The 72089-nt window shown below is 35.2% G+C and overlaps 1 long non-coding RNA gene across 1 annotated transcript; it reads left to right on the top strand.

Moving 5' to 3' along the window:
* The first annotated feature begins 10501 nt into the window (after positions 1 to 10501).
* Positions 10502 to 39629, top strand: LOC125696011 (uncharacterized). The gene is made up of 3 exons (XR_007378148.1): positions 10502 to 10714; positions 11920 to 12090; positions 39492 to 39629. It is a non-coding gene; the product is annotated as an uncharacterized LOC125696011 (long non-coding RNA).
* The last annotated feature ends 32460 nt before the right edge of the window (positions 39630 to 72089 follow it).

Here is a 72089-nt window from a genome sequence, read left to right on the forward strand (position 1 = left end):
GACTAATTCTGAGGGCTTATGCCTTTTTTTTTCATGGACATTTTTTACTTTGTATTAAAAGTTTAATATTTTAAAGATCACCTACTGCAGGTAAAAGAGAAACTTAAAAAATCAGTTTGGTTTTTTTTTTTTCAGCCATGTTAATGTTCTCTATACTATGTGCATAACATGTTTTTTCCTTCTCAAAGAAAACAAAAAACAATGTAAATACACTTATGACATGCATAAGTAATACAAGGTCAAATTTACAAAACTGAGCTTGTGGAAATAAGGCTCCGTGCAGCCACATGAAGGATAACTTAGCTGATGGTTTCTTAGAAAGAGAAATTTTGAAGTGGGATGAGCAAGAAAAATTTGGCTTCTTGATCATGTGATGTCATGACTCCAGAAGAAAACTACCTCCAGTCAGGAATTCTTCTTTCATATTATCTAAAGATGAGAGTGTCTGAATTGTTTTGAAGAAACAGTAGCTTTGAATGAATGCTGGATATCTAAGAAGTTTATGCGCATGAAAACAGGTAATTATTTCAGGATGGCTTTTTTTTTTTTTTTTTTTTCCCAGCTATGCAATAAATTTCTGAGACTGATATACTGAAAACTTCTTTTTCCAGTGCTTTTGATGTGAGATCCAAAGCTGAACTCCAAGACAGGCAAAAACATATTGAACCTACTGTTATTAACTTTCAGTTTTTCCAGACTGTCTTATTTATTTATTTACATTTTAAAAACCTTTAGGTTTGTCTTGATGAAAATGGGAATTTTCCAATTTGTGGGTGAAATCTAAAATTGAGACACTTAAACATGTAATTTCAACTTGTAAATCAATTCCAAATTTCCATTCACACAATCAAAGACTTAAACACATTCTATGCCTTTAGAAGCTCTACAATTTCTACTTTTTAACAGATTCTAGTACCATCTCTAACACTGACAGACAACACTTACTTCAGGCACAGCTAGTACTCTAAAATTCTTAATGTTTTCAGATTTTGTATCTGTAACAAAAGCTTCCTTTCATATTCGTCTTTCATTTCAGTGCTGAGGGAACACATGCTTCTAATGAAAAAAAAATGAACCTCTGCATTTACCATTTTTTGTAGCTAGTGTGCCCCTACTTTAGCAGGGTTCCAAAAGCACTTTTCCTGGTTGAGGTGCCTGGGTGCTTTTATGGAATAATACAGGATCAAAATTTTATAACTCTATGGATTTCATCCCATGAGGACTTGTCTCCTTCTGTTCATCTAGAAACTAAGCCTAAAATAATTTCCATTTGCTTCTATCACTATAAAAATTCTTACCTTTCCCTAGTTTTTAATCAAAAGGACTTCTAAGAGGATCAAAAGTGTGATTTTTCTGTTCATCTTATTTGAGAAGGTAAGGCTAGAGCAAGGTACTAAGACATATGTTCTAGAGGTACCCCACTGAACTTGAATGCTCTTTTTTTTCTGTTTTGTTATTCTGTTGTCCCTCAGTTGAAAACAAAGAAAAAAAAATTAAAAATCCATCAATATTTACTGAAAATAATTTCTTAAAAATCATGACTCAGTTTTAAATAATAAATTTGCCGTAAAATATGAATGACCTCATGGTGTTGCAGAAACAATCAGGTTTCCTTACTGTCCCATGAAACACTAACATGATTGCTGATGATGCACCTGAAAAATACCCACCCAGATTCTGTGGGGATGAAGATAAATATTACAGTGAGCTATATCCAGCCCATTCCTCCAAGGAAACATATATTATCTGCAGGAGTATTATATAAGCACACATCTGCTGATAATCCAACTTAATTTTTCCCCAGGAGTAGGAAATGTGGAGAAAAGGGAAACATACTGCACTGCCACCTCTTTCCGCTTGCTTTCTGTTCCAAGAATATACAGGAGAGATATATGCAGAGTCTCTGATTATTTCAAGGCAATGAATTTCTTGCCTTTACCAGGTTAAGATATTACTTAATAAACAGTAACAGCAGGACTGTGCTTTAATTTCTTTATTCTTTCTATGATTTTGAAATGGAAGAAGCAGAGGAAGGAACTGCTTAAAACTTAAAATCAGAAAAAGATCAACAGATCTTGGGAGACAATGACTGTTGCAAGAAAGAAAAATCTTGCATATATCCCATTCCGCATGTCAGTCATAGTAAAAGAGTCATAGAATCATAGAATTGCTTGGGTTGGAAAAGATCTTAAAGATCATCAAGTCCAACTGCAAACTAACCATAACACCCTACTCTAACAACCTACTGTTAAATCATGTCCCTGTTTTATTTATTTTTAAATAATTTCTACAGCTAATTTCTTTATTGGAAGATGAATGGCTACCTGGATTAAATCACCATTGTCAAACATCATCACTGGACAACTCCACTGTAAAACAAGATGTGTAAAATAGTGTTTTCATGACTTCAGCTTATTTACAGAAACAGGAACTCAGAATTCTGAAAAATTTGAAGACTATCACCTGCAATGTATTGTTTCTTTACTGAATGAAAAAGCAGAGGAAAAAGGCCAACTTTTATTAAAGATAAATCAGAAGAATTAATATTTGTAATTCTTTGATTTACAAATAAAATTTATTCCATATTTTAAGTAATAAGCTGCAGGTGAAAATATTTTTCTTTAAATTTTTATTTTTGGTGTCTCCACTTACTAATGGGGAAAGATTTAAAGATTAGACATTTTAACCTTCTCTTTGTTTTTTTTTTTTTCTTCTGAGAGATTAAATAAAAAAAGGGAAGAAATTTAAACAAGGTGAAGATAAAAAATTTTTTTCGATAAAATTTACATATCTTTGCTTAAAAATATAAAAGAGCTATTTCACTAGTTGTAGAATGATCCATCTCTATTTTAAAGTACATAGCTCTGTCTATGGTATTTGCACATATTTTGCTATTGGGTATCATTGCGCATCTTACAGAACATGCAAGTACATCTGTAGATCAGGTTGTGTTAACTATTCCAGGAATTTCTCATAAGGCAGAATATAAGGATTTTTTCTTTCACTGTGTTTTTTTTTTTTGTTTGTTTGTTTTGTTTTGTTTTTCCTTTTGCAATGCTTCCTTATGTCCAGAACACTGAAAAGTTTGAGTTGCTCCTTTTTAGATCATCTTGTTGAGAACTCACAATAACTTTTGGAGGCTGCATCCTGAGAATGGCTGTCCCATTTTAGTGTCCCATGACAACACCTGTCTTCATCTGCTGCAAACATTTCTATTAAATAAGTGCAGGAATTCAATATCTGCATGAAAACAGCTGCTGAGTTTCATCCTGAAGGAAACAAATTGAGGTATGTGAGGAAAGACTGACATATTTTGATCATTTTAAAAATAGTAATTTCCTTCAGTGGAAGGATTTATATCCTGAATCTGTCTAGATTCAGTGCTGTTGATGCTACATGTTGAAATGGGTATGAGATAAAATAACTAGTGCTCTTTTGTAAGTAACTGACCAGAAGGCTGATGACAGACTTTCATAAAACACATTCAAGTGACATGGGAATTGTGATCTTTATCTTTCTAGATTCCAGTTGCACTTTTACTTTTTCAGCCATTTTATAAAAGAAATCTAGACTTCTATTTAGTGCAAAGGGCAAAAGCTATTCCAAATATCCTACTGTTAAAGGAAATTTAAGCCGTCGTAGATATGACTATTACCAAAAGGAAAAAAAAAAAAGTTTTGATTTGTTTTGTAACTGCCTATAAGGTAATCAAAATTAAGAATGAAGTGACAAAAAATGTGAATGAGTGAAGTTATTTAGAGAGTTGAGAAAAAGAACCATTGGACAGATACTGAGAAAAAAAAGTAGCTTTAGTCAAGTGAGAAAGTAGAAGGAAGGAGACACCACTTTAGTGTGATTTTGACTATTTGCTCATTAGGAGGCACTCATGTACTAGAAAGTCTTACTGGACAGATAAATAGCAACATGCAAATATATACTGCTGCATAAATTTAAAAGGAAAAAAGACATTACTGAAACCTGAATTTCTATATTGAATAATTTACTTTGTCATCATAAATGTAATGCTATATAGCCTTGGATTAAAACTACTGGAAAGATGTGTTGATAAAGCCCAGTCCCAAGAGAAATGGCTGAAAAATGATCAAAAGCTTGAATTAAATTTATGATTTATTTAATTATTTATTTATTTTGCTTAGGTTGTTTTTAACAATTTGTTTTGGTTCCCTGAATTTCTTATTAGTTTTACACTGTCATAGACAGTTTCTGGAACTTTCTTCCTCTTCACTCAGTTTAATGAATGAACAAAACTTTTTCACCAAAATTAAAATAGTAGGAAAAGTTTGCAAGGCCATAAGTAGCGGGAAGAAAATATCCATTCCCATAATGTGTCTGTGATGAATTTTGACATTTGTGGGTTTCTGAAAGCAGAAGTCAGTTGACTCTCATCCTATACAGAGACTGCTTACTGTAAGTAGCTCTTGACTACTGAGGCTTTGATGATGTCAGATTCCTGTGCACTTATTATCTGAAGTTACATTAACAGAGTTCACTTGAGGAACAGGGGAAAACTAGAATCCTTTTAATTTGATGAACTTATAGAACTCAGTGTTCAGCTTCCTACTTGCAGTCTTTAGTCAGTTCATAAAAACTCAAAAATCATGTTTACTTACTTTCCTAAGCAGCGTGTCTTCAGAGCTGTCTGTATTCTACTTGGGATAGTTTTTGTTTTTTTTTAATGAGCAAGACCATCCTTATTTCTCATACCTCAGAGAAAAAAAAAAAGTAGGAATGCAAGACTGTTCTTGGTAATCTGTATTTAAGCAAAATTAGATGATCTTCGTTCAACAACATGGTGATGGCATGTTTGCATAATGATGTACACATTTGATATTGAATGATCAAGTTAAAAAAGCTTTATCTTCGGTCCAAAATTTTCCTACAATTATCCTTGTATAAATTGACTGTAATTGAGGTCAGACTAAAGCACATGTTATGAACCAGAGTATTGGAGTAGACTCCAATTAGTATATTTGGAGCATTTTGTCTCAAATTAACAGAATGTAAGATGGCTTGCGCATGCAAAAACACACAAAACAAAACAAAACATCAAAAAGAACTCCAAAACAGACAGAAAAAAGGGGTTTAAACCTAAAAATGTTTCCTAGCCCCAATCTGAATAGAAACCCCTCTGCTAACAAGATAGAATAATTGAATAACCACAAGATCTCTCTTTTGGTTGCCAATGTAAATGCATTAATAATAATAATTATTATTATATGCGTTATTATTATTATATGCAGCTACATGCTGATATATACAAAGCAAACAAAAAACTTAATTTCAGAAAGAACAAGTTTTTGCTTCATATTGAAATTACACACACCTAAAACTTGGCTCAACTCCAGTGCAATGTGTTCTATGGAAGACTGTGTAGCTGACCTGTAAGAAACTGTTAGGGATTAAGAGCTTTTGTGTGAGTGAATGAGCATATAGTTATTATTTTTTTATTATTTGATTTTGATTTCAATTATTGCTTTTTCATGGGTGTTGTATTGATTTCCAGACATATGGCATTTCATTGCATGTGAAAGTAGTTTCTGGTCAAAAACCTCACTTTCCTGGGCTATTTGAATGAAAATAGCAAATAGGGCTGTTATGTTTGAGATGACAGAGGACTTTTAATTTCATTCATGGTTAATCGGAGTATTTGTCTTGATTGTCAACAAAGTGTTATACTTATTCTAAATATAAAAGGACCCTTTTCTCAAAGCATTCTCCCAAACTCATTTGTTTTCTCTCAGCTAAAATCATGTAAGATACAATAATACTGCACAGTTAGCTCTAAAATATCTCTTTTAATTTTCCCAAATGACAGAAAAATTGTTGAGGATTGCTTTTGATAAACGCAGTGTACTTACATATTGTAAAATAAAATATAATTCTTTGTATGTAATCATATAACAGCATATATTAAAAAATGTATTTCTTGAGAACAGAGAAAAATCCCTAAAATTATCTGCATATTTTAAGAGATAGAGGCATTCTTATTTTTTATTCAGCATCTGAAGGAGCTACCTTCATGAAGGTCATGCTCTTGTAGGGATTTTTAAAAAGTATCCTATATTTTGCATACATGAACAAGAGGATTTAAATATGTAATTCAGCTTTAAGGTAGGGAATCATATAAGAAGTTGTTTCCTGATTGAGTGCTGAAGGACAGTGAAATAATTGTTATGAATAGCACTTAAAAGTGAATTTATTCTAACCTTTAGATGCTACTCTTAACTTACTAAAGTCTTTAATTTTGAGTGGATTTTTTAAGATGTAGTCTTTTGCCATCTTTGGTATTTAAATTTTGCTTAGCTTTTCTTTTTTAATTTTGCAATTATATATATGTAATTTTACAGGTTTTTAGTGGGGAATGTTAGGGGCGAAGCTGCTGTCTTTGAAGGTTGAAAATAATTATGTAGCATTTTTTTTCTAAGGATGGAAAACTGCAAATGTCAGAAAGTGAAATATGTTTTGTTATTGCAAGGAGAAACATGTTAGAGTGATCCGATGATAACTGATGTTGATTTGACAGGATTCTCAGCCATTTAAAGCTGCCTACTTCATCTGAACACTATTTTTATACAAGAGTGTTCATCTTTGTTCATACTTTCTTTGCAATGGAAAATTAATTGCTGTTATTTCAGTGGAAATAATGGTGGTTTAAGACTTAGCAGTTTGGAAAGAATTGCACTGTGAGGGAAAGTTATAGAGATGCATGCTACATGAATGCTTGAGGTTATCAATTGGTAGTGCCTTTTGCCTATCAGTGATGTGCCTGCCTTTCCTATGTGTTCATGCCAAGAGCTGTTGATTCAGTGAAAAGCAGATTTCTGCTCTAGAAAACAGGCGAATACTTTTGTGGTTGTATTATCATAGGCGAGACTGCTTTAGACACAGAGCAAACTGAAAGTGTTTATATTTGATATATATTCCTAAGGAACAACAATAGAGAGTAAAAATAAGCAGGCCAGAGGCATTGTAATAGAAGTTGTAATTAAGAACAACCCTACCATATAGTTAGACTGTTTAAATGTATGGGAAAATCTACAAAAGAGAGAAGACAGAACTTATCTTTAGGACAAAAATGCTAAGTGTTAAAGTAAAAGAGTTTGAGAAAGAGTCTAGTACCATTTTATGTTACTTAGGATTGATAAAGGAATATACTAACTAAATAGCCAGTGAGGCTCCTTGTGATTCTTTTTTTTTACTTCTGGAATCACCAAACCCTACTAAGAATGTGAGTCAGACCATACAAAATTAGGAAGCAGCCTTTTGGTTTACTCTCTAGTGACTGAAAGGTAGAACAACTGAAAACCCTGTTTCTCTTATTTGCCTGGGTAAAAGCAGCTGTAAGCAAAAATTGTCAGAAAGCAGAACAGTTGAATAAAAGTTTGGCAAGCATTTTGTTCAAAACATTTGCTATATCCTGCTTATGAAGAAAATCAAGTCTTTGTACATATCTACTGCGAACACATTATCAACAGAAGGACATCAGTTCAAAACAGTAACGTAGTGTCAGTTATCTTTAAAAATAGAAATGTATATTTCTATATACATTTCTTTGTAAAATGTCATACACTACTTAATATTGTATTGCAGTTCTAAGTATGATCTGCAGTGGTATATTAAATATGTCCCTCTTCTTTCCTCTGTTCCATTTTTGCCCTAGCTGACCAGATGCTTGAAGTAATTATATGTCTAACACAGACAAGTTACACTGATAAACGGGTGATCCTATCACTCTTTGACTCTAAAGCACTGTCAAGACATTGGTTGATAGATTGGAGCTGAATTGAAAAAAAAAGAAAATCCTGTCTGTGTAATTTATAAACCCGGACATTTGGTATTAATTTAATTTCTGCAAAATGAACTAATCCCAACTTTTGGGAAGATGTCCACATTAAACAGAGAGATATTCTGTGGGAGCCACAATGAACCGTTACAGCCAACTTGGGTTCAAGTCCAAACACTAAAATGTTCCTTATCCAGCTAAAAGGGAGAGTTTTTAATAAATTCTGTAACATTTTCTTAAAATAATTTCCACATGTACTTTTTGTAAGTGTAAACATTAGCTGTTGCTATGCTCTGATTTTATTTTAACCTGAACTGTATATACTATACCTAAGGATAATTCACATGGAGCAAAGAGCCCTAATATTTGTATTTTAGAATAAATATTATGAATTTCTCTCTCAGGGGAAGAAAATGTTTAGATAACCTGCCTTTCACACAGAAAAACTGGCTGCTGAATCTTCAAGTCAGCAAATCTTCACTATCTTTCTAACTGAAAGACAGTACTACATATTGAAATGCAGTGCCTCCTGGCCATACTTAAGAAACACTATTTCTTTGTGAAAGAAGGAGAACGTATGGAAGCTGTAAATAAATTATGATTGCCAAAGATCAGAGAAATTTTTACAGAAGACCAAAGCAACTTAAGCTCATTCTTTGATACAAAACTTTAATAATTCAACACAGTGGTAATTTTGGTATTGCTAGAATTCTAAACAATTGATCTGGTCTCTAGATTGTTAGTAGATGATTAACAATTGTTTTAAGTCATTAGCAGCTGATCTCTGCAGAAGTCATAATTTGCAATGTTTAATTTAAGCAATACGTCTGTCTTTCTTTCTATGTAGCCCTGAAAACCTCTGTGAAAACATCACAATGCTCATTTGATGAGGTCATGCTGTTTATTTCTTTAACAAATGTTTTGTACTTAGATGTCAAAGGTAATCATCATTCTGATATGCCTTTAAAAAAAAAAACAAACAAAAAAAAAAACAAACATGCTGGATAATTAGAATACATACATTCGCATTGAGGGTAGGTTCATCCACTTTAAAAACACAAAAATGTTGCTCGTGTGTTAGTGGGGACTCACAGTGAAAGTCTCTCTTCAAACAAGAAATGTAGAATATGGAACAGGGACACTGATTTCTGCTATGCAGGATGACTTTTTTTTCTTTTATGCTTACCTGTCAGGTCTCAGCATTGAGTTTGCTGTGTTGGAGAGAATTCTTCTCATGCTGTCATGCATCTCACACACTTGCAACCCAGTGCCATTCATGCCAGTGCACAGAGTACAGCTGGCCCCTTTTAATGAAGCAGGAGAAAGTACATAGCTTTTCACAAAACCACTAGTGAGCGCTCTCTAAAGGGGTTCAGAGACCAGGGAACATACTTCATCCCACTGAAAACTACTTTCAGTGTTTTAACATCATCTTCTCTGTGATGGAGCTCAGATAAACTCAACACTCTTCTCAGGCAATCACTCTGCCACATGTGTGTCCATGTCTTAAGAACAGCCAGGAATGCCTCACATATTGGAAGCCAAGCATGTCATTTGTGTGAGGTGGGTAAACAATTTGAAGCGATCAAGCTTTCATATCAACAGAAATACTCAATTCAGAGTGCTATTAAAGCAAAATGTTGAGCCAGGGAAGTCAGTTCCACTTAACAGTCTGATATCCTTTTATAATGTTATTTTCTGTTGTTTTTATTTTTCCTCAGTTGACGTAAAAGCCATAATTCTATTGAAGCCAGCAAGTACCTGACTTGTAGCAGATGAAAAATTGGTTCTTATGCTTCTAGTAAAACACATTTCTGTTTTTCATTTAGTTACCTAATGCTAATAATAGTCTGCATTTTTTAATAACTAACATGTAGATAAGTGTAATTTTAATAAAAATACTCAAATTCTCATTGCTTTCAGAAAAAAAAAGAAAAAAGAAATGAAGAGAGAATGAAAGAAAGGAAGCACAAACAGTAGTAAACTGGCAAAACAGTGAAGTTCCAGATGTACATTAGTTTATTTTCAGGCAGAGTCAGTTAGCATATTTCTGTTCTGGCATGTGCATTCATCTTCTGAACAGGGTGGAAATTCAACATAATGAGCACCTGATCATCCATTACTAATGAGCCAGATATGCCCTGTTATTTAATTTGCTCTTTCATAATTTCATACACTATATATTGTGCTTAACACTATACCAATCAGTCTAATGGAGAAAGCTTGCCTTCATCCTTTTCTCTGTCCCTGCTTGCAAATGGATTTAGAAAAAGAAATGCAGTCTATTATTCAAAGATGGTTTCTAAGATGGTTCACAACAGGTTAATGAATGATATCTCATATTAGACCAATCATATTAATAACAGAGCAGAGCACATGAGGGTCATAGTGCTAATTGCATAGGAGGTCCAGCCAGAAGGCATCTTTATCTTAGGATTCAAGACGCACCAAGTTTGACTAATCACCCACAGCATGTTTGCAATTAAAATAACACTGTATTAACCCTGCCAATGTGAGGTATCAATATTTTATGTGTAGCTTGACAGTTCTAAGCTGAACATTTGTGGTACTTGGTATCATGCTCGCATAGAAAGCTTGCAGTTCATTCTCTGCTTTAGACTGCAACTGAGGAAGTTACACAGGGAAAAATTCAACGGAGATTTTATCTTTTTCTTTTTTACTATTTTTCAGGAAGTTATTAACATCTTCAAAAAGAAGGATTTTTCAACTTAGGTTGCTTTATACATTAGAACAGAAAATCCAGGCTGTTTTGAAAGTGTTGAATGAAATCCCATTGAAATCAGCGGAAGGATTCCTCTGACTCCAGTAGTTTTTATCTCCACTTTGAATTGAGGGAAATGGAAAGCAATATTTTATTTTAGTATGAATGTCAGACAAAAAAACTTCAAGGTATGTACAAGAGCATGTTGCATTAGCAACAGTTTCATGTATGATGAAAATCTTCACCTGATTATACTGGTACTTCAAAGGCCCAGATCATGCATCCAGAATTACTGCATAACTTTCTAGATTATCTGTAATAGAAGCATTATATCTGAGAGCCAGGTGCTTTATTATTATTATTATTATTTTTTGAATTCTACTAAGGTTGTTACAAAACAAAATAAAAACTGCAAGACTTGAAAATGTCTGTTCACAGTAAAGCACTTGCTTCTTTGTTAGTTCTCAGATGTTTTATGAAGTTTTTGGCCAATGGATTCTTTTTATTTTTTTATTCTTGTTGTTAGCCTGAACTTTCAACTGTTTGTCAATCGATGACCTATACATAATGGGTACAATTCATATCTGGGTCAGACCTTCCAGTTCAGTTACAATAGTTTAGCAGCTAGAGCTGTGATTTTTTCATGTAATGGATTTGTTAAGAACTGAAATGATTCCAAGTAGACTAAAATGCTTTTATTCAACTTTTGCAAACAGCTCTGCTTCAACCTGGATCTTCTGCAGTCAAAATTTCTAAAAAGTTATTTCAAGTTTTAAAGAATGTATTGTAAGAGATCTGTGAGACATAAAACTGATAACAGATTTTCCTGTTAGGTAACTGTATTATCTACCTTTTTTAGAAATGCCTTACTGAAGATCTCTGCACTTATAAATGCAGTGAAGGTTTTTAAACCACAGCAGACACACCATAATATATATTTAAAAAAAAAAAAAGTTGGTAAATTTAATAAATAACAAATTATTTCATTTTGATTACAAATTTTGAAAAACGCATGCTCCTCTTTTGCTCCAGCTTCAAACCCTTTCAAAATAAAATTTGAAACTGTGAATCTTCAAAGGACCTTTCAGTGGGGTCTTTGGGTTCTTTGGCAATGTAGAAATTCTTGAAATTATTAGTTTCAGATGTGAAGAAATTTTCATATAAGAAGTTATATATAGCACATATATATAATTGCATAGATATAAACATATTTATTATATATTTTATATTTATAGATATATATTTTAATCTTATAAACTTAAGCAGACTAGATGGATTCAAAAACCTTCTGTCCATCTGAAGAGAAGCACTTTAACGCTTTCTCAGATATATTCTTGTATTATAAAATTGAGGAATAACTCTGATCTTGTCCTTGTTCATCCATGCAAAACAGCCAAAGTATGAACACCAGATCTGGACTCTGAGAGAAGTGCACATCCTGAAGTTCTTCCCCAAAGGTCTGCTGCCTTGCCATAGTTGCAAGCCACAACAGCAAGAAAAGATATATTAATCTAAGCATTTTAAGGAAACGAGGAGAATCCAGAACTACATGCAATTCATACAAGTAAGTCATTGCCTTGTGAAGGTTGGTGGTATTTTTTGCTTTTATAGGATGGGGGAGCAGGGATATTATTTTATAAGTTTTGGTCTAGATTTGTTTCCTTTTCTGTTTCAGTAAATATTTTGCTGAATTGCAAAAACTAACAGCAAATACAGTTTATTATTGCATATCAAAGTCATAGGAGAGTCTACAGGTCACATAACAAGGATAGATTTCTATTTCTTTCTATTTCTAGGCACACTTTGTTTTTCTTGCTAATCAGATTAGTTTCTTAATAGTTTTACAGATTGTTTATTTGTATCTTGATGTCTTTTTTTTCTTTCTCATGAATTATGACTAAAGTTTCCAATCACAGCAGGAAATGAATTATCAATGAGTTACCAAATTAAATGTCAAAGCCTCCAGTATTCCATGGGAAGACTCAAGGTCCACTGTTAGTATACATGATCTAAAGTCAGTGCATGATCTTAAGTCGGTAAAAGAACTGGGGCAAAATTTGTTCTCTTTCTGTGTATATCTTTGAATTTGGCAGTACCTTGAGCCTGATGCTGGTGCTGAGAATCTTTTCCAGGGAGTCTCAGGGAGCCAGAGCTTAGCAAACAGCAAACTGACAAGTACTATATAGCAAGAAAAACACAGCAGAGAGGACGTGTATGCTTATATGCAATCACAGAGGAAGTGTATTCAACACTTTCCCAAAAACCTACAAAGCATCCAGGACCTCTCTAATTAATTCTAATGCATTGATACCTGTACGCTAGGAAAGATTATTTACCCAAAGAAGGTTTATCAGCCTCCCCTCCCCTCCCCTCCCCTCCCCTCCCCTCCCCTCCCCTCCCCTCCCCTCCCCTCTCCTCTTCCACCCTTCTGTCCTTCCCTCTTTTCTCCCTTACTTCCTTCCTTCTCTTCAATATTGTCCTTTCATATAATCAAGGACAAAAAGTCCCCCAAAGTAGAGAGAAAGAAGTCCATCAGGTGGTAGGCCAGTGAGCTGAAGTTTCGTTAGTGTTTTATTTATTAACATGCAGTTGGTCTACTCAATCTCTTTAACCACAGTTGTGCTCAGAAGAGAGAGCGTACGCCAGCCTTGAGCTAAAAAATTCAGTGTGTGGCTGTTGATGAGTTGATCACACTCTAAAGTGCCTGATGAATTAGACATAAAGATCCGCATGATGAGGAGGGTTCATTAGCATGAGCTCTCTCACAACACTGCAAATCATACATCCCCAGACTGCAGGATGACTAACGGAAGAGGGGGGGCGGCCAGCCAACTCCGTTGAATCAATGGTGACAGTAGGTAACAGAGCTGTGCTCCCATTGTGACCATTTGAAGGGTGGCAGATAGTTCAAGCCCTTGATTGTTAACCCTAAAAGGAACTGAGGAGGGTAACTAGACAGAGAAGATCACACAAATTTTCATTAAAAGTTCATTTGTTTGAAAGTTGTTTGAAAAACTTATTTAAATTCTGGTAGCCAGAAAATGCATTCATAATGTGAATTTGAATATTTTGCGATTTATTCTGGGCAAGAAATCATGCAAGGATTTGGGCTTGATTCCCCTGAACAAGATTGAGCATACATTCCCTTCGCTAGATGATCGTGCAGAACCTCATCTTGCATAGTGTCTTGCCAGTGGTTTCTTGTGAAAGTGACTCAAGACAAGTGTGTCCCCTGAGACCCTGATCATATTTCTTTTAGCAACTGGCTAAACAGGAGCTGATAGAGCCTTCTGTTCCTACAATCCAGTCTCAGTCCCCTTGGAAATATTGATACCGCTGAATATCTCCAAGCTTTGTGTTGCTTACATCCCATGTCTTTCTAAAGCATTTTTCCAAGAGGAGTTTCTTTGCAACCTTGTTAGCACTGTGTATACTATTACGTTTTACTGCATTCAGTTTTTATACTCAGACATTAATAGTTGTAATTTCCAAAATTGTAAAAGCAACCTCTATCTGTACTTCATCTAAGGCGTATGAAAGGAAACTTTGGATTTAAAGTTTGGTAGAACAGAGATACTAGAACAGTTGATACTCAAATATATGCATTTTTTTCAGACAATGAAGACTTTAAACTTTAGTTACCTCATCAAAACTGAGCTGTTATTCATAGAAAGCAGCTTGAAATACCGTATTCGATGCAAAGAAAGGCCAAAACTATATGGGGAAACATACATATTTTCCATCATTGTCAGCTTACATTTTGAAATAGAAAGAAGAGGAAGTCAGAATGTTTAAAAAAACTGTTTTGATAATTCCATGCATTTCTATTTTTTTCTTTAAAAATAGTATGGAAGGAAACTAAAATTTAGGTGAGTTCAAAAATTAATATGCTTATTTTGAAAATATTGAGGAGAAACTTTCAATTCCATTATAAGAGAGTTGTCTTGTAAGGTAATGATAAAATGAGTACTGTTATGCCCCTCAGAATCAGGATTTTTTTTTTTGAATTTATTACTTTTTAAAAAGATTAAAATGTTACCCTTGAAATGTATCACACCACAAAATGGAAATAGAAACTTTGGAAAAAAATTCTGTGTATTTGAGGATTGAGGATAGATACATAAGCAGCTTGGGATTTCTCCTTAGGAATCGTTCCACATTTTAGGTCCTCCTGACTCTCCTCCTCTTTTTTTTCTAATAATTCAGAAATAAGATTTCTTTCTAATTTCAGCAAATACCTAAGTCAATTTCAGGAACCTTAATTGCTAAGGAATAAATTCTGTGTTCCTATACCCATTCTATCTTGAAATACCTGGAAAGCTTCAAGTATATAACATAAGTATACAACATGCTTAGTACCTAGTTAATATACGCAATACATGCTTAACAGCCCTTCTGAAGACCTAACTAGTGTCAAGAAACACTAGTTTCCAAATGTAATCAGTCACATTTTGCTTTGCTTTCTTCAACTGTAGAATTATCTTAAGACCATAGCACTCCCACCTTCCTCCATGCATGTGCCTACAGACTAACTTAAAAATAATCCCACAAAAAACCTTTGCAAGTTGTCTAGTTCCAGGACAGGAAAAATACAATGAAGTATATGGCCACGGGATAGTGAGAAGCTGTAAAAAGACTTTTTGGCAGAACAGTCCTAAATTGACTTACATAGGATATAAAACCACTCTTAGATATCAGTGGTTGAATTCTCCCTATCTCCTTTTAGACTCTTTGGAAATGTTCCCAAGATAGCTAAGCCATCTTTTAAATATCATCTCAGGTGTTCTCTTTGTCTGGAGTAAAACATCTAACCATCTACTGTGCCTTTGAAAATGGTTCTCTTTTATTTTAGCATAAACTTAAAACAGAATCTCAATAGAAAACTCCAGGATCTGCGGGTGTTTTTTGTCATGATGACACAGTTTATAAGTCCTGTGTGAGACTCAAGTTTCCAAGAGCAACTAAAATGTCTGAGTTATATCAATCTGTGTTTACAGTTGGATATTTTTGTTCCTGGATTTATATTAGCATTATACTCTGCATAGCAAAACACAATAGGCCTTTTTCTACCCAATTTAAATTTACTGGATGAATATGTAAACTTAGCAACCACGATTTTTTCAAAGCTACCTTTTGCATTTTGAACCATGAGAGTATTCATACAATCCTGTAGTTGTTCTGAATATTACCCTAGTCAGAAGCCCAAAGTAGGATAAAGTTATGTATCCATACTAAACAGAGGGACATGAAAATTTCCAAAATATTTTTCCAACAAACTCAGTAAACTGCCCGAAAAAAAGACAGCATGAATATTTCCTCACCATGTGGCATTTATGTTCACTTTAAACATTCACATTTCTAAGCAAATTTGGAAGAAAACATGGCAAAAATATCTCCTTTCTCATGTTCAAAGGGGCAGCAGTGTAAGTCTACCTTACATTTCCTGTTTGCTGTGTTTTCACTTAGAGAACGTATTGTATTTAGCAGGAGTTTCAATGTAATTTCCTGTGTGCCAGGAATTCAGACCACTGTATAAGAACATTACATTCCTGATATAGTTTGCTTATAGAGTGCTCTGGCATTGCCTATAGACACATCCAGTGGTAGTTTTAGGATCAGAGTACTGGCTGCCCCACTACTTGGAGAAATGATTTGGCAGTCAGTAACACTGAACTGAAAAAGGAAGATTTTCTTCCCAGAGGAACTTTCTCTTTTGTCTTTTGGGCCACAAGGATACATTTGATGAACCCACTGGACAGGTCCATGGGTTGTAAACAGTATCTTGCTTTGTTCTACAGCTATATGCAAAGCATATCAATTTCCTGTTCAAGGAAGCTGAAATACCATTACCAACCAAAAAAAGTTAGTTTAATTTGCTAAATATTTGTTGTACTATCTAAGAATCAATTGACAAGTCTGTGAATGGGAGCACTGGCATTCTTTATTTGGATAGAAAAAAATATACTGGACCAAGTATTTTGGAAGGAAATATTTTCAGATAGTAGTCTCTTGATCTCTTGTATTGAAATAAGTTTCACAAAGTATTCCAGTGTTCCTGGATACAAAAGCTAGAATGATGAATTTACACTTCCAGGAGACTGCCCAAAGTGCCGAAAGGGATTTATTCTATCTCTTTTTCTTTGTTTGAGCTGAAACAAATTATCAATTTCATTACAAATAATATATATATACTTAGATCTGGCAATCAAAATTAAAATTTGGTTATTCTTACAGTCCCAGTAATCCTGAAAAAAGATCTGTCACACCCACCACAATCATATAAAAACAGTAGAATTCACATACAATCTCAAAATATGTATATGAATTGTAGGACTCCTTAACCCTTCCAAAAATAAGTAGAAGTGTTACCACAAATTCTTTTTTATATCTGAAATATAAGAAAAGGAATAGGAAATTGTGATTGCAGAAGAGAACTCAGATAGCATATTAAATCTTGAAAGACTTTTTTATTGTATCTAATACTAGTCTGAGAGAAGTGTGATACCTTTATTAAACTAAAGCAAAGCAGCATTCATCCATAATTCTGAGCTTAATACAATGTTTTCAAAGTGCCACAAAGAGTATCTTAAGTATTAATTTGAGCTATCTTCTAAAGCATGGTGTTAGTAGTAGCATTTCTGTCTGATTCCATTATCTTAACAAGAGTAGCTGCCTGCTATGGTATCTGATAACTGTATGTCAAAACACCCTCAGCAGTCACTTCTTCCCAGCCAAACTCACAACATATTATTATCACAGTATTTCTCCCTAATGTTTTCTCCTTGTGCATTTCTTGAAAAATAAAGTAGGGCAATATTCTATTTCAGTTGTCCAGAACAAACAAACAAAAAAAAGCTATTGTTGGTGCCAGCACAACAGTGATGCAGTAGCCTTGTGAGCAGCAGTTGTTTAAGAGACATAGGAATTTTCTTCTGAAATGTTTTTTCTCAGAATACACAGTTTGCTGAAAAGCAAAACTTTTCTATTTATTTTTAAGATCATAGGTAGGTACTATACTATTTCAATAAAGTACAGAATTTTTTAACTGAGAGAAGACAAATGCACTGACTCCCTATTCATTTGGCTCATATAAAATATTTAAATTCATGAACAGAATCTGGGAACAAATAGGAATGTAAAGTGCCTTATTTCACTAAGTATTGTAGAATCAATTCAATTGTTATCAATATTTAGGAGTTTTCCAGATTACACAAAGAAGCAATGACTGCTTGTTTATATATGGAATGGAGTAGCATGGACTATTAAAAATCTAAAAAGAATATGGTTATGTCATCCTGCTGTTGGACTGACACAACTTACCTGTGCTGAGGATTTCAGCATACTAGCTCAAAATCAAGTTACTCTCTTTTCTGCCTATTTGTGGTGGTGTAGTAGGTTTACTTACAGTGCACCATGTTGGTTATGTCTGCTGAAGTTCACAATCTCTTCACCAGCATTAGGTAAGTAAACAAACACATAGATAAATCCTGTTGTGGATTGTATTTTACGATGCTGACCTTTTTCCTTCTCTGCACTCTTTTTATTTATTTATTTTTCTTTCTCTGTTTCCCTTTGACTTAATTTGACTTAATTCTCTTAGTTCAAGGCAAGAAAACTTAAGAAATCTTCCAAAACTTTCATTGAGAGAGAACAGTTTCTCAGCCAGTTCTAAACTGAAGAATCTGGAAGAAAGCAGGGAGAAGATGGGAAGTTGCTAAGGGGGCCATAGTATAGAATTATAACTTAAAACTACTAACCATAGCTAGAAGTCTGTTTGAAAGCCTGGCTTAAGCATGAAAATGACAGAATGAAATCCTTGTGGCAGGAAAATCTTATTTTCTGTATGTGGATGTCAGTACATGGTGCCAATAAACATTACTGCTATCGTATCTGAAAAATGTAGTAGCTGGTAATCACAGAAAATAGTAAGAGAGAACAAAAAGCTAGTGGTGCATTTTGTCTCCACTTCCTCCATGGAACCTAAAACTAACAGAAAGACTTAACAGATAAGCTTGAGGCTGATTCTGAGATGTTATTTTCTTCTGAGGCGATGCCTTCTTTTACTAGACTAAATCCAGAAGCACCTTCCTTTAAAGCAATGGAAGATAGTCCCATGGTAAAAAGGTGTAAAAAATGAAAGTACTGCTGACTCCCCCAAGCATTAAAGGAACTTTAAAATGTTCAGTTCCTTCCATCCTCTGTAGGAAGGTTAGACACTCTGTTACTATTAGTTTAAGTTTTAAAGCAAAGATATTTCCTAATTATGATCTCATTACATAAAGCACATACAAGTTAAGTTACATGTGTAATGAGAAGCAGTATATTTGTGACACAAGTAGGAACAGAATCTGAACAGTTGATTCTCAGAACTTATCTGTAAGAAACAAATAAATTCTTAACATCTAAGTTTTAAGCCAGAGCTTCATATCTTTTTCTCCAAGTACTTGTAAGAAATTGATACTATATATAGTTGATTTTCTCTGGCTCAGTCGCTAGATGTCCCTTCTAGGTAGGCAACCAGCAGTATTATTTCCAGCTTACAACTAAGTTAAAACCTAAAGAATACTTGCCAGGATTACATTTTTCACCAGTCACATCCTTGTATCTAATAGCAGAAAATTTATAGGGATGTTAGTTTTGAGTTTTGTGCTTTCTTATAATTCATATTTGTCTACTCCTCTATAACTTGCTAGAGAATCAAGTCCCTTGGATCACTGGTTGTCTGTTTTTCTCTTTTGTAAAGTCTGGCCTTTTTATGTCAAGAGAAAACTCTTTGAACAGGTGTTCACAGACTTCAGCCATCCTTCTTCTTTCTCCAAAAGATGCTTTTCCCTGAAACTTAGATGTGTCTGCTAGAGAGGAAAGCTCTTTAAAATGAGATGAGGAGGTGGGGGGAACCCACCAAAAGCAAAAAACTGAGTTGTTTTCCCCAGTTTTCAAACTACAAATTCAGACATTCTTTTGTTTTCCCTTAATCAGATGCCTTGGCATGAAGCATCCAAAACATAGATTGTTGAACTTGTTCGTGGCATTTCAAAGAGAGTCATTCAGGCCATACACTAACAAGCAGGCAAATAATTAATAACAACACACGTGGAAGCAAATGAATGTTTTCCTTGTTGAAAGAGAATGAGAAAGTCAGACAAAGACCTGAGCTCTACGTCCTTGCCCTCCACAGCAGCAGCAGAAGTAATAATGCTATGAATAGCATTTAACTTGAATTTGTAGCAAACTGCTGCTTTTATCATAAACAATTGCCAGATGGTATACATTATCTTCCCTTTTTCTCCTTTCACAAAAGCAGCATTAATTGCAGAGCAGCCCAGGGCTCCACTCAGCTCATCAGTGTGATAACACTTCATGACCCTGATTAGCCGTCAGTCTACTCAATTAAAAAGATCATTTAGACATTCACCCAATCATTTGCCTATCGAGCCACCTGGGCCTCAACCAGGGGCTCCATTTTTAACATTCTCCTGCCCTCTCTCATCTCGCCTAGCTTTTTTACATATCTCCAAAAGACGTAATTGAATTAAATAAAGCGTCTCAGGGGCAGCTGCAACATCTGCTGTTTGTGGTATGTCAAGCCTTCAGCATTAAAAACAGTTACATATGCTCCAAATTAGCAGGTCGCAGAGATGAAACAGTCGATGATAGTGTTTTTGTGCCAGCGTGAGAAGCAGCTCACAGCTGTGTGCAATTTACAATTAAAGGCTTTATCAGAGCTCAATTGTACTAGTGAATCAAGTGGTGAGAGGTCAGTTAGTGAATTAGACCAATTAGAGCTTGTACAGTTAAATTATCTGTCTTATTACCTACTGATAAACAGCCTTGTCATATCTTTACTCAGTTGATGAAGCTTGGAAGTGTTCTGTGGGGTGATATTGTACTTTTGTATGTGTAAAGGAACTCAGTAGCTCAGTAAAGTAACTCTGATGCAACAAGCACATAACAGATAGCTTCTTAAAATGTAGAGGGGGAGGGAAAAAAAACACCTGCAGTTAGAAACTAAGCAAAATTAAGTTAGAGCAGGAGTTAAGATTATATATGTTGTCTGCATTTCAAGATGTGTATTTATGCTTGGTAAAGTATAAATTCATAAAGTAATTGAAAGGAACATTATGCTTCTGATTTCCTTTTTTTTTTTTAATTTCTCTCTTGCTCTTTCTCAACCCCATTTTTAAGGAGGATAAAGAAACAAAGGACAGAATTTCATGAAGTCAGGCTCTGAATTCATGCTGCAAAATAATGCAGTATTAACAAGCAAAGACAGAAACTCCAGCTCATTAGTCTCAGTATTTATATGGTTCTGGCAAGCTTCATTTGTAAGTCTGGACAGAGATGACTGTGGGAATGAGGAGGTGAAAGCTGAACTAAAGTGAGCCACTAAAGCCTTTCAGAAGAGTTACACATACAAGAGTGTCTACTTTTAGCTGATTAGTTTTAAGAATCTGTTACTTCCATCTCATCCTACTGTATGAAGGAAATGCAAAGTGCACTAAGTGCTACAGCATTGATTTCACTGGCACGTGGTACTCAGTATGAGGGACTTGCTGTTACTGGCCCTGTGTAAAGAAGGGGTGGAAAGGATTAAGATTAAGCAATATTCCAATTAATGACCCATTTTTTTAGCTAGTGATTTCTGATGACAATATTGAGTGATAAATCTTGCCTTTCTTCTGCTTAGAGGACCAGAATTCTCAGAAACCTTTCTTCAGAATGGGATATCTTTGCTTTACTCATGAAAATGAAGAAAGGTTCATGTCTTTCCTTTAAGGAACAAAGACTGATGTGGTGGCGCAATTGTCTTCTTGTCTTTTTATAGACAGTTCTAGAGATTAAGTCATCTACTCAGTTCTCTTCTCCCTAGAAACAAATCAATTATGTGTTAAGTCATAGGAATGAACTAAATGTACACCTGACTGTACAGTCCAGTAATCAGGGGATCTGGACGAAAGAAGCATTTGGATTCATTCTCAAAGTTGTCCTGTATTTCACATCATATTGCCATAAGATAAAAGGCATACATTGTTATGTATCACTTTGTAGAGAAAATGGATCTGGGGGTGCAGAGTGACTCTTGGCTGAATATGAGTCAGTAGAGTGCCCAGGTAACCAAGAAGGCCAATGGCATGCTGGCTTTTGTCAGAAATAGTGTTGCCAGCAGGAGCAGGGAGGTGACAGTCCCCCTGAGGTACTCAGCTCTGGTGTGGCTGCATCTTCAGTTTTGAGCCCCTGATTACAAGAAAGACATTGATGCCCTGGGGCATGTCCAGAGAAAGTTAACAATGCTGGTGAAGGGTCTGGAGCACAGGTCTTATGAGGAGAAGAAGCTGAGGGAACTAGGACTGTTTAGTCTGGAGAAGAGGAGGCTCAGGAGAGATCACTTTCCACAACTGAGGTTGTGGTTATGTGAGGATTGGCCTCTTCTCCTGTGTAACTAGTGATAGGACTGGATGGAATGGCCTCAGGCTTGCACCAGGTTAGACATGGGAAAAAATTCTTCTCTAAAAGAGTGATCAGTTGCTGGAATGGGCTGCTGAGGCAGGTGGTGGAGTCACTGTCTGTGGAGGTGTTCAGGGAAAGTTTAGATGTGGTACTAAGGAACATGGTTTAGTGGGGAAGGGTTGATGGTAGGTGGAGAGTTGGGCTGGATGATCTTGGAGGTCTTTTCCAATATTGGTGAATCTATGATTCTAGAAATGAGCATCCTGTTCTTCCCTTTCACAGCAACAAAACTTCACATGAAAAGTTGATGAACTGCTTTGCTGGCTTGTAGGCTATCAGGCAGTAGGATAGACTGCTTTGAGTTGACTCAGCCTTCTGGATTACAGCTCTGTGTAGGAGGGTGTTTTATTTCTAGATTGGTAGCTCTAAGCTCTAAATGACTTCTACATTACGTGGAAGTGGACTGTTTTGGTGTGTTCAGAGGACGCTTACCAGACTGTAGTAAAACTCAGATATTAAATGCAGGTTGGATACTAAATTGAGGTGTTTAGATACTAAATTGCACCTGGTTGCATGCAAATTAAGTTCCACTATACAGATCTCATTTTTAAGCATAAAGATGTTAATTATGAGGCTCAGCCTTGATCTGAAATAAGGGTCAGGAGAAAAGGGAATCTGTTTAGAAGTGAAGATACTGTAATGAAGAGGACATATTACATTAAGAGATTGATTTATTGAAAATTGTATTTTAAAAAGAGTCAGGGTACAAGATCCAAAGACACACTCAGAATTATCAGCAAATGATAGTTACTATTTATTATCTGATGCTGTGAAAACAGGAGCAGTGAGATACTGCATTACTTACTGAGTTTGTTAACCTAAACTTGACAAGACAAACTCTTCACAGCATGAGATAGTGAAGATGATTGTGGGACTGAAAATATCATTAGACAAGACACTGCCAGGATGATAATCTTCTGACTTTCTGCCTCTCACATTCTTACTAGTTATTTAAATAATTAAAACTGAAATAATTTTGACAACAGTTACTTATTTCCATCCATTTGCATTTTTTACTGTGTACTTTCATAATTGCTTAATAGAATAACATGGTACTGCTTTGCTAGTTTAGTGGATATTTGGGGACAAAATGAAAGAGTAGCTATCTACAGATATGCACAAATAATGCTGTCTAGTGTACAGTCCTATCTCATTATTGTGCTTTATGCTTGCCGGATACAGCTCATGCATCTTCTTTCTATAGTTTGTCACAAAGTATCACACTGCTCCTTACATATCACTGCAGTTAAAAAAGCATTCTGATTGCAAATAAATAAATCCACTCTACTGCTCTATTAATGGCAGGTGCTGCCAGTCATCACAATTTCAAAAAGCTCTGTTTTTCACAAATCTGAAAGCCACTGCACTCACTGTGTACCTGAGCCAATGGCAGCACTCGTTTCTTCTGGCTGATTTGATTTAGTTGGCTTCTGCCATTCCAGCAAAGCTTTCCTTGCCTGTCATGTAACAGAGCCTGAGTACTAAAACAATTCTGAATTGCTTGCGAGCTGCAGCAGACTTAACTCCTTAGCTGAGCATCTCTGTTTTGTGCAACCTTGCCATAGTCTTCCTCAGGAATACATTACAAAAACTTGCTTGGGACCATTAAATATTTAAGAATTAGTATACAGTGATTAATATTCACATTCATTGTCTATCCATTACACTGTCAAAAATTTACCTTTAATAAATCAACAATAACCTTGTATTATATTATATTACTATTTATTATCCCTTTTCCTCAACTCCAAATATCCTTACTTTTCTCCGGCATAAAATTATTTCACTTTGTAAGAACAAAGTCATCACCTCTTCCACTTTTGACATCAAATAGCTTTTCTTTCTGGATATCTATAGTTGTTCCTTTATATGATTCTCCACTTTACCCTATCTTCAAAGCTTCCAGCCTTTTCTTGTCTGTTACTATAAAGGCAGGTAAATGACAACAATTAACAGTTCAGGCTATTCAGTTAAATGATCAATTTTGGCATTTTCTTGAATACATAATCTGCAATATCTGATTTTTCACTTTTAGATGAGCAGGTTACCTGTTCTTGCAGAGGGTGAATACACAGGGAAAGTGCCACACCATTGTCATAAAATAATTTGTCCCAGTGACAGATCAGAGACGATTGTTCCAGTCTCTGTTACTATTTCCTGATGTTCTTTTTTTCCTGTTTCTTTGTTTGTTTGTTGTTTTTTTTTTTGTTTGTTTGTTTTTGTTTTTTTGAGGGGGTCTGAAATCTTAAACAAGTTATGAGCAAAACTGATGTGCACTGTGTTTATATTTAAGCATTTGCTTTCTTGTCCTTGAACTACTACTACCCAGTTGTTGTTTGAATATGTTTCTATTAAAGATGAATAAATGTAGCAGTCAGTGGAAAATAAGCAGGGGATTTCTAGGTAAGCTTTTGGAAATACGTGTCAGGAGATGAGTGTATTAAATATCTGGCAAAGGCATCAAGCTTCCACTGGAATGGTTTGCACTAGAAATGCAGGAAAACTAGAGTACTCTGGAGGTAGTAATAAACGTATCTCTAATTAAACATGCATGTAACAGTATTTCTAAGCTGCATCATTTATATCTCAAACCAAGCAGACAGAACATGATTCCTCTGAAATAGGGAAGCTTCATCTACTTCAGGGGAAGCAGGACAGAGAATTTCAGTCTTGATCAGGCTGGCAGAAGTTCAGCTTGGAACTTCCAAGCTGAGGTTTCTTTTTTGTTTTTTTCTATCCATTTTCTCAATGGAAAAAATGAAGAACAAGTCATCTGTCTATACACAGTCTGTTTCACCAAAGCAGTCTCAATGAGGTGAAATGGTTTCAGAAAACATGGAAGTATGGGAACAGTTTTAAAATGTTGTAGTTTTATAGCCATTCTCCTTTGTAACTTTTGTAACAAAGTAACTTTCAACATTTACATCTCTTTCCTCTTTCTTCATAATTATAGAATATGGAATGTACGTGAGAGGCTGATGCAGTGTATTTGAATCTATTAGTAGATCCCAGGGAAACTTCATCAAAGTAACTTCTCTGACTACTTAATAACATAGACAATTCAGAGAATAACTTGATCGTACTTCTGAGTTCACTTGGGTACACTAAATAAAGTGTGGTTTTTCTGCTGGTCTTCAGTTTCTACTCCAACTAAGATTCTACTGAGTTATTAAAAATAATTAAAAAAAGAAAAAGAAAGAAAGAAAGAAAAATTGGGGAATTAATCAAAGGATCTTTGGAATTGCATCACACTTTGAGATACAATAACTCCCTTTTTTAATACATCAACTAATTTATATAATGCTACTTACAGTGTTTGCTCTTACAGTGAAATAGCTTCAAATTGTATGATTTTTTCAGTTACTTGAGAAGGAAGTTTCTAACTCTTTTGATAATTTAGATAACTGCAGTTTTGTTTTGTTTTGTTTTAATAAGCACAACACCAGACTTTCATCGTGCTCATGAAAGATTAATTCTTGGTCCATTATTATTTTTGCTCCATGTTAATAATGTATTAGATGTGCTTATTGCAGATCTGTGGATGTATAGATGGGTACACTTTGGTTAGACCAGTCAGAAGTGTTGCTGAGATCACCTTCACTCCAAACGGATTCTAATGCTTATTGGTTTCATGTTTTAAGAAAAATGAGTCGGTGCATGAAGGAATTTTATTCAAGATGTACTTGTTTGATGTGTTGTCTTAGTGAAGATTATTCTTTCTGTATTGATCAAACCACTCTCCCCTAGTGTACAGATGATTAATTCCCTATTAACTTCTAAGATATGTCTAACCAAACAGTACATTTTAACAGGTGGTGTTGCTTCCTCCAAAGTGCACACAGAAACCCTATATTAAAATTAAGTCCCCTGAAGTCTTGTGTATGCATTTGTTACCTTGTTACTTTGATGTATTATTTCTCCTGATAGAACAATTTTCCCTGATTTCTATGAATAACAGCTTTACATTTGCTTTGAATGGTACCAGATACATACTCCTTGCACTTTAATATTTCTTCCTATTGTGATGTGTTTAGCAATAATTAAAAAATATATGTATACATTTTAAAACTATTACTATGGAAAAGTAATGCTTCTGCAAAATTTTGAAAGTATCTGCCTCAAATTAACTAGTAGGAAAAGGAAATACAATATGAATAGAAAACCTTCAATTTGTTGCTCTGATCAAGTCAGATAAACTTTCCAACCAAGTGTCCAGACCCATGTTATTGATGCTTGAAGCAAAGTGTTTGACTTACTGGCTATTGTGAGACTCTCGCTTCTTGGGAAGCTGTATATAAGAAACCAAGAGGAATAACTGTTCTGCAGACAACTAATCAAACATTTCACATAACCCAAGAAAGACTCAGGTTAGTCCAAGTGCCAGCACCAGTGAAAGCTTTGACAAGCAGTCTCCTAGAGACTGAGAAGGTCTTAATCCTGAGTAATCTGCTATGTGATGATCTTGTCTTACTCAGTGACAGAATGGCAAAACTGAAATGAAAGTCTTCGTGAATGAGTTTTTATGTATGGTAGATCCTCAGCTACAGGCACGTTTCCAATTTTTCATAATTTTGCCAAACAATTATGCAAGCCGCAAACTCAAATGTAGGATGGTAATAGCCCTTGAAAAGGATGCAGTAGAAATGATAACTTCTTTGCAATCAAGCTTAGAAATAAATAATGACTTTTTAAATGTCTTTCTTTCTGATAAAAAGACAAGGAAGGCAAGAATAAGACATGCACTTCCAATTCTTGTAGATCTGATGTTAGTCCATGCATGGACTGTTTAGATGTGCCATACAATATAAGTCTTAATAACAGAAACTGCTTAATATCATTTTTCAAATATTTTCTAAATTTTCTTTTGTCAGAATTTGTGATGTTCATCAGAAGTTTTTTGCCTCGTTAATATGACACAAAATTTTATTTTCAGTTAGCTTCTACTTATATACAACTCACAAATCAAGTGAAATTGGAAACATTTTGGTTGTTAATGTTTGTGGTATGATCTCTTTGTTACATCTCCTTCTAAGCCATAGCTGTTTGTTTGTTTTTTCTGCAACTCAGTTAATACATGTTTTACCTATTTTTACCTAGATTTACCATTAGCTGCTGTTTGTAAAGCTGCTCCTGCAAAATGTATATGTAGAAGAAAATTTGATCATGTGACCAAATCTCTATCAGAATATACAACTAGATTAGTGCTATGTTTAAAATACTTGTATGTCCTTCTCTGAAAGATTTAGTTTTTAATTATCTACCTGGCCATGACAACGTCTTCACAGATGACAATCTATGACTCTTAGGAGCATGCAGCTTTGTTTTTTCTTACAGAACATGAATGAAGTTGTTACTCTGCACTTATTACTAACATTGTGACAACTCGTGAAAAGCAAAAATATTAAGCATCAGAGTGATCACTAAGTCAAGACTTTCTGTGGACAAATCTGTATAAGGGCTCTAGCTAGACTTGTAAAACTATTTGGGGACAGAAAAGGTCTGGTGAATCCTGATATGTGATTTAAGTACAAATCAAAGTAGACTTACAGTGGCAATACAAAGAAACTGAGAGACTTTTTCTTGCATTTCTTTTTTAAATTTTGTAGTTTCCCAATTCTTTTTTTCTTCTGACAAACTTCATACTTATTTTAAGATATTGAGGCTGAATAGTATTAGAAGTTTCAGATAATGTACTTCTTGAGTTGGTAAAGATTCTGTCATTGGTATGAAATAATTTTAGTTGTTAATTACAATGAAGCAGGTCCTACTCTTAATTGAAAGCATTTTGGACAGTGCCAGTTCCCTCTGTTCAAGACACTTGCACAATAAGTTTAGAACTCGCTTCATAATCCATAACAAATTAATCAGGAGATAAAATGGAAACATTGCTGCTCTTGAATGTCTGTCTCCTAAATACAGCACGCTGCTTTAGCCAAAATGTAAATAATGAGACTGTAGATTGTTTAAAAAGAATTAAAATTTATTTTAAACATTCAGATTTTCCTGACTAGACAACACTATTTTGTTATCTTAATATTCTGAATAGAACATCCAGCAATGAGTTTCTGCAGGAAGAAATAAAATTGAAGTAGTGAATTTCAAATACATTTCCTAAAACTGTCCCTAGTGCTTGCTTAAAGTTTGACAATCATATTTTACACTACTTTTTGTAGTGTATTTTTGTGAACACAAAAAATAGAAAATGAAGTGGAAAGGACTACATAAATGTCAAAAATATTTTCTTTTTTAATATATTTTATATTTATATATTTTATTTATATAAATATTTTCTAGATTCAAGGAGACTTCGCAGCAGTAATATATCCCTTCAATTGCTCAAGCAAATGTGCTTTTGAGCAGAGCTGATCCAAAAGTCCATTTCACTCACTGTTCAGCAAAGGCAACAGAAGGCCATAAACCTTCAGTATTCTTGTATTCATATTTTCAATCATCTTCATCACAGCCCTTCTCATATAATATCCTTCCTCATCCTTAGTTCTCCCAATTGAAAAGGCCTAACCCTTCTTAGACTGTCTCTCTGTTAAGACACCTGCATCATGTTCTCAATCATTTTTTCTTCATCTTTTTCCCTTTGTTAACTCCACTATGTCCTTGATACAGAAATCAGTACTGTGCACAGTCTTGTAGTTGCAATATGACATTTTCTGTCCTTTCTCAAAGGACATGATGATATCCAGTGCTTTGTTTATTTCTTTGCTTTTTTTGTTTGTTTTGCATTTGTTGAACTTTGAGCCTATGATTTTTACAGAGCCTATGATTTTTACATGGTGGCTCTGGCTTCTCTTTCCTGAGCAGTAACTCTCAGTCATGAAATTTTCTTGTGCCTGAGACATAACAGAGGGCTTACTGAAGTAAAATATAGAACTCTTTCATAAGTAAAACCTAGTGACTGCAAGGCATATTTCAACAGTTTATTTGGAGTGGATTTACAAAGAAAGTGAAGTGGCACACTGTGAGTAATGCTTTCTACCTTCTACCTATGAATGGGAAACATGGGAACTCCTCTGAAAGTAATGCCTCCTATTTTATTACATTGGTCCGTGACATTGGAGGCAGATTTGGGTGGTGGTGCAACAGCAGAGATTGAACCTTTCCACTGATATTTCATTACATTTTGTTGCTATGTGGCAGATGGCAGCAGTGGGGTAGTCTAAAAAAAATGGCATCAGACATCGTGACATTGAAGTCCATATGAAGCAAAATTGTAGAATTGAATTCCTCTGTATGGAAAAAATAGCACCCACTGACATTTATCCAAGCTTGCAGAACACTTACAGAGACCAAACAGTGGATGTGCACAGAGTTAATTGGTGTGTGGTACATTTCAGCAGTGGCGACAATGTTGTGAAAGGGAAGCCATGTTCTGGGCAGCACTGCACAGCATTCACTTCACAACATGAAGTGCATTTCAATCAGCTCATCCACACAAATTGGTGAATTATAACTAGGCAACTGTATACAGAAATGAATATCTGCTTCAATGCACTGGAAATGATGGTGGCAGTGTTGAGAAAGCACAGTTTATGCCAGGTGGGTGTCAAAATGCTCAGATAGAAATAGAAGGAACATCATTTGCATATTTCTGCACCTACTGAACCAGCATGAGGATGACAGTGACAGTTTCCTGAATCTCATCATTACCTGTGACAAGAAGTGGTGTAACAGTAAGCTAGATCCAAAATGTGCCGTCCAGGGAATGATGACATGTGAATTACCCATTGAAGAAAAAGTTCAAGATGCATCCCTCCACAGGTAAGGTGATGTGCACCGTCTTAGAATAGGACAGGGATCATCCTTCTGGATTTTCTGAAATTTAGACTAAGAATAAATTCTGACTGCTACAGTGCAATGCTTACTGAATTGAAGGCTCAAACTTTCAAGGTCAGACCTGAGAAGAAGACAAAACTTGCAGTATGATAACTCCAGGAACCATATCAGTTTGAAGACTGTAGAGTGCATAGCCAGTCTTGGCAGGACTGTCTTACCACACCAACTGTTTAGTCCAGATTTGGCACTTTCTAACTTCCATCTGTTTGGATCAATGAAAGATGGACTGCGTGAAAAATATTTTCCTAACAATTATGCCACTGTAACAGCTGTAAAACAGTGGTTCACCTCTGCTGGTGGAGACTTTTATGAGTGCAGGTACTCATTCATTGCTGGTGAAAATACTTGGCTAACGGTTGTGACTGTGTAGAAAAATAGCACTTTGTAACTGAAAATTTGTTCTATCAAATAGTGTTACTTTACTCTTCATATCTGGTGTAGTTTTTGTGGAAATAGATAGGAGGCATAACTTTTGGAGCAACCTACTTATTTAGATGACTAATAAATCAAAGTAACTATGTGTAGAAGACTGTACCCTGAGAAATCTGCATACACAAAAAAGTAAAAATTTCATTACTTCCTATTAGCTTTTCAAGTTATTAATACAGAATTCCTGTGTTTGCTCTCAGCAAGGTGAATGGCAGTTGTTGCCACATTATATCATGGTACAGCATTTGAACATCTGTGTTACAAAACTGAAGGACCAAGTCAATATAAATAGGTTAAGTAATTATTCTGTGCCATCTTCCCCTTTGTTCAGAGTACTTCAGTATTAAGTATAAAATGAGCTGGAATTATGATTTCTGGCAAATCAGTAAAACCAAAGAAGGATTAGCCACCAAAGCTTTAACTGTCTTAACAAGGAAGAGTATGTATACTTTCAGACTAATGAATCATCAAACATTGGCTTTTTCTCTCCATAAAGTTTTTAAATACACTAGATTTTTAAATAAGATAGTAAATGTTATGTGTATTAACAGCTTTACAAATTAGCTGTGTTTATGTACTTTGGACTAAGACACATTCATGGACTTGTCTTGTTTGCTTTACTTTCTCAGTGTATAAAGTGGAAGAGCTTAAGGCAGCATTACTAATCACATCCATCTCACAGATAAGTAGATCTCTCCTTGTTTTCAGACAGTATGGTATGGAACAATTAACCAGTGATGAGTTTACCCGGATGAAGTTAAAAATCTACAAGCTGAGGTGAACAGATCTGTTTCTTGTATTCCTGTGAGAGATGTGTGGAGTCTGCTCTAGAAAGAGGTATGGCATTCATCCTCAGAAAAACATATTCACTCAAGCCTTGTAATGGGGTTAGCAGTGATCTGTACTGAAGGAAGAAGGAGGAAGAGGAGGTAGGAATTAGTGACAAGCCAAGTATGCAGATGACCTTTCTGAAGCTGTTGATGGAGCCGATTGATTGTTTCTTCTTCATGACATTTTGATTTGCAGCTTTCATTTCATTTCTCAAGGCACAACTGAAAGGCATGCATTAATTTAATGTGAACACTGGATATATATGTAGAAATGTTTGGATTTGTTTGCTTGTTTTAAAGTTCAGGCCAGCTTCCCATTATTTCCTGGAGAATACTGCAAAGGTGTCTGCAAGTTTGCAAATTATTTGCAGAAGTAAGAAACTTTGTAAAAGACCACAGTATAATAGCACTGCTAGAGTAAAGAAAGACATAACCTCCTGATCATAAATAAACCATGAAGGTCATGGTCAACACACAGATGACAGAATGCAACTGAAGGACCACTTCAGTCAGCTCAGCCTCAGGCATTGAAGAAAAATTGTACATAAGTGTACTGATATGTCAGAAGGCAATAAAGAACCAGAAATACCATCAAGTTCAGGATGACATTCTCAGAAACCTGAACTCTAAAAGCATTGATCTAATGTGTAAAGGCAGGCAGAAAGTGATTGCAGTTGACAGAAATTGTGAATTTGAAAGACAAATCTTAACCTTAAATAAGAAATAATGAAACTAATGGAGTTTGTGAAAAATAACATCATTAAGCGCACAACACCAGTGCAATAGAGAGTTTAGAAAGAAACTGAAGATAATCTGATGGCAGAAGTAGTAAAAAAATTTAGTATGAATTACGTACTTTCAAAAGGAAAAGTAAAAGATTTTAGAGTATCGTGAGCTGTTGAATAATACGTAGATTTTCATACATTCTGCAAGAATCATTGCTAGTTCCACTAAAGAGGGGTTAAAAGGTATCTTTCATTTATAAGCAGATAATTTATGGGTATAAATAACAGATTTTAGGTATGTAACTATCTGGGAGGATCTTCACCACGATTTCAGCTGGTGAAAATTGGCATTTACTTGTTCCAAGTCAATTGACTTACAGTGACATATATCAGCTAAGCATCTGGCACTTTAATTTTACTGCTCAGATCTTCAAACAATTTCCACTGAGGGTTTCAGGCACGGGGATACAGAAGCACTCTTTCAAAATGAATTTCTAATATTTAGACGACACTGTTTTCTGTAAGATGTTTTCCAGAAAAACTTTATTACTTGTATATTAATCTCAGTACAACCAGTGAAAAATATAAAACATCACTTCCTTTCGCAGTGAGCCTGAATTTCTGATCCCCGATGCCTGTGATTCTTAGAGTAATAGAGTGTCCTTTCATATCTCTGAATTGAAGACCCTCACCGATCCTTTATAGAACAAGAGTGTATATCTTCCAGTCACTTTTTCTTGAATTTCTTATATTGAGATGTATGCAAAATTTGACAACAAAAATTGTGAATTTATGTAAATTTAGAAGCCTGTAAGCACATTTCAGCATTGTTAAAATAAATGCATTTAACTGTAACAGTGCTCTGCATCAGATGCTGATAGTTAAAAGGACTTTTGGATCAACCTCTTTTCAGCTGATTTGATGAGTTTGTACAGATAATATTTATTTTAATTATTTACAATTTGAAAGGAAAGATAGTTTCTGTTAATGTGAAGAAAGTGAAAAGTCTAACTGCTGCATATTTTTTTCTTACTTATACATGCAACAGTTTTTTAATGATGCATTTCAAAAGGTATTGCGACTTTGGTGGTCATGCCAAATATATTCAAACTGAGCATGCAGAGGTGATGCATATTTGTTCATTATTTGAGATTTGACAGAACCAAGAATATACTGTTTTAAGTTTTTTAAAAAATATCTTTTTATTTTGTGTTGTTGTTGCTAATTAAGCTAACAGAGGAAAACTCCCCAAAATAAAAAGTGGTTGTAGAAGCAAATTGCAAAGGAACTGCAGAAAAATCACTCAGCCCCAAAACTGGTGGCTTCTGCAAGACTAGCAGATTAAAAACTGTGACTGCAACAATACACTTCATCAGGTATTTCTCATAACAAAGAAACAAGCTGCTCGGTTTGAGCCACAGGGAATGATTGTAGAACCATTGTCAAGCCTTGCACTGAAAGCTAATCAAGACAGTTCAATCAACAATCACTAGATGGAAGAAAGGCTGAGTCCTGCAATTATGCAATTGTCTTATATATTGGAAGAACTACTACCCTACGCAGAAACAGAAAATTGATGGTATGCTCACAGTGAACAAAGACAGCTAGTTCCTTGTATTAACAAGTAGTATCTGTCCAAAATTCAATTATTTCTCACTTAGGTCTCTTTTTAATTTCATTGTGTCTTAGTGTGCAAGTCTAAATTCATGGCAAAAACATTCTAAGAAATATTAATTACTTGTTCTGGAATAGAAAAGAATGTGATAAAATAATTTCTGATCAATTTGATGATGCTAAACAAGAAGCAATTGAACTACAAATCTTTCTCAGTTATCAATACAAAAAACCTGGGTATATTAGAAATTTTAGTCCTGTGATTGTGCTAGCCTTAAAAAGACTGGTCATTACCTGAAGTTTAAGGAAATGTATTAATTCTGAGTATCTACAAAAAAATCTGCAAGCTAAGAGATGCCTTGTAGATGCTATAGCAGTTAGAAATATAAGTGAAAATGTGTTCATTTGACTTTTTATTTTAACTCCTCAAACTGTGTTTTGCTTAACTTTGATGTTTAAACAAGATCCCTTTGCTAAAACTCATTAGAAGAGTAATAATCACTTTTGTGCTTTGGTTGACCAGTTGGCCATAAAAGCAGAATATTCCCCATCACCCAAGCCAAAGTAAATGTTTTGAAATTCTATCAGTATCCATCTCTGTTCAAAACTGAAAGAATGCAAGAGAATGTGGTGATAGGTCTCTCCTGACTTACAACTCACATTAAGCTTTACAAGGTCTTAATTAAATTCTATTTATTTTTTATTTTTTATTATTTTTTTTTTCCCCACATTCTGCCCCATCCAGAGCTCTCTTACAAGTCAAGGGCAGAGATGATTTGGTATCAGCTGTGACAGGAGTGCACAAGAGTATGTTGAAAGTGAGTGCAGTACTTTCATTGTCTCTCTTGGCCTTGGCTCAGGCTTATCATGCAAGATCTTTTAAAACCACCCACCTAAACCCTAACTAGAAAATGAACCTAGAAAACTGAATAGCTCTTCCAAGTCAATATTAGCAACAACAACAAGAGCAATACAAAAAAACCCTCATATTTCCCCTCACTCTCCCACCAATGTAAATTTATCTTCTGTCATCTCAAAAATTTGATAACTTATTTCAAGCTGAAAGTCTTTTGGGACTGTTGTTTCAGATGGAAATAGATTTGATCTGAAGGAAGAAAAGGTCTCTGGTTTTGTTTATCTCCACATAGATAGCATTGAAGTCTTAGGTATTCAAAATCAGTAGAAAGATATTTTTGATTTTAGCAGCTAACGCATTTCATAATAGCTGAACAGAACTAAACCGAATCTGATTACATATTTGAAAACAAGCAATTGTTTGAAGGTTTTCATACGGAAATTACATGGACCTGAGATTGATTTAAAAGGAGAGCAATTGTTCAAATAATTGACCTGTAAGAAAAAAAACAATGTCAGAATGCAGAAAATATGTGATGTTGGTTTATTGCTAACAAAAACTAAATCTTTCAAAATGTTCTCTATAATATGCACCTAGAAAATATTTTTGAAATTCAATATTGTTTCACTGTTCCCATCATCAAAACTCAAATTTATTCACTTTTAAAGCAGGGAATAAGAGAAAGCCTCTCACTCTTTCTTGACATGACAAGACTTGGGTTTGCCAACAGAGGGCAATAGTCAAACTAGAAAGACAGCATCCATCATTTTTGCAACTTCTAATGAGTCAGAAGGACACATAGAATCCTCATTTTCTTTTATGGATATTGCTGTGTAATTGCAGTGTAATTATGGTGCACAACAGCTTCAGAAAATTATCTTTGAAGAAAACAGCTGGTTCTCTTTAACAAACAGAGATGAAATCTTGTCAATTTGAAAAAAAAAAATCAAAAGGAAAAATACTAAAAATATATGCCAATAATAAACAGGGAAAAAAAAAAAAAAGAAAAAAAAAAGAAATAACATAAAAAATTGAAGTGGATAAATCAGAGATACTGCTATGAAAAATAAGACTAAAGTACAAAACATTAGAAAATTACAATGATGTGAATGCTCTTTCATTATATGGATTTATATTACAAAGAAAACAGACTCATTGGAAAGATTTCTATTTTCCTTTTTTCTGCTCTACTGTGGTACGTAAGATCATGATTCTGAAAACCCTTCTGCATGCTTTCCACTCAGCAGAAGAAATCCCCTTGGTTTCAGTGGAATTTTGCAGCCTAAAGCCAGCTCTGAGCCCTGCACTGTAGCTCCACCAAGCCTTGCTCTTTCTCTGCCAAATAAGTACCAGTAGGCTCTCCTGGGGGGGGAGTGAGGGCAGGGAGCCAGGGATATGGAAGAGGAGAAACTGAATAAAGAGGCAGGATATGTGCAGCAGCTCTTGGGTGTAGGGAGTGGAGCTTGCAAGAAGCAGGATTTAGCAGCCAGCTGGGGAACAGGACCAAATCACCTCCAACAGTACAGTCTACACCAACTGACTTTGGCTATGGAAAGTGGCTGTTTGGGGTAGTTCTGTAATGTGGAAACAAAGAAACAAACAAACAAACAAAAAGATGCAAAACACTTTTTATTAATTACAGCAAGTATTTCCAAGACTTTTGAAATCCGTGTCCATATATCAATAGAATTATTACTGTGTAATTAAACTTTACCAAAAATTACTCCAAAACAGCAGTTAAACAATACATGCAGAAACATATGCCATGCGGAAATCCAGAGTGAGCAAGATTTTGGTATTGAAGATCTTTCACTTCCATAAGGTAAAGTGGATGAATTTAACCTTATCTTCCATAGATTAATTTGCATACATGCTATGTTGGATCTTCTGTAGACTTGTTAACAAGCAGACAGGTAAGGGGGAGAAAATGTATGTAATACCAACTGTAGTATCTGCCTGCCTGTGAGGCATTTTGAAGATTTGTGAAATAAGTTGGACTACCAGAAAATTAACTGTTTTGAACTTGAAAGCATTTATCCAAGGTTATGAAAAGGAACATTGTTTGAAATGCAGTATGATCTGTGAAACTTTGAAAAAGGATACTTTTTTTATTTTATTTTTTGTGTATAACAAAATCATATTTTGGCATTTAGAAATGTTATGAAGACTTGAAGTTTACATTAATTCTGTAGATTATGTCTGTATTACACTATGAGACCATCACTCGTGGGTCCACAATTAAGGGCATGTTTTAATCTAAAATAGATTTCTTGAGGTATTATGATAGATTTTCAGTCAATTTAATAGCATAACATTCTAAATTAAATCCACAGTATATGCTATGTGAAGAAATTAGCACTTCTGAAAGAACTACTTAACATCTTTAATGATGACGTGACATTTTAGCTTCTTGCATTTCATTTCCTTATTTGTTTAAATTTGATAGAGACAGCGATCAGGCTGAAGAAAACTTCAGGGAGAGAGTTTATTTTCTATGTCTGATGCAGTGTGAGACTTGTGAGATTATTTGTAAGGACTAGTCTCTAAAAATTGATCCACTTTTGTATATAGTACTGTTTCTCCATTTAATGGAAGTTTATACTTGGTTCAAGGGCTTTGAACAACACTGATAGTGTCAGAAGTTTAGAAATTGGGGCTAAATTCCACCTGCTGATTTCAAATGTTAGTTCTGCATTGGCAGTATGCCTAAAGAATATGTATACAGGCAACAGAGCTATTAAAAATGAGATAATTCCAGGAAAAAAAACAACAACATGGAAGTTTGCTAAGACTAGAGAGTAAACTAATAACTACCTTCTGTACTATTATTTGTTACACAGTTTGGGAAACAAGTAATCCTAAAAATTACCTCAGATAACCATGCTGATGTTGCCATTTATCCTGCTTGATGAAAGGTTGGGGAAATTCATCATTAAAATTATTTCTTGCCAAAAGGACAAAAAGATCAATGAGAAAAAGGGTTTTGAAAAAAGGTAATTGGAATGTGTTACTTTCATTGGAGGAATACTTGCAAATATTGTAACTGAACAAAACATTGAAGATGCTTGAACCTGTGTTTCAAAATGTTCACATCACAGTTCCATTTTATTGATACTTATCATAACTAAAGTTATACGAGTGTCAAATTATGTGTGGAAAATAACACGTTCTCCAATGAATTCTGCTGACTACTGAAAGAAAAATTTAGATATTAAAATTGAACATGTATATCTAAGAAAGGACAGTTCTGCTTTTTAATCCATGTATCATTAGTAACAACAGACTTTTACAATGTAGATATTCGCATTTTTCTTTAGCAATATGATTATGAAAAAAGCATTTTTAGTTCATGTAACAATAAATGGCAGATAATTTTTGTATATTCAAAGGAGACACTGCCATGAATTGTTAATAATTTCATAATGGACACAAAGGAAGAAACAAATTTGTTGGTATATCAAGGACAAAGAATATTTTAACCAGAGGGGTTGTGATACCATGACTGAGTGAGTGATATCAACATAATGTTGTAGTACTGACATAAATAACAATTTTTCATATAATGTTCAATGTTGTTTATTCCTGGGTCTGTTTCTAGAAAAATCTCAAATTTGGCAACAATCAGGATGAAACTGGCTGTGCATGCCAGGTTTACTCTGTAAGCAACATTTCTAAGTGCAAAGAGACTTTAAACTGAAGAAGAAATTGTTACTCAGATGACAACTTTTTGGCTTGGTAATTTGGTTGTTTTCACAGGATAAAATTCTCTGAATACTGGATGACAAAATGACAACAGACCACAGACTGACTGATTTTATTGTAACACACACTGATTACCTGTATAATTAAGCCCAAGCAGAATAAGAGAAATATAAGCATAAACAAAGGGAGAAGAAAATAACAGTGGCCATATAGACAAGGCACAGTATTGATAATGATTAATTTTAGTCACTGATAAATCACAGCAGGGACAGTTGTCACCTTCTCATATTCTCCATCATGATGTCAGATGTCTCGTTTGCCAGCTAGCACCCCTGGACCAGACAATGAGAGCAAACCCAAATTGGTGTTGGGGCACTTTATTTATGGGATCAAGGCTTCATACCTATTTCATGATTGACAGGATGACATGAGATATGTCTTTTACAAAAGGGTCCAAGAACAAAGCATTTGTTCTTGGATATCTACATTTCAAGTAGATAGTAATCTGTAAATGTTATAGCCTTTTGATGTTCCTGATCCCAAGTTCCTTTGTATATTGTTTATGCAGACAGTCTCGTTTACTCATGCTATGTCTGAGATACGCCATCACAATTATTAAAGTTTGTTACAGTTGAAAGAGAAGACTAGAAATTTGTACCTGCGTAGGTAATAACAGTTATGTTAGGGATGTAACTATATTTAAATCCATAGTTAACGTTAAAAATAGAAGATTATTTTAGGAACTGTTCAGAGATTTAGGAAAAATGAAAACAAAGTTTCCCCAAATACTTTCATGCAAGTATTGCAGGCACTTCTAAAGACTGATGTTTTGGTGCAAATATATAGGTTACTATATGCATTCAAAAAGTGATTTTTTTCAGTCTTGTGTTCTAATCACTGGTTTCTATCTGCTGGGTAAGTAAAATATAGCTAGATCCATGTGTTTGTTGGATGTGAGGCCTCTCTCTCTCTCTCAGTGGCCAATGTATTTGATTCCTAGTTTTTTTTCTTGTTTTGTTACAAATTGTTTGTGACTTGTGTGCTTTTTATATGGGAACTTAGGAATTGTGACCATTTTTGTGAGATGCTTTTCACCTGTGCTACCAATTATGACACTGAGAAGAGCAATAGAAACACTTCTGTAAGAAGAACATAACTCACATGAGCAGAGGTTTTTTTGGGGGGTTGGTGTTTTGAGGCCATGTCTCAGATTTATTTTTCATCATGCAGAAAGGCGTAGTTGAGTAGATACAGCTCTGTCTCAAGTGATGATGGGAATGTCAAGATTTTCAGTCTTGTTTTGCAGTTCTACTTAAAATAGCTTTCTTAACCTCACCTGCTAGTTTAGATGTTGTAGTAACAATGCAGGTTTTAAAACGTCTCTTCTATTTCTGCTTAGTTGTAGTGAGATGTCCATTTTAAAAATGTTTTCTTCATGCTTGTTTATTTCAAGGTCAAATAGAAGAGCTGCACTCACATTATCTCAGAAGCAAGGTGTTTTTTTCTGAAGTTCAGTCATATATGAGCATTTGACATAAAATTCATAAAGGTCAAACTGGTGAGATTTTCAAAACTACATAAATGCCTTTAATCTGCAGCTTCAAAAATATACATTCAAGGTAAGACGTCTATAATCATAAAAACCTTGTAGCTCAATAACTTTTAGATGAGATTATTCCGTAAATCTTCATGACTATGTTCTTTGTTTTTTACTTCTCTGAAAAGGTAAATGCAATTTAATTTCCTGTTAATCAAAATTTGTAAGTTTTTCAAGTTTACATTAAATTTAGGTGACTTCAAAAGATGATCGCTATTCCTCATTGCTTCTATTTGGCTTTTATTATCAAGTATTGTTTACTGTGATTGCCTTCCAATAGTAGTTCCCCGAACCATTCTGAATCTGTTATCCTATCTCTCTGATTAAAAAAAAAATAAAAAATAAAAAATAAGTAAGTAAAGGAAGCAATAGATTGTCTACTCTTTGAACTAGTTCTGTAGCTGGGGATTGCATCTTTAAGTGCAGGTGGGAAATAGCTCTCGTTTTCTACTAATGCCCTTATGCAGATCTACATAATTCTAAAATGCAGGAGGTCAGAAGCTCCATAAATCTAGCTTCTCAAGGTAACATGTCAACTAATAATTTATTATGATTGTTGCTGATAACTTTTCACATCTGTCTAGAATGATCTCACTGCATAGAAAAAATGTGTTGCATTTCTAAACATTTCTAACCAGTTCTATAACCTGTCCTACAAAGAACCACACAGCTACGTGCCAAATCATTGTTCTCAAAATATTGCAAGTGATTTAAAAATTACCAGCTAGAAAATCTGCTGTTTCAAAAGAAGATATATTTTTTAATTGTCCTTAGTTGTAAAGGGGAATGCTGTACATATGTATTTTTAATGTATTTCCTGTCACCAAGACCTCCATCTTCCATGTAGTCATTTGCAAGTACCCAAAGTTGGCTATGAGCCTGTTTCTGAGAGATCTTCTTAACCAACATATGGTTGTGCTCAGAATGATTGCTCTTCAGTCAGGCCTTCAGTCTGCTCATTTACATCTAATGAGTTCCACAAAGGTGATTGTATGACTCATACTATGAAGTCATTTTTCCAATTAGCATTCTGACAAATGTATTATAAGTAGAGCTGCTTCAATAGGTCTTCACAGCTGGGGGAGAGATCAAACATCAAAAAATTCTCAGTTATTTTCTTCTGATCTGGTCAGAGAAATTTCATTCACTCTCAAGTATGACTGTTCATAAGACAGATGGATATTGCATGTCTGAAGATTGTGATCCATTCCTAAATCAAATTCTTTCTGTATCTACCAGCCAGAGCGCTCATGCAAGACAAGAAATTAACCTTAGTCTTCAGTACATACTCACAACACTCATTTTAAAAAGCCTTTTATTAGGAAGTCCTTTATTCATTACTGTGGGATATTATGCTTAGAAATGTAATCAGCTGACACCTAATGGAAGACTTTTAAACAACCAGTTGAAGCATTCTTCCCATGTCCTTTTTATTCTTTTTTTATTTTTGAATATTCACTGGTACATCTCTTGTTATACAAATATGAGGAAGAAGGGAATCGGAAATCACTGCAAGAGTATGAATTATTCTTCATTTTTTTATTGGCTGAACAGTATTTATTATTTTTTGTGTTTAAAAATTATTTGCCTACTTAGAAAGCCAAAACAAAAACAAATTATTTAGTTAGCAGTTTTGCTCTACAAAATTGTGAACAAAGCAAATTATCAGCAAATGACCCCATAAACTGAAGTTCAGTACATGAACTACACAGATCTAATAAAAACAATGAATAAATTTATGGGAACTCAAATGCTTTAACAGTGTGGAACAGAATAACATAATATACTATTTTAGATAATTTATGCATTATGAATAATTCAGTTATCACTAATTTGAAGTTTTCTAAGTTAAAAAATAAAAATAATTTGGCCTTGTTTGATAAAAAAAATTGAAAATTCTATGAAATTAAAAACAAAAAACAAACAAACAAACAAAAAAATCTGTTCAGTTACACATAGTCAGCACCACTACCAAGTTAAAACTACAAAGAATTGTATAAGAAGCTATTTCAGAGAGAAAATAAGCCCCTGAAATTATTCCAAATAAGAAATGAAGAACTTAACCTGTGGCTTTCTTCCATAATGAAACAATCTGGGTAACAAAACTATGATGGATTTCTAACTTTTCTTTTGTTTAATTTTTGCCTTTATTGAATTTTAAATTTGAGGCTTTGTTGCTTCTTTCATGAAAGCAGTTAAGGAATAGAACTCAAACCACCAGTTCACTCTTATGAGAAGATAATTTAAGCACAGTTCCTAAATAAATAAGTTAATCCTTTCAATGTAACATCTCTTAAATCTCTTTTATATTTCAATAAATAGATCATCTTAAACTACGTAGGAGTGCAAGTACTAAAGATAATATGAAGTGTAAATTTAGTCTTACTATTTGTACACAACCAAGAAAGGACACTCCCTCAATGCTTGCCACAGTGTTCTGATAATACTGAGATAAGATTTGCAAAGCGTGGTAGTATCTGTACTTGGACTGACTTCCATAGCTGAGAAAAATAGCCAGGTCTTTGAGTGTATAAGAACTCCTGTAGATTTGAAGAACATGAAGGAAACTGTAAAGAGAAAGTATTTAATGTGTTGCCACACAATACATGCATAAACACCTGAAGAGTGAATATGATTCACTACAGAACCACAATAGGAAGTGTCGTCTAGACAGTGAAGAGTACCAGGGGGACTGCAATGACAAAAGAAAATATTTGTGGATGTTCTTACAAGCTTTGAGTATCTTTTAGTAAATCAATGATAGGTAGGACAGATCATTCATCTTGAACTGCAGATACCCACTGAGTCCTTTAGATGTTTGTGTCCCAGTGATTTTTGGTTACAATAACCAGCCTAGAGAACAGAAGTCTCTTTACCCATTATGATTCAGATCACTTACTTTTAGGTAAGTACAGAATATCAATCTGCACCTAAGTCTGTTGCCTCAGGTTCCTTCTGTGGAACGAGAAAGAAGAAAGATGAATGCAGATTGTCTGACCCATCATAAGCAGCAAATTACTTCAACAGCAGAAGTCTTGCATACCAAGGGGATGCCTAACACAGTGCCTTTTTTGTCTGTGTTTCATTTTGTTTTTGCAGATCAAGAAACTTCTTCCTATTTACTCCCTGCAATGAAATTATTTCTTATTGGCCTCAGTTAATGTAGTTAACCAACAATAGCTTTACACTTTATAAGCATGTTGCTGTAACATTCAGACATCCAGTAAGAGTATCCTTCATAGTCAATATTAATCTACTAGAATATTATCTATAAACATATATCTATATCTATATAAAAATATGTATATATATATTTCTACTACTTAAAGACTAGAAACATCCATCCACCTGAAAAACAGGCAAGCAAACCCAAATCCATGTTAACAGATTGAACAGTCTGACAGTAAAATCAGACTGGAAAGGGTGGGTTAGAAAAAAGAGACAGTAGCCTTCTATGACTCCTGAGAAGATGATATATTTGATGATCTCATCATGAAGGTTACTAAATAAATGAAAGTAAATGGCTGGTTGATTCCCTTTAATTCAACATGTGGTGTAGACACTTCCTTCCTTTTCACTCACTACAGTACCTTGGATCACATTAGGCTTGACAATAAGGATTGACTTAGTGGTTTTCACTTTTGTATAGTGATTTTGATTCTTTTTCAAAATGATTTACTGCTTTCTGTAATGTGCTTTCTAACTCCTTACTTTATTGGTGCTGCTTTTGTTAACTTTATTTTGGAAGGCATTACTAGAACATTTTTTGTATATATAAGCTGATAATTTTGAAATTAGCTCCCAGTTACCTACTAATATGTGGCAGGAGGTTGGAGATTCATGATCCTCGAGATCCCTTCCAACGCAGGCCATTTTGTGATTCTCTGATTCAGTAATTTTTAATTTTTGTTATCAAACCACAGTCATTTTTGTTATTTAGACAAAGTAGGCATAGTTGTCAAAGATAAAAATAAGCTGGCAAAGTTACTATTGCATTAAGGCAGGTATGAATTTTAAAGTGCGCTTGACTTGAAGCAGGAATGCAGTACAAATGCAAATACTCCCTGGTGTAAAATAAAGCAAATGAAAGGAAATGAACATAAGGTACTGATTCAATGGTTCATAATCAATGCTAGTAAGGATGTTGGAATGGATGGTTTAGAATTTCTGAAGACAGTTACACAATATTAATCCACTATCTTGAGTTATTTAATATGTCCTTGATAGATGCTAAGGCATTGGTGAGGCTTTGCATACATCCTGGAATTAGTGTCATTTAAAGAATTATCAGTTTTTATCGCCTCTCTTGCCAGTCAGTATAAGTTAACTTATTAGACTGTAAGAGACAGAGAATGATGGAGACTGCAAATTTTTTTTTTTCTTCTGAATTTCTCATAATCATCCTTTCATGTAACTTTCATCCCTACTGCTTAATGACTATGCTCCTTCTCCAATTTATTAATGGCATAACTTTTACTTTTAAAAAATTGGTTGACCTGAGTAAGTCTTACAAATGTCTTCAGATATTTTCATGTATCCAGTTTAATTAATATGTTACTTACAGACTTTAACAAAAATCATTAGATATGGGCTTTTCACCATTACATAATTTAATGGCAAAATCAATCAAATTCTGGTTTATATTATTATTGATTTACTTTCATTTTCCAAAAATACTTATATGATAGCACAGTGCAATAGTGCTGGTACTTCATTAGGTTTAAAGTCAGCTTTTCAAAGAGATTTTGATCTTAGTCAGGACTGTTTCGACTGAAGTCTAATGATAATCAATAGAGAAAAAAAATGTTGCTGTATTTCTGCGACAGAAAAATTGGAATTTCAATCTATATTTTAAGTGGCTAAAGCAAGCATTTTCTTAACTTGCTTTTGTATTCACTGTAAAAAAATGGGAATATAGCCAGGTCCCTTAGGTTATTTGCTTTTCCTCAAGCAAACTATTTAATTCAGTTTTGCATATATTCTCTTCTGGAGCACCTATAATTTTATGACATCTTCTATCTCTGCTCAAATAGTCCACTGGCATTCTCCTTCAGAAGTTCTGGGTGCTGGTCAGACTGTCTCTGAAGAAACATTATTTGCTGTGGAGGGGCTTAAGGAACGTATAGGAAATCAAACTTGTCCCTAAAAATTTCAGTGATGTGTAATTGGCAGCAGAGGCAAGTTCTGATGATATTAGTAAATACTGACCTTATCATGGAGACGCAAGAAATGTTCACAATGAAGCCAAACAATTTGTTTAAAAGTTTACTGTGCTAAAACATGACTAAAGCCTACTGTTGAATTCAAAAAGCATTTTGATATTGGATTTGGCTCAGAACTTCATCCTTGTTAAAACCTACTGATGGGTTTTTTATCCTATTTACAAACTTTTGTTAAAAAGATAAAAATGTGAAATAGTACTTCCTTCAGAGAAAACCAGTACCAGTCAAAACCAGTGTGAAAAAGGTTTCATTATATCACCACTATTTTTTTCATAAATCTCATATCTAATTACATATAAACTATTGTTTTACAAGTACATTCAATTAGATTCTTGAATTAATTTTAACTTCACAATATTTTGATAAGAATCATCCAGCCAACAGCCCATACATAATTTATGGTCTCTGAAACATTCATTTCAGGCTGGTTCAAACCAGGCACACTTATGTTCAGGAATGCTGGTGCAGTACCCTGAAATGGGAAAAAGCTTACAACTGCAGCTAAGTATGGTGAGATATTCAGAGTTATGACTGCGTCCCAAAGTCCATATCCACCACTGTGCAATGTTTAAAATGTCATCTCACATTCCAAGCCTCGAGTTATTTTTAAAAAGAAAGAGGAGGAGAGAAGAACATAAGGAAAGTGCGACTACACTTGCACTCCCATTGGTCCCGTTTTGTAACTGAATAATTGTGAACGTAAGTAGAACCAGAATTTGAGTGTATTTCTATGAATGACTGCATTACCAAGAAAATGAAACTCAAGAAATTATAAAGAGTTGTCTACTTTACAGTCACATCTGCTTGCAGTGGGTGTGCTGAAATATGACCAGTAAAATGACTGTAATACAAGAAGTGATTTTCTTTGACCTTGATAGCTGAGAGCATCACCAAGCATATATTTTTCTCTCTCATACAACTTACCAAATTGGACCAAAGCAAACACGCACTGGAACGTGTGATTTGTGTATTTGTAACAGAGGGAGGGGGCCTGTACTGAGCATGAGATCTTTGATGCAGTAAATATCCTCAATTATGAAGTCTAGAGGGAAAGGAGGAGGTGAGAAGGTCAGATTGTGACTATCTAAGGAGGTAAAAGGAACAAAGACTGTTTCTTCCTTTGTATTCACCTAAGAGTGACCTGTGGACCATTTCCGTCAGCACTATTCTGACCCGTTACAAGGTCATACATAAGACAGCAAATAGGAAAAAGCTTTCACTGTCATCTGCAGTATAGATGCAGAAGGGCCAGAGACAATCTGGTCCAATCTAATCACAAATTCTGAATTTTTCCAAGCAGAACTCAAAAAGTAATTAGAGCTCACAGTCCAAAACAAAACTTTTTATCTCTTCTGTATTTGCTTTACTGATTTTTGAAAAAATATATTAAACTAGAACTCACATCTGAAACTATGGATTAATTTCTTTTTTCTATCTCTTTCATCTGATCACAGTCATCTCTTGTAATTTATCAAAAGTCTTCAAAATACAACTATTCATTAAAAAAATAAATGAATGAGGGAGGTATTCAATACACTATAAAGATCTTATCAAACGATTGACAAAATGTATCTCCTTCTTGGACCTTAAAACTGTGATTTTCAGTATATGAACTGAAAAGTGCAATGTAGAAAAGCCTATGACTCAGCTGTAAGACATTTCATTACACGAGAGCCTCCATATGTCATTTAAAATGTATAAGTGTCATCATAAACCTCCCACTCTCCTAAGAATAGAGCTATCACTGGACCCTGTTATCTCACAACCCCAAGGTACATTATGATAATGATAGTGCTTAACATCAGCATGTAGAGAGAGAAAACACTGAAGATGCCGCAAGCATCTCAACTATAAAGAAAATCAAATTAAAATATTAATTTGCTGATTAATATAACATTAGATGACCCATTTCTCTAGCTTGTTAAACAACAAAGACTTGCAAAACTAAATAAGAGCCTAAGAGATAAGTGTTTTAAGAATTCCCATAGAGATGTTTAGCTCCTTTTTAATCATCGTTAAAGATGTGCTTTGCATATAACAGACAGTTTTATTTTTTAGCTTCACTAAAAAGTCCTGCTTGCGTTTATTTATTTACTCTTTTAGAAAAGGTTACATACTGGGGGAGTTCGCTCACAGTTTCTGAAGAACTACATCATGCCATAAGATGATAGAGGAAGATTTGGTGAGTGCAAGACCATCTCTTGGAGCAAAAAGGAGAAAAAGATCTTGCAGTTAAATTTTGGGTCAGAAGATCCAAAGTTTAGTGCTTAACTAGCTAGCAAATATAATAATCTATACCTTTTGTGGGTCTGTTCTTTAGCTGATATATTTTTTTAATGCCTGCTATTTGGGATAATGGGAAATGACAACATAGTAAGAAGTAACTTACATTAAAACTATAAAAAAACATGCTGAAATCCTAAAGCATACTTTATCCCTTTTGAAACATTGTTATGTCCATGGATATGACTTGACTTCTTTTCTGCTATATTTTACTGAAAGCTATCAGTAAATAGTATTGAGCAGTTTCTAGAAATAGTACCCGTTCCTAAATTAAACCCTAGTAGTATTAGAATTGTTACTACATTCCTATGAGCCAGTCTATGGTTTATTAGAGCAAGAAATTGTGAATCTTCTACTCCCATGGATAAATGCATCCATTGTTTCCTTAGTGATCCACAAAATACCAGGTACCAAGTGCAGATATTCACCTTGCATTTTGTGAGATATGTATATTTTTAAAAGTGTGAAAAGGAAAGAGAGAGCTTTGAATTCTGAACTGGTCAGAAAAAAAAAAAAAAAAACCTATTCCTGTAACTGTTTCTTAGTATTTTTTTTCTGCAAAATTTTACAAATTCACCTTATATATCTGATTACATAAACTGAGAATAAGACAAAACAAGCTTTTGAAACATGAGAGAGTATGTTCCATTTACACGCAACATTTATCCCTCTTTTTTTGTTGTTCTTGTCGCCCAGTTGCTGTCTCCAGGGTACCAGCTATCCTTATCCCTGCTCTCATGGCAACAAGTCACTGTCTTTTTCCTGTGCAGCTACGTTCTACAACATGGAAGTAATTCTGTTTTATCTGACTACTTTCTTTCCTTTATTTATCAGCCTATCTATGATAGTTGAGAACTTCCAGTGTGTTTGTAGTGATTCTATACGTGTCTCCACTGTAGAAAAACAAAACAAGCAAAAAAACCACAACTGAATGAATACAGGCCTTCTCTCTTTTCCTGACATACTCTGAACTCTTCTTTCCTATACTTGGCTCTCTGAAAGAGGAAAGAATTATTATTATTTAAAACATTATCCTCCCGCATATCCATGGCAGGATCACCATGAATTGAATTGGAACCACAATTTTTAGATTAGATTAAGAAAGGTTACAGTTATATGTGCTTTAAAAACACTCCAGCTGGCATCAGGCTCCATTTTTTTTAATAGAATTTTTAAAATAATTTGCTAGAATTAAATGAGGACAAGATTTTAGAATAGCCATTCCTTTTCATTTTTGGTTGGCTGCTTAATACTTTGGAAAACATTTCATAACACAAAGTATTCATTTGGGATCCTGATTCAATTGTGCAAACAAACTAGTAACAGCTGACAATTCCAGAATCAATATGTAGTCATTTAGAAAAGCCAAAGGGCACATGGAGCAAAAATGGGCAGGAAAAAAAAAAAAAAAAAAAGAAAAAAAAAAAAGAAAAAAGAATGACAAGTGGGAAAGAGGCAGTTCTATGAGGGACACTAAATCTGTCATTTTGAAATCAACTTGCTGACTTGGACTGTTTTTTTGGAAAAACAAACAATGCCATTTTAATAAATACTTCACTATAGATTACAATGACTATCTACTTTTCTGTTATGTAGACACTTCAGTTTTCTGTTACTAATTATTTTTCTGTGTGTTTGTTTGTTTTAACATCAGTTTGAAAGCTGAAATTTCCTTTAATCTTAATGGGAAATGGAGGATATGTAGTAATTGTCAGACTGTAGTCTCATGTTAAGAGGACACTGAATACATTATTTCTCCAGAAATATAACTAACTTACTCAAATAATCTTCTGTTACCCTATTTTTTCTTTTCTTTTCTTTTCTTTTCTTTTCTTTTCTTTTTTTTTTTTGAAGGAAGGAAGGAAAAGAAGGTATTTCTTTGCTTTCTTGCATAATGAATGATTATGAAGAAATACAGGTAGTCTCTTCTCTCATAAGATGAACAATGAAATAACAAGTGGCAGCAATCACAAGTGGCTTTTAATGGACATTACTTACAGAGGGAAAAGATTTCACAATGAGAATATCTAATGGACAGAATGGACAGACTGCCAAGACATGTCATGGACTTTTCACCAGACCATCAGAACTCAGTTAGATAATGCCCTGACTAACCTGATATAACTTTTAGGTTGGCCCTGTTTCAAACAGGTGATTTGTTCAGACATCCTACAGAGGTTCCCTTCAGTTAAGATTGTACAATGATTAATGAATTTGTGAATACTAGTTCCCTGGAAAGATGAATCTTTGCCATTCTTTCAAGATTCCCAATATAGGAAATATCAAGAGAGGAGCTGCAAAATAAATAAATAAAAGAGCAATCTTTTCACATCAAGGAGGGCTATTCCACTGAGGGAGTGGTCATGCTCAAACTGTCTTGAGCATGTCACTTAAACTGCTTGTAATATTTGTAACCAATAGAATATCTCTGTGTTCTAATTTTCTCCTGGTAAACAGGTGCAAATATTTATTTATGTTCTTGCTAAGAGTCATTCATTTAATGTGTTAGGTTTTGTTTTGTTTTGTTTTGTTTTAACAGACTAAATCAAACTATAAACTGAGCAGAGATATGATATTATATGATATGATATTATAGCAATTGTGGTTCTAGTCAATGCAGTTAATAGTTCACAAGCACCATTACAAAAAACATACATAAAAAGGGGTAAATAAGAGGTCCAGAGATCTTCTTCCATATTTCAGGTATGTCTGTCACCAAAATGATTCTTTTAATTATTATATCCAATAAACACTGTTATATAAACGTTAGGAAACAAATGTATTTTTCTCTCTATCTTCATGACTGTGATTCGGGAATTATATCTGTGTATTTATTATCCATAAATTGATGCCTATACAACTTCTGCCTTAAACAAAACCCCACACACTGTCTCAAAGTCCTTCCTTTATGTTTCTTCCTGCTATTTCAGGTGGAATGCTCTGTTTCTTGGCTGTATATCGAGACACTGTAGGTGGTAAGTCAGTACTTTGTAAATGTTTTGTGGTTAAAACCCAAAGATATGATTTGTGTTTATAAGCTTTAAATTGCCTTCCTGACAAAATATGCACAAGCTGAAAGCTTCTGCTCATGAAGAATTGTGATGGATTGCATTTTATTGGAAGTTATGATGAATAGCTGTTTGATTTGAAACAACAAACCCTTTAAATGCCTCTAGAAATTATGGAGAGAGAAAGGTATCCCTCCATCGCCACCATCAGAATGTGACAATAAAAAGCTATTTTTTGGAACACAAGCAAACAAGCACATCCATATGTGCACACTGAAGGATACCTGTGATCAAGCATTCAAATTTATAGAAAATGCAAATATATTGACTTTGTTTAGCTAAGTATTAAATAGATGCCTGTTTATTCAGAAATAGACTCAGTACTAAGTATCAGAATACACAGAATACATATAGATATGTCTGTATCAGGATGCAGACACTGAATTTATACATATGCATGTAAAAATACAGATATTTGACCTAAAACATTATATATTCAAAGAAACAGAATTTCTTTGAAAATGATTTTCTTTTTCACCTATAGCTGATTTACTTAATACCCTACAAGAAGAAAAGGAGATGGATATATTTTTCCTGGGACTTTGATGTGGGAATACATAGATTTTTTCATGTATGTATACCTTCAGTATTCTATTTCTTTATATCTAAAAATATTATTATTATAATTTTAACATTTCTTCTATGCAGGAATTACTTGATTTATGATCCTCAAGTTAAAGGAGTATTAATTCAAGGGAGTACAAAGTTAACAATCCATTATTTCTTTTTAGTGGAATCCTTCAAAACAGGAAACTGTATTTCATATATATATATATTTGACAGGAAAATAAGGAAAAAGAGCAGAGTTAAAACTGTGAAAGCTTAGGGTTTTTTTTTTCCTCTGGCTAAGAAGCTTTTAGTGGCAATAGCCAAATGTCAAATATGATTAGACAAAACTGCTCTTTAAAACTGAAAATAAAATGGAGCATATTTGTGAAGACTGCCTATCAGAAATGTAAAAAGTAGTAGTGCATAATTTATCAGTGTTAATAGCCTTCAGCACATTTCTGAAGGAATTAACCTAAACAGTCAAACTATTTATCACATCACAATACATAAAATGTACTTTTAATTAATAAATGGACATTGTATTGCCTTTACAGCTATAACAAATCAATCCTCCTCTACCTTTTGCCTACAGTTTGGGTTTCTTTAATGGGTTTTAATGGGTTATATTCTACACTCACATAGCAAAGCTTATTCATTTGCTTCCTGGAAGACTTTCTGTACTTTGTAGCATAATCTCACAGTGTCTTTGGTACACTTCCACCAAAATATCACTATGTACGTATGTAACTCTATTACCCTAAGGTATCATTCATTACTCCCAAGCTGATGTGTTTGGTTCAAGTGTATCTTGGAAGTAAAGAAGTTACTGTAATGTTTGGTTAAAATATTTTTTTCAGGGAAGTAGTATTTTTTCCAGTTGCTCTGATTGGCTAAGGAAGTACTTTGCATAATCTCAAATCATTTGGCAAAGATCTATTCCTCTGTTTTACACAAAAGGAAAGAAATTTGGACAATTTCTAGACAATGATGAAGCAAATGTGCTGGGACATAGAAAACAAGTATTTTGAGATGATAATGCAAAATCTGAGAGTTATTATTTTGGGTTTTTGGTTGGTTGGTTGGTTTTAATTAAAAAGAACCTCAATCTTAACTGCATTTATGATAATGCTATGATACCAAACAGTACTTCATTAGCCCGTCTTTGATACCCAGAATGTACTGTCAGATGAAAAACCCTGCAAAAATTGTATCACTAATATAAAGGTACAGGCTTATGGGCCAAATGGAAATTCTTAGTCTCTCTGAATTCTGAAAAATTAAAAAACAAATAGCCTTAATATGTTCAGAATGTAAAACAGGAGACCTGAATTTGCTTGACATCGTACACTCAAAAGGTATCTGGGAAGAATCAGGATGAAAATTATGGACTGAATGCTTATAAAGCCATTTAAATTTGCAATTAATGTGTCTGTATTGTTGTATCAAAGTATGTATGTAAACTACAAAACAAAACAAAACATTATGTAAAGTGAAGATATTTATCACTGAAAGATTTTCCTGAGCCATGGTTTATGATTTGCTCCTTGGGATAGTTTCCATAGATAGCACTGCTAAGAAGAACATTCAGACTGTCTAACAGAGTATTCCAAGAAAGTTGTTCTGGGAATGACTGTTTTACATCCTTTAGACTACTATAGCATTGTTAAGCACATATTGTTGCGCTTAACGTGCAAAGATACTGTTCAATATATGTCATGAAGGATTTTTGCCTTGCTATGAGGCTCAATTTTCCCTGCATAGGAATGAAACAGAGTTTAATTTAGTACAGAACAGAGGAGAGTACAGTCAGGGGTGGAATATCCTTCCCACTCTAAGAGCAGGTCTGCTACAATCTCATGAGATTGAATGTGTACAAATCTATCTGGCTGAGTGACATGTATCTCACGGTCCCAAAGGAACTGGCTGATATGGTTGCTGAGCTGCTTTCCACCGTATTTGAAAAGTCAAAGCTGTCAGGTTAAGTTCTCAGTAAACGGAAAAAGGGAAACATCACTCTCACTTTTAAGAAAGGGAGAAAAGAAGAGCTGGGGGAGTACAGGCTGGTGAGCCTCACCTCTGTGTCTGGGAAGATCATAGATGATATGTTAAAGCATGAGATGAGCAGATGATCTGAGATAGCCAGCATGGCTTCACTGAGGGCTGATTATCCCTGACTGATCTTCTATGTGGCTTTCTATGATGGAGAGATAGCATTAGTGGACACAGGAAGGGCAAATGATGACATCCAACCAGACTTGTGCAAGGCCTTTGACGTGGTCCTTCTCCATATCCTTACTTCTAAATTGGGAGAACTCACTGAGGGCAAGGACTTGGGGATTCTGGTGGATGAAAAGTTGGACATGAGTCAGTAGTGTGTGCTTGCACCTCAGAAGGCCAACAGTATCCTGGGCTGCATCAACAGATGATCAGCAAGGAGAGGAATGTGATTGTCCTTCTCTACTCTGCCCTTGTGAGTCCCCATTTGAGTACTGCAACCAGGCCTGGGGACCCCCACACTTAGAAAGACAGAGATATTGGAGTGGGTCCAGAGGAGGGGCATGAAGATTATCAGAGGTCTGGAGCACCTGTCCTATGAAGAAAGACTGAGAGAGCAGGATTGTTCAACCTGGAGAATAGAAGGCTTTGGGAAGACCTCACTGTGGACTTCCAGTGCTTAAAAAGAGCTTATAATCAGGAGGTAGACAGACTTTTTACACAATCTGATAGTGATAGGACAAAGGAGAATGATTTTAAACTAAAAGAGGGGAGTTTTAGGTTAGATGTTACGGGGAAATGATTTACTCAGGGAGTGGTGAGGTACTGGAATTGGTTGCCTAGAGAAGTTGTAGATGCCAGGTTGGGTGAGATCCTGTGTAACTTGATCTAGTTCCTGATTTATTGTTTGGCACTCCTGTCCATGGCAGGAGGTTTGGAACTAAATAATCTTAAACGTGTCTTCCAAATGAAGATATTCTATAATTCTATTCTACATACATTTATTTAGACATAGATAAATCCTCTTTGAAAATAGGTCAAGCATTAAGAAATTAAGATTATAAATGTTTTAGATCAAAATAACTGTATGAAAACATGGGAATCTTAATGTGTGCTCACGAAACTGATAATATTTTATAGCAAAAACTGTGCTATAATCCTTAAGCAGCGTACCATAAAACAAGGGGCCTATGAGTTTCTGGTGCAATACCACTATTAATATGACAGAGATGGATACACAGCAACATGTAGAGGCAGTAGTTCACAAAGAAAGAAATAGCAGCCTGAAATATTAACAAAACAAAAATGTCTCTCTTCCTTTTCTGTATCTTCATCATTTCTGTGCCTAAAAGCAGATAGGTATCTCAGGTAATTAGGTCCTGCTGCTCTTTTTTTCTTCTCACAACTTCCTTTCCACTCTATTTTAAAGAAAAGTGTCTGTAGCTTTTTACTATTTATGGTGACTCAAATCTCCACTTAGTCATTTATAGAGCTCACCCACTGAACCAAAACCACAAACCAAATTGACACCAGCTGTGATCCATATCCAAAAATTTATTCCAAGAACCTTCAACTAACATTTTAGAATTTACCCTTTGATGTCCAAACCTAAGTTGTTGCTATGACAAAACTTACATTTCATCTTAAAAAGAGACAGAGCGACACATCAAATAAAGAGCATAATGTGTCACATACAGCATACATGAATAGAAGCTTGACTCAGAGAATTCTTCCAGTTGCTGTTTTTCTATTTTTTAAATTTTTCTTTATGTTTTGTAAACTCAGTAGTCAAAAGAATAAAAAAGTACAAACAAAATTATTACAAAGTAATTGCTTAGATCTCATGGGTTTCTCTCCAAGTAAGAGCATAGCCAAAATAAGTCCCAAAAAAGAGTATAGCCAAAATAAGAAAGATGAAAGCAAGTGCTTTGTTGAACGTACTGATCAAATAAGAGTTTGTCTGTTTTTGTTTGTTTGGGATTTTGTTGTTGTTGCTTTTTGTTTGTGGCGAGTTTTTTTCCTTCCTTTGATCTTCTAATAATATGATTTTCAAGTAAATGCTACAAAGAACAACAAAGCAAAACAAAAACAAGAAAGAATACTAACAGATTTTGGGTTGAGGGCAGTAACAGTTGATGATGACAACTGATGACATCATAAAAAGAAGTTCAAATGTTACTCCAACTTTTACGGTTGTAAATATGAAGTAACTCAGTTGACAATGGCTGTAAAATTTCACTACTGAAATTTTATTTGTCCCTAGGGCATTGCTTATTTGTTGTCTCTTTAGGTAACATTAATTGCCATTAGAGGTCTGATTACAAGGAATGAAGTCTAAATTTTCCTCATGTAAATCCAGGATAGGGTTTACACAGATTTTTTCCATGATTCAAATTCTATCCATCTAATGACTAAAACTTCGGCATCTGTGAAGAAACTGAACAGTATTTGATGTAATTTCTTCCTAATTCTTTGACTTGCTCTTTGTTATAGCCAAAATAAGTAGCTGTGTAAGTTGCTTCCTCTACTGGCTACAGTTATAGTGTTCCATATTTTGATAAAATGTTTTCCTTCAAATCATCATAGCTACTTCATAGACTTTCATTAAGGCATTGATGCAATGCCTATTGCGTGATATATTTCTCTTAATGAGCCATAACCATTTTGAAGAATAAATTTGATTATCATCATACTAATACCATCTACAAAACACTGTAAAATGGTTCAACTTTCTTACATGGGGTTTCTGGCTATTTATATGGAATTATAAATGTTTCTGTTAGAAGGTTATCCTTGTACCACAGATTTAGGCTACTGCAGAACACTTTTGCAAATCAATATTAATTAAAAATTATTATGATCTGAGAACTAAACAAAGGGCCTGTGATACTAAAGAAAGGGTATGCCCCAGTGACAGATCACTGTTAAAGCCTCTCATGCCATTGGGTGATATTTGCCATATGTCCAATGATTGATAGTAAGATTTAATGAGTTCTTACAAGCAATTAAATAATCAAGGGTTCCTGCTGTTACATGGCATAGCTTGATAGAACAGTGACAAATGAGAGAATATCTTCAACCTAATCAAAGGGACATATTTCCTTGGGAACAAAATAATATTATCCACCAGTGCAATCAAAGGACAAAAGAACACAGAGAGGACGCAACAAAATGAGATAAATTTTGTGCTCTTTTCATTATTCTGGCCATACAGTTTCCATTTATTGGATCCTATTAAATCAGAAAGAAAATTAGGCTACTTAAATATGTTTCATTTGTCATACACTGCTAGCTAGTGGGTACATATCCAGTCACCTCAGGTCTCCTTTCCCCATGAAACACATTCATAGGTTATTCTTATTTGATATTTATTTCTCTTGTGATGATTTAACTCCTCTTACATTTTTGCTTTTATATTCACTTTATCTAAAGGGGTAAAAATCAACGCCCTATACCAAATAACATATTTTTGAATACATAATTATTTTTAGCATCTCTATAAATGTTCTACTGGAAGTGTTTGAAACTAACAGCACATCATTAAAAATGAGAAGGTCATTGAATTCATTTTGGAATTGCTTGGATTCAGATTATATGTATATTTTAATTTGCAAATTAACAGTTTACACCTTAAACAGTTTGCAGATACCTATACACTGTGAAGAGGAAATTGTTTTACAATGAGCTGTAGCCTAATGTGGCAACACGCTTTATTTTTCTTTGTTACTTTTTCTTTTGAAAGAAAGAATAAGAATCACCTTCAGAAGATACTTTGACAGCTTGAGATTTCAAAGACCATGTACTGAAAATCACTGACAGATATCTTTCTATTTTTAAGTTAAAATTAATTGTAACTAATTGGTATAGATACGTACAGGTAGCAGAATGTAGATCAGCCTATTCTCACTTGAAAAGCGAAATTGAAAGACTTACCTGAGGCTTTAAAAGCATAAACTGCAATCAAACAAGTTGTTTTCTTTAAATTAAAGCATAAATTTCTGGCCCAAAATATGACAATAATAAAACTGCTTTTACTTTGATGATTTTTTTTGTTTGATTACAAGAAAAGCCCATAGTTGAGTATTCTTTCAACTTTCAAATAATTTTGTGTTAGCTTTAGCTATTATATAGTTGATGTATACTAGCAAAACATTTTAGAAAAATTTTTCTTGAAAGAATTCAAAGTTATCTTAATTATTTCTATTGAACAGAAATAAGTGTTCCATACTCCAAACAATTTAAGCTTTTTTTTTTTTTAAACTATATTTCAGTTAGCTGATGTGTAGACTAAACTGGAAAGGATTGTAGTAGATAAGTAATAAAACAAGATATCCAAACTAATATATTCAGATAATTTAATGCATGATTCATCTTTAGACTGTATGATATGTGACTTCCCTAAATATACTGAGGTCTTAGCTTTTCCTTAGCTCTGTCTGTGTTGCTGCCATGTGAGAACAGAGATGACATCCAGTGGAGCAGACTGACCCCAAGAGAGGTCTCAATAACATCACTTCCATCATTCAAACAGATCATTTCTCAGACCGAAACTTACAAAGAAGTGAAAAAATGGAATGATGTGTATATACTTGACAGCAGAAATTTTGTTGTCTTTGATAGCTAATCTAGAGAAATTTCATCTATGTCTCTCATTTTCAAGAGAATGTATAAAATTCTCTTACACACATACTCCTGAATAAGGTGATTTTATCTATAGGTGGGATCTATCTATCTATATTTTGTTTGTTTTGTTCCAGTGAAGGATAAAAACAAGTTGTAATATCTTGGCATTTTTGCAAAAGATAATACTTGTTTTCCTGTCAACTCTATTCAAGAGAAAGGGATGTATACTGATTATATTTTTTCTGCATGCCAATAATTTTCTTTGTTTTTCCATATACAAAGTAAAAATTTTTCCAGAGTATGTACTATATTTCAGAGATTAGTCAATTTTTTTTTATAAAATATGAATATGAGAAAGTCACAATTTAAACAAGTACAAAAAACCATGTGTTGGATTTCAACTGTGAGCTAATTCTACTGAAATCAGTGGTGATGCACCAAGAAGTTAGGATTAAGACATATTTTTTAAATTAGAAAGGCCTACTGTGTTTCTGTGGGTCTTAAATGTATTTCTCTTACCTAAAATTTTCCTTTGAGATTTTTGAGATTTTAGAACTACAGATATACAGAAGGGTCAAAAACATATACAGTCTCACTGTATCTGGGCACTTAATTATGCGTATTGTTATTGGGTCACACATGTGCAAAACAACTTCAATAAGCTACCAAATGATATGTCTTACACAGGATACATACTCCTAGTATGTATCTTGGTTGGTTAGATCACTGATACTTTGGGTCACATCAGGTCTGAGCTTAATGTGATCAAGTTGAGAACATCTAAATGGGTTTCATATGCAGTGACAAGAAAAAGCCAGTGTCTCTTAACTGATACAGTAACATACAATCATAGAATCATCATCAAAGTTGGAAAAGACCTACAAGATCACCCAGTCCAACCATCAGCCTATCAAAAATAGTTCCCACTAAACCAGATCCCTCAACACAATGTCTAAATGTTCCTTGAACACCTCCAGGGACTGTGACTCCACCATCTCCCTGGACTGCCCATTCTAGTGCCTGACCACTCTTTCGGAGAAATAGTATTTCCTAATGTTCAATCTGAAACTCTCCTGGCACAACTTGAGGCCATTCCCTCTAGTCCTATCACTAGTTACATGAGAGAAGAGGCCTATCCTCAGCTCACCACAGCCTTTATTCAGAAAGTCATACAGAGCAAGAAGGTCTCCCCTGTGCCTCCGCTTCTCTAGACTGAACAACCCCACCTCCCTCAGCTGCTCTTCATAGGGGTTGTGCTTCAGTCCCCTCACAAGCTTTGTTGCCCTTCTCTGTCCATGCTTCAGGGCCTCAAAGTCTTTCTTGCAGTGAGGATTCCAAAACTGAACACAGTACTTGAAGTGCAGCCTCACCAGTGCTGAGTACAGAGGTACAATTACTTCCCTGTTCCTGCTAGCAGTGCTTTTTCTTATACAAGCCAGGATGCCATTGGCCTTCTTGGCTACCTGAAACACTGCTGGCTCATGTCAAGCCAAGCATTGACCAATACTCCCAGGTCAATTTCCTCTACAGAGTCTTCCAGCCACTCTGCCCCAAGCCTGCAGCGTTGCCTGCAGTTGTTGCAGCCAAAGTGCAGGATCTGGCACTCGGTCTTGTTGAACCTCATCCAATTGTCTCCAGCCCAGCTACCCAGCCTGTCCAGGTCCCTTTGTAGGGCACTGCTGCCCCCAGGCAGATTGAAACTTCCAGCCAACTTGGTGTCATTTGCAAACTTACAGAGGGTGCTCTCAGTGCACTCATTCATGTCATCAATGAAGATACTGAAGACAGGCCCCAATACCAACCCCTGGGAAACACCACTAGTGACTGGTTGTCAGATGGATGTGACTCCATTTATCACCACCCTCTGGGCCTTGCAATTTAGCCAGTTCTTTACCCAGCAAAGAGTATAGTTGTCCAAGCCATGGGCTCCCAGCTTCTTCAGTAGAATGCTGTGGGAGACAGTGTTGAAAGCTTTGCTGAAGTCAAGGAAGACCCAGTCAAAAGCCTTTCTCTCATCCACAGGCAGATCACTAGATCATAGAAGGAGATCAGGTTGGTTAAGCAGACATAGTTAAGAAAACAACCCCTCAAAAAAATCAAGGTGATATACTATGTTTTTGGCAACATTAAATTCCTAAGGACTACTCTCAAACAATAAATTCACAAAATGTACACACCTCATTAGATTCCATACAGATTGCAAAGCTAGCTATAATGTAAAAACAGGCAGCCAGTCTGTCTCAATATTATTACAGGAAGGCTTGGTTAAATTAATAGCTTCTCATTGATTAAAAAATCTTGCATTTTACATGTTCTTAAGTTGATTCCCACCATTACCTTTCAATAACAGAATACGAGTCTTTGGAGAAATGTGGTTATATTGAACTATTGTACTTAAGTACAAAGGTAGGCAAAATAAGCTGTTTACATTAGCCTATCATTGTTTCCTGCCATAAAGTTTTGTTCACCTGATAGAAAAAGACAATACCATCAAGGTGTCCTAAGAATTTGCTGTTTATTAGATTTTTTTGTTGATATTCTTAACTTGCTAGGAGTACAGTTAGTTTAGAATAATCACTGAGCATGACTGTACAAAATCCTTTCATGACTGCAAGGGAGAAATCTTTATGTCCTTATATCACTTGCCTTCACATCCAATGCTCCTCTTTTGCCCATTCTTAATTACTGTACTAAATCTGGCCAAAAAACAACAGCAGAATTTTTGATCCACCAAAATGCTTTTGAAAACATCCTAAGGATCTAGAGCTCAGGAGCCTGACTGCACAAGAGCATTTTTGTAATAATCATGAACTCTGTATTAAAAGCTATTCTGACACCTCCTATATAGAAATATTCAAATATATTTCACTGACATGCAATGTTGAAAGATTTCTCAGTGCCACAATATAACCTAATCTGAACTGTAGTACAAGCCCACAGCATTTTAATTTTTTCTTGAATTTACGTTATAAGTAATTATTCTTGTTCTTTTGCACTTGTGCAAACACAATCTGCACAATTCAACATCTGTGATGACATTGGAACTGATATAATCTACGTGGATTTGTGCAAGGCCACACGGTCCCCCACCACATCCTTTTCTCTAAATTGGAGAGATACAGATTTGAGGGATGGCCTATTCAGTGGATAAGGAACTGACTGGAAGGCTGTAGACAGAGGGTTGTGGTGAATGGCACTGTCCAGGCGGAGGCCAGTGATGAGTGTTCTGACTTCCCAGGGTCCGTGCTGGGACTAGTGCTCTTCAACACCTTTCTCAATGACATTGATGTTGGGCTTGAGTGCACCCTCAGCAAGTTTGCTGATGACACCAAGCTGAGTCGTGCGGTTGACATGTTAGAAGGAAGGGATGCCATCCAGAGGGACCTCAACAAACTCAAAAGGTGTGCCCGTGTGAACTTCACAAAGTTCAACATAGCAAAGTGTAAGGTTTGCTCTTGGATTGAAGTAACCCTGGATACATATACAGACTGAGAGAAGAACTTCTTGAGAGTAGCACTGGAGAAGGACCTCAGGGTCCTGGTGGATGAAAAACTGATCTAGTGATCTAGTGGTGTGCTCTTGCAGCTCAGAAGGCCAATTGTATCCTAGGCTGCATCAAAAGAGAGGTGGCCAGCAGAGAGAGGGAGGTGATTGTCCCTCTCTACTCTGCTCTTGTGAGACCCCATCTGGAGTACTGCATCCAGGTCTGGGGATTTCCAGATAAAGGAAAGTTTTGGAGCTGTTGGAGAGGGTCCAGAGGAGGGCTGCAAAGATTATTAGAAGGCTGGAGCACTTCCTTTACAAAGACAGGCTGAGGATGCTGGGCTGGTTTAGCCTGGAGATGAGAAGGCCTTGCAGCCTTCCAGTATTTAAAAGGGGATTATAAAAATGAGAGGAATCAACTTTTTACTCAGGTAGACAGCAATAGGACAAGGAGAATGGTTTAAAGCTCAAGGATGGTTTAGATTGGATGTCAGGGGAAAGTTCTATACATAGAGAGAGTGATGAGGTGCTGTAACAGGCTGCCCGGAGAGGTTGTGGGTGCTCCGTCCCTGGAGGTGTTCAAGACCACCTGGGCAACCTGGTCTAGTACCAGATCTGGAGTTCGGTGACTCTGCCTGTGGCAGGGAGTTTGGAACTTGATGATCCTTGGGGTCCCTTCCAACCCAAGTCATTCTATTAGTCTATGAATTGCTATGGCTCAAGTACTCACCATTCAAACAGCAGAGAGATCAGATCTCCTAATACATCATTATGCTGAGATCTGCATTTCAAGATAAATTTTTCTCCCTTGTTTTAGTGCAGTGCATATGTCACCTCTTCCATGAAGAAAGGCTGAGGGAACTGGGCTTGTTTATCTTGGAGAAGGCTCTGGGGAGATTTCATTGTGATCTTCCAGTACTTGAAGGGAGTGTATAAACAAGGAGAAATGACTGTTTACATTGGTTAATAGTGATAGGACAAGAGCGAATGATTTTAAATTGAGACACGAGAGATTTTGGTTGGATGATAGCTGGAAGTTTTTCATAGGGAGGGTGGTGACACATTGGTACAGGTTGCCCAAGGAGGTTGTGGATTCCTCATCCCTGGAGGCATTCAAGGCCAGGCTGGATGTGGCTCTGGGCAGCCTAGTCTAGTTGTTGGGGACCATGCACACAGCAGGGGGGTTGAAACTAGATGGTCATTGTGGTCCTTTTCAACCCAGGCCATTCTACGATTCTATGATTCTATGATTCTATGATCTTCTGTTTTCTCAGTAGTAGCCATGACTCAATCAGTATGTTTGGAAGATGCTTTAACTGCCATGGTATGTTTGAGGTTTGGGGATGAGGAACGGAAGATATAAGGAGGTTGATTTTGTTGTCTATTTTATGGAAAAGAACGTGTAAGATTTCATGTATTTTGAGTTTGGGACACAATTTACAACAACACTTTTACACAAATCAAAATTTTGGATGCTTGCATTTTAGGATTTGTTTATTACAGCAACTGAACTGACTAGCTGTGGATTTGGTGTTACTTCTGAAAAGAGACGGTAAAGTAGTAAGTAAACTCAGAACCACTTCTAACTACTCCTCAGACTCCCTATCCGCCTGGTTTATGCAACTAGTCCTTGAATGCATAAACATCAGCATTATCTCGACTGACCTGATCTTTTGCCTCTTTTGGCTATTCCCCTCATTGGCTGTGTGCTTGCAGACAACTCTCCTTTCCTTCCTTTGTTTTTAATTCATCAGGGCCCCTGCAGTGAAATGAAAAGACGTTACTTGTTCTCAATGAATTCTGTGGAAGTACCAAAGGGAAAGAGTAAGCATCTATATTTGGAATAAATACAAACTATTATTAGACAGATTTTTTGGAAGTAGTTGTAATTTATCTGCTATCAGGAGCAATAGAAAACCATATGGATGATAGAAAACATAACCAGGGCAAGGTCCTTCCTGTGTCTGTTGACAACTAATATGCACCAGGAGGGCAGTGCCATATGTTTGCATGTACGTTACCCCAGGGGGTAGTGACATATGTTCACACGTATGTCACCCCTCTGTCCTGCTGTCATAAGGCTGTTTCCCAAGAGGCATGCTTCCTTGAAAAACAGAAACAAAACCTACAAATCTATATTTTCTTTGTCAAGATACTCTAATTTCATCATTGCGTTTGCAAGCAATTGGAACAACTTCCTCAAAACAGCAAAGGTTTCTGTAGCCTTCTTTCAAAGCAGTGAATGAAAAAGACGAAAAATACAGCCTCTCTGCTAGAACATCACACCTGCTAGAACAGTCATTCCCTCTAACGTATTAGAAGTGCCAGAAATCTTCAGGATTGTAAAGACCTGCTCCTCCCAAAGTATATCATAGACTCTTCAGTTCATTATGGACTGGAAGCAGTTTCATATCACATAACAAGCACTTCTTGGTAGGATTAAAAAGTTTGACTATAGGAGAGTGCTAAAGTGAGAGAATCAGAAAGTGTTGTTTGTGATAATTTATCCTGTATTTTTGTGGGTTAGAAATGAACAGTACTATTAGATTATCTTGACCATTCCCCTGTCAGTGCAAAATTATTTCTTGCAATGCAATTTTTAGTGTTTTGTTCATTCCATTTAGTACTAATCCAAGCAGATAGCCTTTCTGTTGTATCTCTTGGGAGACCATTTATCCCTCAATCCATTTATTCCACTATTAGGTAGATTTTCTGAAATTTGCAGTGTATTTTTCTTTGCTTAATTTCCTTCCTCTCTTTAATTATCCCTTTTGGTGCAAATGTGGCTCATCTTTATACATTTGTATTCTCTCAGAGGTCACCAAGTCTAGTGCAGAGAATGCAAACTACAGTGTGAAATTTTCTTCTGGGAAAGGGTAACCTATGGGACATATTGGGTGGTCTCATATAACTTGTGACTACTGAACGCTCTGGATGCTTTTGTGGTTATGTAGCTGTTTAACTAAGGTTTATTTGGTCTAAGTCTGTTACATTATTTAGACTTGAATGCTAGTAACAATTCCAAGGGCTTTCTATTAAAATTTTAATGGGAGCATAAAAAGCTGCTTCCCATTTTCATGAGGGAGAATTCTGAGTGGGAGAAATGGTGAGTCTCAGATGAAAACAAGGTTGTGACCTCTTTGTCTGAACTGTGTACTGAAACTAAGTCTAAAAGCTCAACATCTGATGGTCTTTATTTTCATCTCCATGATGCATAGTTAATGAAAATATGCTTGTCCGGCATTTCTGTAAAGATTTGGGTGTTCTGAGTGTCTCGTATGAAAGGGCTCTGATTTTGGGTTGCCTCTTGCCTTTTCTATCCCTTTTCTACCTTACCTCTATCTGAGAGTTTTGAAAGCAGAATTATCCTTTTGCCTCCTCCAATGTCTGGAAGCTTCTCAGTGTTTTAGACAGCTGTGTTTACAGCTCTAGCACCACTCAGACAAACTCAGCAGGAAGCTATGAAAGAAGCAGACAGCTCAGACAGATACAGGACATTATCAGAACTTGGACTCTTGGAAAAGAAAAGCCAACTGAGTGATAGTATGCCATGGGGAGGAAAGAAACTATGATTTGTTAGGCAAAGTGATTCCTTCATTCTCAGGGAGTAACAGGGTCCACTTAGGATAGAAACTTCTGGTTTACAGAATAAGCTAGGCAGAAGAGAGTCACAGAATCGAGCTGGGGCTCTGTGTCTCGAGGAGACAGTTGGAGACTGCTGTGAAAGGCAATGATGAAACAGCTTTGGCTTTAGAGATGACAGAAACAATAAGTTTCCACAGATCAAAGACTACTTTAGTAGTGCAGCAGTTTGCTGTAAATCAAAAAGCCACCAAGTTGACTGAAACTACGCTGTAAAAGACTCTCCATGCAGGGACAAAGTAATCAGAGATATTTTGGCAGAGATCTCTTAATGAAGCTTTTTCTATTTCTGCCTTTTCTAGTCAGCCTGAGTTTTTCATTACTTTTTTTATATGTATAAATATAGTTCTCATCTATATCACCAAAAAATCTAGTTTTTTTAAAGCTAAATATATTTTAGTCTTCTCTAAAGAGCTCATGTTATGAGAAAATTCTTGAGTTCCAACTCAAAGTATTTTAACTCTAGTATCAACACAACAGCTCTGCTTCTGGAGAAGAAAAATCAATCCAATAATAATTTTGGATTATTTTGTGAATTTAAATGCCATTTTTCTCAAGATTTGTTCAGTGTATAGAGTCTATTCTAAGTAATGTTTAATTCTCACGAAGAATAATTCTTTTACAAAGGGTAAGCAATATAACATTGGTCACAAAAAATGTTGGTCATTAGCTGAAATGCATTCCCATTTTATCCTAATATCTAGCTAATATTGCTACCAAGATATTTTTGGTTTCAAATCCTGTATTTGTGAAAGTTCACTGATTTGTCTGGATGTAGGTTCTCTGCATCAGACTTACCTCAAGACAATTATACAATTCTCATCTGACTTATCTGTTGGGTTAAAATTCTTTACACTTACAAAAAGAAATAAATTAGACAAGGCTGTAATTAGCTTATGGATATTCTACAGAAAATCTGAACTTATGCAAATAATTTATTCAAAGCAATTTTCTCTATGAAATAAAGTAGTTCAGAAGTAAGGATTCAAAATAGGTAAAAGCTAATGTTGGATAAAAAGGTAAGCCTAAAGAAAAAAGAGTAGCATACCACTGTTCATGGAAATTATTGCCTCTCTGTCAGAGGAGAATCTCTCCTTCTTTTATAGTGAGTAGAGGACTGGTTACGAACATCATATTCCAGTTACTTTATGAGATCTTCACCTTGTCTTCACCTTGTCTTACATGCTATTACAGTTTTTAGAGATTTTGATCTTAATTACACACAATCCCATTATGTTTTTATTTGGGTGTATGTATTCCAAATAAATTCTAAAGGCTGATATTCCAAAATAACTGTTTTGTGATAGTGTGCTATGAACAGAATATTGGCATTTATTATTTTTATAAGCTACTCACAGGAAGTATCTATCACTGCAGTTTCTGCTGTGTTTGGACTTTCTTTCTTCTGCTCCTACCATGGACAGAAGACAAAAAAATGCATTCTCCAGATCAAGTTCGTAGCAGTGTCCTATAGCTTTGTTGTTCATATCAAATTCTAATCTGAGCTTCTCAGATATCTTTTTTTTTTTTTTTTTTTTTTAATAAGGGGGAGAAGGGAGTGAGAGTGCCACAGCACAAGCTGAATAGTATTTTGCAGTCCATGGAGCAGAAGTAGGTAGATAGGGCAGGAGAGGAGCTGGGCTATGGGTCTGTGGTGAAGTGAAGGAAAGAATCTTTTCGTGGAACTGAGCAGAGGCAACAAGAGATATGACAGCAGACTGTACCCTTGTAAGGGCTGCTCACCTTTCCAGCCAGTAGTCAGTGGTCAGAGATATTTTTTCTCTTCCCCAAAGGTGTCACTGTACCATTCATCTGCATAGAACTTTATCCTCCATTTCTCTCCCCATCCTTTGTCAATTCTCCACAATCTCCTTTGTACATACATAGTCATACAAATGTGTTATCAATATACATGATCATCTCATCACCTGTTGTGGTACCTGTGAGTACACTGGATTTTAGCAAAGATCCTTGTAGAAATGCAGAAGTTATCTCTCTCTGATGTGAAAGTGATGCTATATGTTTACAGTCTTTTTCATTTCTTTCCTTTCTTCACTCTAGGTAAACATTTTCCCTACTGTATATGTCTATACAGAAAGGAAGTACTCATTTTTATTACCACTTCCCAAAGGTTTTGGGATTGTTTGGTGTTTGGCAAGAATTCTGCAAATAGACTGTCACTTGGAAATAGATTCTAGAGATAACACAAAGCGCCAGGGCTATCTCAGATTTCCACAGCATTTTACTAACTGTGCTCTATCTAGATGTTTTGTTCTTACTTCTAGTGTCGCAGAAGCAATAACCCCATATGAGTCTTGTATTTGTTCTTTACTAACTCTCTCTTAACTTGACAGAAGAAAGTATTTTACCATACTTTGTTTCATGCAAATATCTCATATGATTCTACCTCAAAGGAGATATTAATGTAATATATAATCTGGTTATTTGTTTATAAATATTTCTGCAATGCTCCAGAATCTGGGTTATCTAAAATCCTGTATTTTTTCTTAGCACACTTTTTCTGAGTTTGAACTTCTCAAAACCAAACAGAAACAGGTTATGTAAATACTCATTGCTATTGTTTGTATTTATTGGATTTTTGTAAGAGTTTTTGGTAGAATTGGCAGCTTTTTTTTTTTTTTTTTTTTTTTTTTTCATAGGGAGCAAAAGATTCCTTTGTCTTGCTGCTGTTTGGTTAGATTGTATCAAGGAATTGTGGATCACAGTTTTAATAACAGAAGTGGCAATTAGTGCTGCTGAGCTGCAGTTTCAGATTTTGGACAGAGCTATTCTTAATAAATTATGGTCAAAGGGAGACAGGGGCAGTAGAGAGGGGAAGGAAGGCATCAGAATCTGCCTAAGCAGCATATGAGCTGGTAGTGAAGTGCATTGCATCTTTATTCAATAAATGTCCATTTTAGTCTGGTTTTGCAGTCAAGTGTGAAGAAGAAACATTATCTGTAATTAATAATAGGGAATCCATGTGAGTACAAGCCAGCACAAGGAAGGAGGCAGTTTCAAAAAACAGTTGGAAAAGAGAATAAAAAGTGCTTCAAAATAATGGTGGAGACTCAGGCAATCAGCTTGTGAGGTGGACAGAAGCTTCCATTACAAAGCTTTGGGAAGAAACAACTGAGCTAAAGGTCTATTTTAAGATCAAGTCATATTTTATGAAGATTAAATATACCATCACACAGTTTACTCCTTTCTTCTACAAGCCCTGCAGGCTAAGGTGTTAACTGGCTCCTCCATGCATCTGTACATTTCAGCAGCTGATTTCTGCAGCTGAAAAAATACAGGATCTTGTCCTGTGTGCTCACATGTATATGTCTTATTTGAAATTATTCATATTCCCGTTATATACAAAGTGTGGCAGACACTGTGCAAGTGATTAGCAAAAAGAGGCTCTGAGGAACAAAGATTATGGAAAAGAATGTAGGACCTTACAAGACATCTTACCAGAAACATGAGAAAAATGAAACATGAGTCAAGAAATATATCTAAGACAAAGACTACCTAAGACGTTAGGGATCTGCATGTTTCTTTCTCCCTCCTTGTACTTGCTTCTCTTTTCTAAGTTTAACTATGTTAATAAACTGCACAAAGACAACACCTGTAATTTATTTATTCCACTGTTTAACAAAAGTAAGAAGCAAAGCTAGGTGAGCATCAGCTGTGGCATGCCACATGGCCTCTGGGGAAAATAGACTTTTTTCCACGGCATTTACTTGTACAGGAGTTATCTTTCTGGTCTTTGTTTACAGGATACCTTACAGAATGAAACTGTATCCTTTCTGTAGGCCCCCAAGGAAGGGTGGAGTAACGCACTGCTGTCCTTGGAAATGCATTCTCCTCACACTAACTGTTGAAAAGGAAGCACAGAGCTACTGTCTCGTAGAAAGAAAAAAAAAAAAAAAGCATCTCTGCAGGATCAGTGGTGAAGCTGCAGAAGTCTAGATTTTTTAAAGGCTACATAAAAATAGCATTAGTGCCGGCTAATTAAACAGAATTCAGTTTCAGAAAAATATTGGGTTTGGCAGTTTAGCAAAACTCAACAATCAGACAGAGCTCTTTCGTGCACAATATGACTAACAGCTATTCAGAGTCTTAACAAATTGTGAACCATAATCATGATATTGACATGCTGTATAGGAAACCCAGCTTCCAATTATTTCTCCAGACCAACATTTCATGAGCTACTCTTCCATATACAAACTGGGCTTTCAAGATGCCACAAGGATGGTGGACAGGGGGATGTAAATTAGCCCCCTCTACCAAACATTACATTTGTCTATTAAAAATTCCAGCTTTTGAAAATTTGATACTTAGTGATGAAAAAAGTAAATATTGAAGTTCAAGTTCAGTTTTGTTCATTACAGTGAGACTGATGTAAATTTTATGATTTTTATTGAATGCAAGGGTGTGCTAAATCAGTTCACAATTTATCAAAGCTTGAGTGAACCAGAAAAGTACTTGATCTGGCTTAAAAAGTGCTCTGCTCAGGCTCAGGGTGTCTAGGAAAAGTGAGCTGCTTTGAGTGTCTGTTTTGATGATTTGCTGTCTAAAATGCATCTCAAGAAGTTGCAGTCATTTTGCTTCTAGTCTGGTTCAATATTTTAAGATATTAGGTATTTCACAGTGTGATATGAATATTACTTTCTTTCAAGGCCGACATGGTTTCAGTGCATTTGCTCTGGGGACTTTTTTTTGCATGGCTTCACTAGTAACATATTATTTCAGGTTGCACTGTATCAGCTAGCTCAGCAAGAATGCTAGTGACTTTCACCTTGTTCCAACTCCCTGTAAACATAAAATTAACCTAATTGTATCATCTTTTAATTACCTAACAAACAGCACTTTTGAAAAGAAAGTCAGACATGAAGAAAAAAGTGCTAGCAAACCTAGTCAGAAGTCTTTTTCCATGCTTTCACATGCAGCTTTTGGCATTTTCAAGCTAAAAAGTGAGAAAAGCTAGGAGGCAGAGATGAGGAAGAGATGACCCAGAGTGCCTGATCTTGCCTGTACTTCCCTTATAAATGTCCTATTCTCATTACTCTAGGCACAGCTCCACCTGTGGGTGGTAGCAATATGCACAGGCAAAACACTGGCATTGTTATCCATCTGTCTAATCTCATCAAAGCCTACTAGACAGCTTAGTTGTGGTGGCCCATTTTGCTTACAGTTACCCTGATCCTTTTCAGCCGGAATGAATTGGCACAATGAAAGAGGTTTTTAGTATCATGGGAAAATTTAATGAGACAGTATGTGCGTTTTCTGTCAAGTGAATATGTGCAATTTTTACCTCCTGTCTATGAAAACTTATGTCATCACCTTCCTCTCTATTATTCTGTATAGGTCTTGGTCTTGCACTCACATTAACAGTTCATGTTGTCCAACACATAGCTAAATGATTTCAGCTCATTCCCTCTGTATGTTCTTTGTAGGTGAAGTTAGTAGGCATTTTTCTTCTGATTCTAAAAGACTTGGGTGATAACTATCTTTGGGGTGGGGTTTTTATACTTTGCAGCCAAGTATGAGACAATAAAAGTTCTCTGATTCTTAAGCAGTCCTTTTCCCTATATTTTTTTCTTTTTTTTCTTCTTTCTTTATAAGGATATCTTTCATCTTACTTTAATAAAAGATTAAATATAGTTATTATTTTTAAAGGGCTGTTCTAATATTAGGAGGTAGTAATTTAGTAAGTTAGACTGCTCAAATCTGGAGATCAGAGTCCTTCCTGTCAGAATTTCAAACAATTATACCTTCCAACCCTTAAGTTTCCATATACAGGTTTCCCATTTCCCTCTCTCCTATTGGCCACATATTGGCAATTCCTAGCACAATCTGAAATTATTCATCCAGTTCACAGAGAGTTGCTTTATAATGAAAATGCTATGATCTTTTAATGTCTTCACTGTTATAATATGTACTAAATTAACAGAGCCTGATGCTCTGATCATTTACACCACAATGTGCTATTTAAAACTGGAAGCCCAGCAGGGGATTTTATTTTTATTAATTTAGTATAATTTTAAACATTACAAAAATAGCTGTCTTACAGCTTCCCTGCTGAGCCCTAGATTGTTGCCACAGCCTCTGTAATACTTTATCAGGAGAGTAACATCACTATAAATACTGCATAGTTGATTCTAGTTTCAACAGAATACATAAGGATGTGAAAGGATGAAGAAGAGACAAAGAAGAAAAAAGAATGGTTCTGTTTTACATTTCATTTGTTTGCTTTTAAAAGTTCTTTCCTCTCAGGATATTATCTGGATATACCCTAATGGGAGGTGGGAATTTGTAGTCAAAGACTGAAGATTGAAGTTGCACCTTGTAGCTAATTTCAGGCATCACATGATGCTCCTGTAGGAAAACAATTTTCAGTGTAACTCCCTTAGACTATTGCATCTTATCCTGCCTGTGGTCTAAACACTCCTATGGTGTTACTGTTCAATGCTAATATGCACTATACAAGCAACCTGCTAGGAACTGCAGAACTGGTCTATATCTAGTCACAGCTTTCATCTGCCTGAAAAAAAAAGACAACAGACTGATTCCATCACTAGTATAGCTTAAAGGATGGATATAATAACTGTTTTAGGTACACATGATAGCTTTTATAATTAAAATTCTCCCTTTTTGGAATCAGCTGAGATGATCAGCAGCTATTGGTAGGAACGTCCTTCTCCACTTGAGACTCCTTGGTAAGGGAGCAGTCTTTGCTATGCAACAGGTCTTCGTGGGGTTACCACAGTGCATCATTCATAAAGAAAAGTTGGGAGGGACTGGAAGGCGGAAGAAGAGACTATGTCTGAAAGTTACTTAAAGTAAAAAAATGTTGGTAAATTTAAGATTTTTGTGGAACTTTTCTAATGTTTAATAATTTTTCAATACTATATGTTAAAACAATTTTACAGATTACAGATCTAATTCATTACCTTTTTTATTGGTTACCGGTATTACAGGCAGTGGTGGCACTTTTCAGGACCAGTTCTTAAAATAATGTCTGAAAACTGAACAAAACTCAGTCCCAAATGATAAGGAGTTATCATGTGTCTACATAAGAAGCATATTTCACTGACAGGCCACTAATTCTCTTGTAAAACCCTTGCATATTTCATTAAAAATCATTGATTTCTCAGATCCATTAAGTACAATTTTTTGGCACTCATGTCCCTTTTTTGGATTTTAGAAAGGGTTCATGACCTCCAAAATGTCTTAATAGTTTGATGTTAGATGTCATGTAGATATTGACTGAATGATATGCCAGCAATTCAACAGTATCTCAGACAGTAACTGTGTGTTGGCCCGTCTGGGGCACAGAAGGCAGGCAACCTTACTCCTTGATGACCCATCAAGTAACCCTAATTAAATCACGAGTGAGGTAAGTCATTCTAAGCATATTGGAAGAAACAAGACATGAAACAAGAGCTTTCCTTCATTCTCTGCCAATCCTCAGGAATGTAAGGAAACAGTGTATCACAGAGAAGTATACAGGCATTAAGGGACTAGGACAGCGAGGAGTGGGTCCTCTGTGCAACACTCTCCTCTCAACAGATGACAACATCAGTGTCTTCTGAGCTATC

This window comes from Lagopus muta, chromosome 7, assembly GCF_023343835.1.
Source record: "Lagopus muta isolate bLagMut1 chromosome 7, bLagMut1 primary, whole genome shotgun sequence".
Lineage (NCBI taxonomy): Eukaryota > Metazoa > Chordata > Aves > Galliformes > Phasianidae > Lagopus > Lagopus muta.